The 56,792-nt window shown below is 32.1% G+C and overlaps 2 protein-coding genes across 3 annotated transcripts; one reads left to right on the top strand and one right to left on the bottom strand.

The window, feature by feature from the left end:
- The first annotated feature begins 4,065 nt into the window (after positions 1-4,065).
- Positions 4,066-12,225, top strand: tap (Basic helix-loop-helix neural transcription factor tap). 2 transcript variants are annotated; one of them, XM_088227290.1, is made up of 2 exons: positions 4,066-4,162; positions 10,584-12,225. In XM_088227290.1, the coding sequence occupies exon 2, from the start codon at positions 10,605-10,607 to the stop codon at positions 12,006-12,008; it is 1,404 nt and encodes a 467-aa protein (XP_088083416.1). In that variant the 5' UTR covers positions 4,066-4,162; positions 10,584-10,604; the 3' UTR covers positions 12,009-12,225. The 2 variants fall into 2 exon arrangements, with proteins under 2 accessions (XP_088083416.1, XP_088083415.1); XM_088227289.1 differs by lacking the exon at positions 4,066-4,162 and adding an exon at positions 6,675-6,810.
- Positions 12,226-34,852: 22,627 nt separating this feature from the next.
- On the bottom strand, positions 34,853-38,785 carry LOC148281102 (uncharacterized). Its single transcript, XM_088227305.1, has 2 exons — positions 38,434-38,785; positions 34,853-36,637 (listed from the first exon to the last, which is right to left on the bottom strand). Exons 1-2 carry the CDS (start codon positions 38,458-38,460, stop codon positions 35,060-35,062), a joined length of 1,605 nt encoding a protein of 534 aa, XP_088083431.1. The 5' UTR covers positions 38,461-38,785; the 3' UTR covers positions 34,853-35,059.
- Positions 38,786-56,792: the final 18,007 nt, after the last annotated feature.

Genomic DNA, 56,792 nt, shown 5'->3' with positions numbered 1-56,792 from the left:
ATGGCACTAGTATATCATATTTGCCGGTACACAGGTGACACGTGACATGTGACATGACATCCCACAAGCCCCAGGTGAGGCGACGAAAGCCACCGGCAATCGGAAAATTCTCCCGCATATTGTGCAGGAAATTACAAATTCGTATTTAATGGAGTTCAAACTGCATTTTGAATTTCATAAACTTAAATTATTTTTATTTATAAAACCTCGAAAATAACTGCAATTTGTCATTAAAACAAGAAATGTTTTAAAGGTTTATTTTTTAAATATGTTTGGGTTTCGGAATCTATACTCTGATACATCTATTTATATTTTTCAAAAATAATGCGGTGATTATTTATTCATGTAATTTAAGGTTTAATTAAGGTCAAAACAATGGACAATATTAAATGAGACTACCATTTTTTTTTAAGAATCTCAAAATTAATTAACGCCTGAAGCTAAATAAGAAAGTGTAAAGAGGTAATAGTAGAAATAAGAAACGAAGAAAACGTAATTCAATTTTAGAATTTATATTAACAATATGTGTAAAGTAAAAAATACTATGTTTTTGTTTTAAATGTGTAATATTATCTAATCACACATAATAATAGTAATAATAATCAAACTTAATTTTAGAGCATTAAATTTATTTAATATAAAGTATATAGGTAGGTACTAGTTAAAAATTGAATGAATATCTAAAACTTCCTAAGTATTCCCCTAAATAACTTATGCTCATGCATAGTTTATGTGTGTAATATTTTATTTTCACAAAATAGGCCAATCCAATCGCCTTATTTTTATTATATTATACGTTTGTTAGAAGCCATTTGGATTACGCATCTTGGATATGGAATCCCCAGTACGCCATAATAATATATATAACAAGAATAGAAAACATTCAGAACAAATTTATAAAGTACCTAAAATACAAAACCGGTCTTTCTTATGTATCAACTCTCGCTGCCTCCGCCTACCATGGAATCACTTCTCTACAATACCGCAGAGTGTGTACGGACCAACTACTACTTCACAAAATTATGGCAGGAATAGTTGACTGCAGAATTATTTAGTTTAATTACAATACATGTTTCAGCCAGGATTTGTAGACGATGCGAACTGTGTTATTTACCGACAAGTAAAAACATCGTGTGTTAAAAATGTTTTTTTCGTAGGACTTTTACAGTGTACAATACAAAATTTAAAGACATAGACCACACAAACACCACCCTGTCAGATTCAAAATTGACACTAAAAATGCATTATGTAACTTAATAGACATTATAATAATAAATATGTACACCTCCCTTTCCCCCCTTTCCCCCCTTATCCACTCTTCATGCATCTTTGTCCTAATCCCGCCCAATTTACAACAACTTTTTTTTTTAAAGTATTTTATTTGATTCATAAAAAATACATACCTAGATGAAAATAACATTTTTATATGTATAAACTTATATGTATTTATATAATATGTATTATATTTTCTTTACTAACTTTGTACATTTTGTGGAAATCTGTTATTGGTCCTGAGTTTATACACTATATCTGTTTGTTTACTATAAATACGTATGTAGAACTGTTGGTTTCCCAAATAAAGTAAAAATAAAAATGGATAATATTTTTTTTTCAATAATAAAATTACGTCCATGGACTGGATCTGAAGCGAAAGGTTGATCATCTTATCTCCATGTATCAAATGATAAATATACTCTGCAAGTGAAATACCAAACGCAGATAGGAAGATAGTGATGATGACCAGACTTTAAAACGTCCACCAAAATGGAGGCCTATATGTTGTTAGATCACAGTAGTTCTTCAAAACCTATATTTAATTATTGTGATTTCACCTGGAATCGATCCTATAATAGAATCGCCACTTTGAAATCAAGACTTTTATAAACAAACTAGATAGTTACACATTTCCATATTTTTTTAAGAACTCGCTAAGCCTCTGTTTAAGAGGCTCGTCAGCAGTGAGAATGAGAGGGTATGGAAGGAAGTTATGAAAAACATACCGCAACATCCAGACCGATTGAGAAAAATCTTAATTGGATTTTGTTCTTGTAACTGGCTAGAATCGAACCCGCGACGCCGGTTTTATAGCTGGTTGTCTAACCAACTGCGCCACGATACCTGTCTCTAATCAATTGCGCATAATATATCACTGTTGCATATAGTTTAATAGTGTTAATATCTTTTCACATGGCAAGCACAAAATTATATTTTTTGAGAAGTAAGTACATTTATGACAACGTGTTGCAATGGTCTATAGTTGGTTTAATGAATGTTGCACGTGTCAAGAGTTCAAGAACATTAGCAAGATCAACCTGAAAATGGAAAGCGTATTTTAAATGATGATATAAAATTCTTTATTCGCAGTACTTTTACAGTTCAAATGAATTTTTATGTAAGACGAATGATATTTTGTCGGCTGCCTTACCAATACAAGCAATACACCAACATGCCATAGTAATCGAATTGCTCAATTATCATATTTTTACCCTCGGTTTGATTCTCGATAAATAAAAACATATGTTTTACAAAACGATAAGGTGTATCACGTCCGATTCGTGGTCTAGTGGTCAGCGCGTTTGCTACCATGCAAGAGGTCTTGTGTTCGATTCTCGACCCGGTTGACATGAAATATTTATATGCGCTGGTTTAAGATTAAAATTAATACAAACTCGACATTAAGTACTTATTTTAGGAGTTTCTTTACTAAAATAACGCCGATCGTCCTGCATAACAAATTATAGAGATACGCTAAAGTAGGTGTAGGTACTGATGTAGAGCCCACTACAACAAGGGTAAAAATAAGTACTTATGGCGATCGTCCTTCTCTGCGTACACCGCAGGATAATGAGCGTGATAATAAATTAAATAAAAAAATAATAACAAAGTAAAGTTGAGAATGCTTTTACATAAAAATAAAGTGATTAGTATTTCACTAGGAGATAATAAAAAATAAAGAGAATACAGTAATAATACTTCATAAGTAATAATAACTAACAATTGTAAAAGCGTACTCTATATTTATGTATTAAATGTATGTAAATTACTAAAGCACCAGTTCTAGGAATTCTGTGGCATTGTATCTTCAATAAAGCTTCAGTGATTCCGAAAACATGAAACAAATATGGCAAAAGAACATTAAAATACGTAACATTTATGTTTTTTGTAAATGTTTTTTGATTAAACTCATTAATTAATCAAAATCATAAATATAGGTATATGGTTCCATTTATCTTCGAAATGTGACTAACCTTTCTGAAAAATGGCACTACCAAGAGAGACAGGGGCATCATACGAAAGTGACCATTCGATCAGGAGTTAATATTTTAATGAAAACCATCTAACTCTATAAAGCATGGCTTTTTATTTAAATAAAAAAATAGTAAATTACTATGATTGAGTGTAAAAAAAACGCTTTTCCAGGAGGAATAAATAAAATTTGATAACAGCCATACCAGTAAGGAAGTAAACAACTCTTTAAATCAGTCGGAGACTAGTGATTTATGTTATTTTATCTCGGTAGTTATGCGAACTAATTCATTTAATCCGCGCCTCATACCTCCTCGGACTATCCTCATAGTGATCTCGCCCAACTTGAGCATGGCTCGTCTGTAGACAGTCTCACTCCATCCAGATGGATCACAATATCATCACAATACCAATGTCCCAGGACGGTTTTGTGATATTCTGTTGTAGATATTTGTCAGTGATAGTTCTGACAATTCAATGACCAAGCCGCTCCATCTTGTCGGTTAATGTCCACGCGACCTTCCAAGGAGGATAGTTTTCTCCCAACTATCAGATTTTCCTCTAGAAATACGTCCAAAGAACTGCTGGATTCTATTCTCGCACATGGATGTTAGCTGTCCACGTATTGTATTTAATATTGAGAATGGTTCTAACATAAAAAAATACGTGGTGTGTTTTTAATACCAATGTGTTTCAAAGAATTTATTCTACTATGTAGGTACGAGTATTTTTAATTAAATTTCAAAGTTTTCGTTTTTTTCGAAGCTCGAGTGTCTTTTTTTCTTTTTATTCTGGCTTTTCTGAGTCTTGTGAATAATAATTTAGTTTTTGTATACCTATATTGTATTTAAAATATGTTAATTATCAATAATTTGAAAATACCGAAAATGTACCACCTACTGTACTGAGATTATTGGTCTGTTGCACTACAAAAATCTAAAATGTGTAAAAAATATGTAACTATAAAAATATGTAAATTTATAAACCTGTATTATAAGTACTTTATTGATTATAAACCTAGCAACATGTTGACAAATATTTCACAATTCATTAACAATATTTGTTTTGTAATAACAAACATAATCGCCACAAACAGAGTATCCGCAAGCGTGCTAAATCCTCTCCTCCACCGTAATAACCTACAGTAGTTATGAGACGAATATGAGCCAACCCTTCCTCTGTTCGCTACGCAGCGACCATACTAAAAGGATAAAAAATGAACTGTTTAGTGTCAGTGCATTTTTACAGTTTAAAAGCTTTCAAAGAGCCAGTTTGTCGAATTAAAATAGTAACAATAGGATTAAGGGTCTGTATCGAGCCCTCGGCGTTCTGTCGGCGAAGCCTCTAAGGGGTGTTTTATTTTCAGACGCACCCCTTCTTGGGCGGGTAATAAATTTTAGAGAGTTTTTTGAACAAATAAACAGGTACGTGTAGTTGGTATTATTCATTCATAACCCTTTAGGTAGGGGTAAAACTCAGAGGGTGATCTCGCGCATAGTTGCCCATTCTTCCCCTTTAGTCAAACATTTATTTTTCGCTACAGTTTGTACTCGATTTTCCACTAAAAGCCGTGTACGCTGAATCCATTATTGCTTTCTTTTGTGTCTTGTTTGTGTAATTTCTTGCGTAAAATATCTTTTGACAAATTTTCGGTTCATTTCATAAAAAAATATAACTGCGCGTTGCAATAAAAATACAATAGCGTTTTCCTTAACTTGGTATAACTAATCCGAATGAATGTAAAAACTAGGTTGTATCAAAAGGCGAGAAATGTAGGTACCTTCTAATCACAAAAAATATAAGAGTATAAATATATTACCAATTTTAATGGCACCATTAATTCTGTTTTGGCTATTTTTTTTTATCAATGCACGTAATGTGCATTATATATGTACCTATAAGTACATAATTATAAGAATACATTGAATATAGCAACATAATACTTCTTTTGCTGTTGATTTGCATAGTTCAAACTATGCCAAATACTCATCTATTCCACGGTTTCACATGTTAACAAACAAACATGGAAACTTAGGTTTATTTAATTTATCTTTATAGCAATTAAAATCATTACTTTTCAATCACTTCTTTTCTAAATTATAAAAACGTACTAAGTTTTATACTTGTTTTACTGTTTGTGCTATGATACATCGCATCTGTTACTTCAATACTTTTTTATTTAAACCTTTTATTTATTGTTAATTTGCTGCATGCCTATGTTATAATTTCTTATTTAATTTTTCTTTATTATTTCCTTATTTTCTGCCGATTTTGATACATTTATATATATTTTTCAAACTGTGTTCAGGTGTTTTGTTTTATTATAATTTTTTTTCAATATTATTTAATATTTTGTCAACGGCGTAAGCCGTCGAAATAAATAAATAATGAATATATTAATTTCACAAAATCCTGGATAAATAAGTTGTATTCTTGTTACAGGATTGAATTTGTTTCCTAATTGCACCTAGTGGTGCATAGAGGACTGCGTTTGTACTCCAGTTGCTCGAATCGAAGGCAAGATACAAGGCAAACAGTCGAACGATTTGAATTGGTTACATTACGGTGAAAATCACCTTAAAAAATATATTTTCTTGTTACCTTGCCAGGAATCGATCCCGAGATCTCAAGTTGAAAAAATTAGTATTTTATGTACTAAAAAAACATGAAAGGCAAACGCTCTAACCAGTTCACTTCGAGGCGAACTGAACTCTACTCGATATCCTTGTTAAGATTAATCTGAAAGCAGCCATTGAGTTAAAACTACTCGTCTAGGATTCTGGTTCAATTGCACACACAGAACTGTATTTTTCATTCACCCAGTAAAATGATGTTTTTGGTTGTGATAAATTTCAAAACTGTTTGCTCATATATCATCACGATTAAAATTTCCCTATCCGCACCCAGCGGTGCAAAGGGCACTGCATTCATACAGTTATGGTACGGTGATGTTTTTTACGCTTCAGGTACTAATCTAGGGACAGGGAAATATTGCACTGAATCACCCTAAATACTTTACGTTGAAGCTGCCAGAAATCGAACCTGGACCTTCAAGCTCAGTTGGCGAACGCACCAACTACTACACTGCGAGGTCCTCTCGATTTTCTTTTTGAGGATTTTCACCTGGGCAAAAACTCGTCTAGGGTTTTGGTCCTATTTCACACACATAACGTATTCTTCGGCCACCTGGACTTCGTTTATTCCTTTTTGTTAAAGTGTCTTAAGAGCTGCCAATTGACAACTAAGTACTCAAAAAGGCCAAGAGTACTTCTTAGCAGGGAGTATGTGGAATGTTTGCCAGATTTGTAGCTATCAAATCACGTGTTTGGGGAGTTCGGTATAATAAATAGGGTGCATAATATGCGAGGGAGTTAGTTGCTGGCACGCGTCAGGGTTGGGAGGCGGTTAACCCGCCACGCTCCGCGCCACAAATCTACTATTTGTCGACTAAATTAGTTCCGTCAACTTTAAGTGTTTGTTGTTGTGTCATTAATATCGCATTAGACTTTTATTTCTTCGCTGGTGATGTGCTGCTGTGTTCATTTGATTAGTTTCATTACTCGAGTAAGTAAAATACAATTAATTTAAATTTATTGCAAAAGAGCGGATAAACATTTTTCAAAAATAATGTATTCTGCCTATTATATGTCATTGGCTTGCTTGATCCTACGTTTCCTCAAATCTCTGTTGCAATAAACTTCAATCGTGATAATTCCCGAAAGGTGAAATTCAACCTTATCTACGAACATTTGGACACAGTTAAACTATTATTGAAAGCACAATAATTAGTTAAAAAATATGTTGAAGGTATCCAAATTCTTGTAGACAAGTACTAGATTTTATCCCCTATGGAGTTTATCAAGACTGAAAAATATTTCAACAGACATAGAACTCTTTTGAGAAGAAAGTTTGAAAGTATCCTTATTTACAGAACTTGCTACCTGCCATTGGTTGATTTAAGTTTTATTTAGTTTTTTAACTTCATAAAAATCAAAGTATTGAATAATTTCATTTATTGAATGTTTAAACATAGTAATAAACATAACACCTTTCCCTTCACGAACTCTCATTTCCTGTTGAAATATATAAATATACTGAAAGCAGTCAAAATGACTTAATTTCTGAATTTATTAATTGAAGATACGTATAATTTAAAAACGTAAGTCTTATAGTTGTACTGAGTATGATACACCTTTTACTGTATCATATTTTCAAGTTTGAACTATCGTACAAATGTAGATACTTAATTTATTATATAGAATATTCAAAATATAAAAATAAGATTTCTAGAAGAATGTACATTCAGATATTGTAAAATCCTAAACACGTTTCTTCAAAACGGAGTACGTACTTACTGCTCATATTATGATAATTAATTACAAACTTTTATTTTGGTTGGTATATGCGTAGTCTTACGTAGTATTACAATTAAATGTAAAATAAGCCACGTAGTGTTAATAAATAAAGTTATTGCTCCAATATTTTTTTTAGTTTTTGTAATTGAACGCCATTTAATGTTGATTATTAATTTTTTTATACAAATTACAATGATTTCTATTAATCATTAGTTATTTTTTGACAAAAAGGCTTGTTTTTTTATGTTGCTTAATTTTAAATCAAATATTTTTGTCTACGTTCGTTTATTGCTAAACTATACCACGTATCCAAAGTCTATTTGGAAAACCTGTTAGCAAGCTTATTAAATAATAGTGGTCATGCATTCATTTTAAACACCAGTTTAAATACTTGTGTATTAAAACTTAATATTTACTCAATAACGCAGATGATTTTTATTCTGCTTTTGTAAACTTGGTATGTAAGGGGTTTAAAAATACATTCTGATAATTTCCTTAGCGAATATTGGCACTTTGAAGAAATGCTTTTATTGAAAACATCAAAGGAAATTTAAGATGAATGTCAAAATCCTTTCTACATAATTCTGAATTTTCGGAATTCATAAATATTTAATTGAATTCTTTTTAAATATTCTATGTTTCTCTTTTTTGGGTTAAAATCGTTTTTGATTTTTTTCGCACCACAACAGGCCTTAAAGCCCAACCACAGTGGTGAATTACAGCACAGTACACCCAGGCTTGATAAAAACCTTTTTTTTGTTCTCACCGGGAATCAAACCCTGCGCCTTTCGTGTGTAAGACAAGTGTCTTAACCACTGTACCGTTGAGGCCGCCGGAGGCGTTTTTATGCATTTAATCCATAAATTAACATTAATGATATGGTGATGCAGAACTTAATGTAAAGACTACGGATTAGAGGTCCAGGGTTCGACTCCCTACTCACAAATTGATTATTGTTTATAAAATGGTTCACATAGAGAAATTTTATGTTTGTTTCTTTCGAAAAATATTTATTTATTTTATTTTATTTTATGTAATGTTACCAAACTGCATGTTTTATATTTTACTACCGTAATTTTGTCAAGGCCCGTAGAGTTGTTGTGCCAAAAAAAACGTTTTAAGTATGGACTCTAGGTGGTTCATTCTAAAAATTTATTTGTCATTTTTAGAATATCTTATTCTTATTGTTTCCTCTCCCTGTTGGGGGTTGGATATTATCGTGGCAATTCTCACTTTGTTAGCAGCTGCCCTGAACAAGGACTGAGTGCTGCTATGGAACCAGTCACGCAAGTTCTTTAGCCAAGAGATACGCCTTCTACTTGCACTGCGTCTTCAATCCTTCCCTGTAGAATAATTTGTAAAATATTATATTTTTCGCTTATCATCACATCCCCAAAGTACTCTAGTTTTCTTCTCTTTATAGTCTTCAGTACCTCTTTACCTTTTACCTTTTTCCATCCGTCGGAGAACGTCATCATTTCGGATTCTATCCACCAAGGAGATTTTTAAAATCCTCCTGTAGCACCACATTTCAAAGGCTTCGATCTTTTTAAAGTGCTTTGGGTGAGTGTCCGCCATGAAAAAGAGCTGAGAAAACGTAACATCGTACAATGCGCATTCGGAGGTCTAAAATAAAGTCTCTACTGCAAAGAAGGGCCCGCATCCTGAAAAAGCAGTCTCGCGCCATCTTTATTCTGACTTTGATATTTTGTGAGTGATCCCATTTATCATTCAGCCAGCATCCTAAATATTTATATTGATGAACTCGCTCAATAACCTGCGCTTCAAGTTTTAAAGTCATTGGGAAAGTTTGCGGCTTTTTTCGAATAACCATACATTTAGTCTTGGAAATATACATTTCTGGCCCTTTATTTAAACTAGCCATGTAAACTTTGTCCAAAAATAGCTGCAGGCTTTCCATACTATCTGCTAGAAGGACAGTATCTTCCGCGTATCGGATATTGTTTATAATTTGTCCATTTAATATTAAAATATCAGCTCATTTAATATTAAAACAATACTTGTAGTACAAAAACATTTATTTTTTACTGACTGTTCTTTAGTATGATTGCAAAGAAAACGAGAACCTATTTAAAAATATTTCACAATGTAATTTTATTAGTTTTCATGTAAAAATATTATCGTACATAGGCAAAATATTTAAAGTATTATGAATACTGTAGATCGATTTCATAGAAATGCTATCTTTAAAATAAAATAAAAAAATAATGTTTTAATATTATTTATCAGAATATTACATTTTTCAGACCAATTCCTAAAGACCGTAACTAACTTGTTTCGGAAAAATGGGAATCGAGTTGTGGTAGAATGGGATTTGAACCTCGGTCCTTTAATCCGTGAGCCCACAACACTTCTACGAGACCACACACAATTTATATTCAAAATAAATATCTGGTCTCCAAATTTCTGGATATGTATGTGGATGAAAGTAAGCATGAGCATGTACTTGCCTCCTATGTTACGATAAAATCACTTCCGTGCGTAATCGTGACAGCCATACGCCACACTGCATGCGGTGCACGGTGCACAGCGCACGCGGCATGCCGCTCTAGCGCGGGGACGCGGACGGTCGCGGGTTGGGGTGACTTGACCGAACACTCCGCGTAATATCGCGTGTAATTACCTCCGTCACGGTGGATGGTCACTGGTCGAGACACCTGACTCCGGGAATAAATCTGATTGACTTCTAACAATGGGGGAAATCGTTCAACTTTATTACCTTTCAATCTGGTCAATACTGATTTTACTTCCTCATATGTAAATTTAACACGTTTATGTAGTTAAAATACGGAGTCATCAATTTAATACTTCACGGCTATCAAAATAGTGCGTAGATGAGTTTATAATAAACACATTAATCATACAAATGTTAAAATACCAAATTTCCGCTACATAATTAATTTTTCAAACGTATTTTAATTACTTTTTTTACGTAACAAATGTGTTTTCTTATTGTTTCAGGCAGATAAATACTAGTAAAGGATGGATCTGAACGACAGTATTTGCTCTTCGGACTCTGGTTTCGAAAAAAGTTTCGAAGATGTCTTCCACAACAGCTCCTGCGAAACAACTCCAGTGCAGAGGATACTCGACTTCTCCGATCGAGGAATATCCATTTCGCCAGTAAGAAAGCGAACCGCTAGCAGAAAACTTTTCCCGACATGTGATTCTATCGAAGAGTTTCTAGTCAAAACCCCGACAGACAAAATTACCTTTACAGAATTCACGTCAGATATTGTAATCAACGGATCGACTTCGTCGCCAACTAAAAACGCCGGTAAAACCAAAAATAAAGACAACGCAAAACCAAAAAGGAAGTACGCCCACGGGAAAAATCGTATCACCAGATCGAGAAGTCCTTCTCACATACTCCGTCTCAAGAAAACGAGGAGGATGAAGGCGAACGACAGGGAGAGGAACCGAATGCACATGCTCAACGAAGCCCTCGATAAGCTGAGGTTGGTATTGCCGGCATTCCCGGAAGACACCAAACTTACCAAAATTGAAACACTTCGCTTCGCTCATAACTACATTTTTGCTTTAAGCCAAACTCTAGACTCCTTGGAATGCATCAATAACGGAGACAAATTAGGTTTAGAAAATATAAAGAGTTGCTCCGTAACTCGAGAGAAAAATACCAAAGACGCGTTTCAGGAAATGTTCTTTTTACCAAATAATAAACAAATTTTAGATACATCTTACAATAGTTATTACAACGAATATGGAGTTGAAAATAATATAAACTATAGCGGAATTAATCGTAATATTTTTCCGAATGGAGCGAACTTTTGTCAAACTTCAGACGGTGTGTTAGTGAATGTCGGAAATGTGACAGTGTCTATAAATAACAAAGGTGGAAACTGCATCGCATCAACAACGGGGTGCGGGTACATTTCCTCTCCGAGGTATCTTCTAGATGACATGAATACAAAGAATTACGATTTCAAGCACGCCTACTACAGCCGCAGTATAAAGTCGGAGACATCCAACGATGATTGTGACAAGATCAACGACAATCGCCTGAACAGTTCGGCGGGTTATGAAAATTCGAGCGGTCTAACGCAGTACGTGAAATCCCACGAAGATTGGTTTCCTGAAAACGTGGTAGACGAGACCCCCGGGTTCTGCAAAGAAAAATACGCCATATTTAAAGGAGCGTTTGAAACGGCCAGAAGAAATGGAGGCACTGAGATCTCATCATACGGAGTTGGATGCTCTGTACCAAACAGTGACTACAACCATCAGTATGGGGATACTACATATTCCAACAATCCATACGAATCTCCGTACTACTACGGTGGAGTGGGGGATATAGTGACAATAGGATCTTCAATACCGGCGGTGGATTGGGAAGGAAATGGAACGAGGGGAACAATTATCCATTAACATTTCATTAGCATTATAAATCAAATATACATATAAATTTAAGGTATTTTAGTTTCAAAAGAAACGTGTGATTTTTTAATAAATTATTTACATATATTTTATGATAAACCAGCGTGTTTTATTTAGCGAAAAAAAGTATTTTGGAAATCTCCAGTTAAAACTGTGTATTATAATAATTTTATTAGTATGCCTTAATTGTGTCACAGAAAAAATAACGCCAAGGGATTCAAACCAGGGTCCTTCTGACATTTAAATCTTTTTATTTGTTTAAATATTAATTTCAAATATTTTGTTCAAATTTTATTTAAATTTTATTTATAACAATTACAACTATATCGAAAATATTAAATAAGTTGTTATTTTTTACGTTTATTTATTTTTCAAAAGCTGGGCACCAAATTATTCTAATGAACTAGACACAGTTATTACCTAGAACAAAGATATCAAGATGAAGTTATTTATTATTTCATATAATGGTGGAGTGATATAAATTTGGTTTCTTTATTAAGGTCATCTTAAATTTGAGCACGAAGACATTCTTAAACACTGAATTGGGTTCTCAAAAGATTTTGCTATTTTGAGTAGCATTTAAATTTTAAAATCATACTATTTGTTAATAAATCGTTAAACGGTAGATTAGTTTACATATTGTGTTAGATTTTTATGCTCGTCTGTGTTGAAATAAAATAATAAATATGTAAATAAAGAGTCTAAATATTTTAAACGTTGATCACTAAACCTGTTCCAGATGTTTTATAGCTAAATCTGGTGGCATTTTCATATATGATATAAATTTTGAGAACTCACTAAAGTGATGAAATATTAATTACTAATTATATATTATCCGAAAAAGTAACAGGTTATCTGAGACATTTTAATAACCTATATGAAACAAAAACAAGTCCAGACCCCAAGAAGATCCTGTTGTGCAGCAAACTTTTGTAAATCTGTAGATATTCATTTAAATTCTGAATGTCATAAATGATATGTCATTTGGATCCAGCTATTAGTGTCAATTAGTATTCATAAAAAAGGTTTTTCTGCCAACAAGAAATACGGTTTCATATTTTACATAAAATTCTGAATAGCTGAATTGATTTGTTCGTTTTAATATGTAATGGTTGCCGCATTTAGATGCCATTTAGGTCTCCTGTTCGATTTCTGAAAGGGTCGACATGAAATCATATATTATTACTCTAGAAATAATGTATTGTGTCTGTCCTCTATACGGGCCCATTTTGTCCGCTGGACCACCGGTCAACGTGGGCAAAACTCAGCCGCAGGACCCCCGACTTCAGACCATCCCCACCTCACCTGACCGCCGAGTAGCCGGATTACAGAAGACGCCACGCATCCAGTCGACAAGGACGACAAAAATGTTGTACATATATATTAAACGCGGACCGATCGGATCTTCACACCTGTATTTTTTTTTATGTTGCAAAAGGCAGATAAATTCTGGTAAAACTTTTTCAATTAACAAAATAAAATCTTCCCTTGTAATATCTATTATTGAAAATAATGAAATTTTGGTTTAATGTTTCACAGGTCAGCCGCTAGATGGCAATAATTTATGTTCTCAAGGTTTATAAATTATAACTTCTTCAAAAAAAGTTAGAAGCATATATATGTATTTTTTATCGATTTTCAGGGTTACATTCGACTAAAATCCATATATGGAGTTTGTATTTTGACGTTTACAAACAACAGTTATTTTTCAAGGATACTAAATTGATTAATTTCCTCACAATTTCTTAATTTCTACGTATTCATTTATTTATAATGGATTTTTAGTAATGCTTTAATAATTTCAACTGACATTTGATACATTTTTGAAAAACGTATTCTTACACACTTAAGTAGAGCCTTTTTTTCCTTTTATTATGGCCTTTACCATTCTTGGTAATACTAGCCAGAAACATACAGTGTTTACATATGTTAAATGGGAGCAAAACAATATTACAGACAAGACATAAAAAACAGATAAACCTTATACATTTTTTAAATACATGGAACATAATTAATCTTAAAATTAAAATTACAACAATTGGAAATAAATCAGAAATCGCAATAATAATATGCATTATTAAGAAAAACACCCAAAACCTTGATAATGCATATTTTACAACAAAAATATATATTGAAAACATATTTGACCTCTAAGATTCTTACACACTTAAGTAGATCTTTAGTAGAGCTGAGTTTGACATTGGCAAATAAAATTCTATATTTGAAAATGATTTAATTTATGTTTTTGAATTCAACCATAAACATGTACCTATGTGCCTAAACTCAATATTCAAATCTTATATATAAACTTAAATATTATTCTAAAAGTGAGTGATTGGGTCTGTCGTGTACGGGCCTGTTTCACGCGTATCGCGCAAATTCACTTGGTCCGGTAAAATTAGGGTGGGTGGACTTATAATTATTATTTTCATTTAAAGGTATAGATGCATTATATAGGCGTAATATTTATTTATTTATAGTATTTTCGAAAAATCACATAAGCAAAATTACAGACAAAAATTCTACTTACACACTAAGGATAAATCGCAAGCGAAGGAGTGCGGTATAGCGGAATACTTGGGAGGATCTATCGGTTCCTATAGGCAATCGTCCGTATCGTCGTATATATATAACATAATAGGCGGCCCCCGTGGTGTAGTTGTTAAGACACTCGACTCACGAACGGAAGGTTCCGGATTCGATTCCCGGTGAGAATACGAAAATTTAAAAATTTTAATTTAAAAAAAATAATAATAACAGACAGGCAGAAAAAGTAGCTTTCTGAAAAAAAAAAAAAAAAGAAAGTTTTTGGTTTATTCATTTATGATCGGTAGAATTCACCCAAATTCGGTAGATCTTGGGAGGATCGGGTTGGCACTCTACTGATTTTTCGGTTTTTTGATAAAAATCACTTTTAACTTTTGTGTTCTCACCAGGAATCGAACCCGGAATATTTAATATATTTTAACTGTGTGGTTTTGGAAGCGTTATTCTGAGTGACCGATCATTCTTCTTTTATTTATTTTTTTAAATAAATATTTGAGTTCTTATGATTTACCCAAACTTTTTATTTATTAGAAAATGAGAACCAAGTTGTGGTAGAGCGGGGTGCGAAGCTCGGACCTCTGATCCCTGGGTCCACGACACTAGCTACGAGACCTCGATCCGGTTCATTATTGTAATTAGATTGCTCCTAACAGCAAAAACAAATTGTGAGGCTCAAAAGGGTGAAATTTCTCAAGATTCTAATTAATCAACTGAGCCCCGAAGGACCAAATTTCCCAGCACGTAACAGTCAGCGATAGCCGACTGCTTCCTGTTAGTTTATTTGAATCGTAAATCTTGCCTTGATGTAATAAATTGGCAAGATGTACGATTGAATAAGTGCCCTTTGCACCACGGGGGGGATAAGGAGACGATGTAGTTATAAAGGATTTCTTAGGTTTTTTTATTATTAATATATTCGTACATAACAGTCAAGTCCTACTAAACATTTACAATAATATGTACAAATAAGTTTATTTTTTAATCTTGACTAACACACAGACTAACATAATTTTAACATATTACAACAGAGATGAAGAGAAGGTCCATCTATAGCCCGAAAATTACATTTTCAGGCGTTGCTTAGTATGTAGGTGAAATAATTCAATTGGATGAATCTCACCCGCATAAATAAAGGTTTCAGCTCTTTAACTTCACAACCATCAACATATGAAAGAATTGAAGGGGTATAGATGTTCAAATATAGACAGAATGGTGAATGTCACACAGTGTGTACAGTGGCCACTTAAACCAGCCATTGACAGGTCTTAAGCCCTGTCATAAGCCCCCTGTGATAAGTTTTTTGTTTTTTTTTATATTTAATGGGAGCATATTATACATTTATGGTATATTGTACTCTGGTGTTCTTTTCCCGTATTTATTATTGAATTTAGGGAGAGCTAGTCCATATACACAAGTGAACCGAGTATTATATACATGCTCCAATTTGTTTCTTTATTCAGATAGAGACGCATGCTAAAAAACCAGCTTGGACCATAACCATAACACTAACAGCATATTACATTCTTAAACGTTAAGTTTAGAGCTACCGCTAAAATGCAATATCGGCAAATGATGAATGGATAATATAATTTTTGAAATAAGACCTCTGTTACTCTAATCCCTCGAATTTCCGTTAAATATCCTGATTCTGTTTTGCTCTGCCAATATCACAATACACCCCCGTTATGGATCAAGCTGTGTTAAACTGGGGAGGGAAACGTGACAGAGGCTGGATAACTGGATAACTGGGTAACCGGGTAGGTATAACGGTGCTGGAACTGTGTAGATCAGGTCCGGGTACCTACAACTTAACTATTTGTGATGGCATAATTCGCATTAGCATTGTTAATCCCAGGGAACTTATGATAGCAATAGCAAGTGCCAAAATTAATATTGCTAAATAAAATTTAATGAATTGATAAATAGCACGAGGAACACATTATCGCTTATTAAATTGATTAAAAAAAACACGCATGTTTTACAAAAAAGTTGATGTGCCTCATAAGGGTAATATCAAACTTTGTATGTGTTTAGATACTATTTGAACTGGATTTAAATAGATTTAGCCTTAGATTGTTTACATACCACCATTAGGTGCAGAAAGGCAATTGATGAAGTTATCCCTTGTTGATGAAGATCCCTATGTCAAAATTCGTAATCATAGTAAATGCTATAGTTGCATTTGATTCCTATTTTTATGTTGTTCCTTATGCATCACTGTATACGATTAGAAAAATTATAATTAATAGTTTTTTTTTTTATTTACTTAAAAGCAGTTGAACTTTTTAGAGTAAGTTAGACGTTTGAACAACAAGTTACTATCATTCTTATTCTCTTCATCATAAAGGGGTCTCTGTTTATATTGTTCTGTCCCAGGGCTCGACCATTGTTCACGTGTAAAGAGCAATTTGTAGGACAGGGCATTGTCCCGAGATATTGTCACGGAGGCAGACGGGTAGGCTATCTTTGCAGAACAATGATTACCCCTACCACCGCGCGCGGCCGCAATGTTCTCGTGCGAATACACACGGACAGGACCATATGATAAGAGTGCGATTTGCTCGCGTACGCGTCGCCCCCGTATTTTTTCTTAGTGAGGCAGAAAAAAAATCGTTTTTATTATTTAGTTTGTTTTTTAACAATTCCAGTTCATCTTGGTATAAAACAAAAATTATTTTTATTGAACTCTCTCGTAATAAGCGCCGTCGTATATTCATTTTCGCAGCGCTCACGTGTGAACTGCTGCCCAATTTTTGATCTGTCCTGCGCGGTCGAGGCTGTTCACGGAGCTAAGAGAAGACTATATTTTCCTATCTTTTGTACCTATTGTCCACGTGTAAACGATACTTAACTTTAATATAATTTTATTGTTGTAAATATATTATGTCTATCCCACCTCAGAGCAATATCGAGCTACCGCTAATATGGCCGCTCATACGCACAATTGATTTGCATTAGAATTATTTACTTTCAAATACTCCAATGTATTTATTGCATTTAAAATCAAGTCTTATACATTAAGGTATATAACTATAGTAAGCATGAGCGTTAGAAATATGGTCCCTCAACCTGGGGCCAATTGGCATATGTTTGAAAGAACGGATTTTAGTCTGTTACGCGCGTTCGCCGGCTACTTTTGAACTTTTGTCTCCTCGCAATTACTAAAATGCCTATATTTACGCCAAGACGCCGCACAAATCGATCTGGAAAAGATAGAAAAAGCGATAGTATAACCTTTCACCGGTAAGCAATGTTTTTATCTTAATCAATACTTGTTTAAAATAGCTATTTAAATGTAAAAAAAACGTCTTACTAATATGTTACCCGACGTGAGCTATCTCCTGTCTCTGTCCTCCTCAGTTAGTTGGGCGGATAGTGAAACGACAAGCGGAAGGGAGCAACATACTGAATTGAAATTACAGTATACCGATGTAAACAGTCCATTATTTTTACTGTACTACGTGTTTTGCTTGCCAAAGTCGACGTAATATGACGTGATGACACTTGCTCCCTCCCTTCCATTTTCTTTGGGGTCTACTTTTTAGCTCGGATTTGTCTGGTGTTATCTCTTTATATTATATCTCTACGGTATTATATACTTATTATTGCAAGATTATTCCAATTCATATTTCTGTACATATATTTTTTTATAGTGAGATTTCCATGTTATTTATGAGAAAAAAAAGTACAGCGACAGAAGCGTCCGTTACATGTATATTGTTAAACTAAACCAAAAATTGACACGCTTTTGATTTTTATCAACATAGGGCGAAATGGCATATCCATAAGCGGGCAGCGCGTTATTACTCTAAGACCCAGACCATACTATATTACGATTTTTTTTATTTATTTATTGCTTACGTGCAGTGTAGGTTATCAGAGCCACGATTACAATGGGAAGTTAATAGAGTTATCTAAGACTCTCTATAAAGAAAAATCGACATTTGTGTACTTAAATGAGTATATTTGCATGAACACTTCAATTACCTTCATTGGTAACCTATAATTGAACATGATTAAAAGAAAAAAATGTATGCATATTCTGCTTTTCGTACAGAAAACTAATTTTTACTTTGTAGATAAAATTTAAGATAAATCTTAACTTCCCATTGTAATCGGGGCCCTGGTTACGTTTTCGTTTTTATATACGATTTCCGGTAGCACTTCCTCATTCGCATGCTGATGAAATTGAATAAAAATAGCACTATTAATTGTTAACACTATTACCTACTCCGGCTGGTGACGGAGTCGGCGCGTACCCCAGCGGCTACATAAACATAATTGAATGCATTATAAATGGTGGACTACTGTCGAAGGGGGTGCATGGTGGCGGGCCGGTAATGAGCGCCCCATTGTCTCGCTTCGAGACTAAACTACATACATAAATGAATCCAGCAATAAACTCTCTCCCTCGTTCAGCCCCGGGCAAGGTGCTCTGCTTGCGCAGCTGCCGCTTTCTGAGCGCTGATTTTTATGTTTTACTTTTTTATTGTAATTTCTGACGAAAACGAATGAATATTGATTCGGTTTTCCCTTCCAATTAGTTTAAGGGTTGTTTGTTCGGACACTTTTAAAGTTAACCGGGCGCGTGTGTTTGTTTAGTGCGGACTAGATTGTGTTTCATGCCCGATGTCCGCATATTGTATTTTAATAATAGTCATATTCATTATCATTTCCATATTGGTATATCGATTTAAGACAATTTATTGTTAACTGCGTTTAGAAATATATTATATGTGTCCAGGCGGACGAAGAATGCAGTTATGTGTGTGAAGTGGAACCGGAACCCAGGACGAGAGTTTTCGACTCGATGGCAGATCTCGTCATAATGAAGAAATCGAGTGGAGATAATTCCGCCTCGTTGTGTAGTGGTTGGCGCACTTGCCCACCATTTTCGAGGTCCTGCGTTCGATTTCTAGCAGGATGGATGTTAAAATTGATCGAAAGTTATTTTTAACTGCAATATTTCATTGTTTCTTGCTGGCACCTGAAGCGTATGACTGATCAACTTACCTTTATATAACAAAATATCAAATTTCACTGCATTTGTATTACAAATGCAATGCCATTTACATCACTAGGTGTGAAAACGGGAATGATGGTGATTTTTAGAGTAAATAAAAGAGGAGAATGAAGAAAGACTGATGTTGAAACATAGAAAAAATATATTCATAAAATTATATTGTCTGTAAAAGAATTGCTTAAACTAGCAAATTATAGGTCCTAAGTAGGGCTTCTAGTCTCTACACAAATTTGAGTCTCGAGACTAAGATGAGACTCGGAGACCAAGTTTCGAAATATCGAGACTTTTCGAGGCTTCCAGACTATTCGATTCTACAATGATTTGTATACAAAAATAATGCATGTAGTAAATAAATTACATCACAGAGCTGAGGTATATTTAAATAGAGATGATGCTTCATAAAACGATAATTTTAAAATTATGTTCCGAAAAATGAGCGCTGTCTCGGGAAATTTGCCGTGCAAAACGCGCAGTAAAGTAAAATAGACTAACTGTCTGCCAATTTACTGTGAATTCAAAGCTGTATGTCGCGCCTTGTGACGCTGCTTCACGACTGACTACGAGGTATGCTCTGGCACTCCGGTTAAATAGAACACAAGACGTGGGCTCAGTGTTGCATTTAGTGCATACATATATACCAAGATATAGTATACTTTCAATTAATCTTTTTATTAAAATTAATACAAAACATACCAACTAAATATCCCTCTATTGCCAGACATAAATATATCACAAAAGCCTAAAAAAAATAACTTAACAGAAAAATCATATTTAAATCAACAACTAGTTAAGGGTGAAGTCGGTTGGCCACCATCATGCTCCAGATAGAGCTAAGAGAAAATGTGTGCAGCTTAAGCATACATTCGAGCAGTGACACCCTGATCTAGCCTGTCTAATTAAATAATGACAGTTTTGACCCGGCGAGTGTGATTTTTACTTTGGATTTTTAGTGTTTTCTGCGCCACCACTGAAATTGTAAAATTCTGCCTTCAATTTTATTATTTTACTAATATAATACAAAGAACAACGAATAAAGCACTTAAAGTAACATTTAATTTTAATAAATATACTAGAACCACAGATTTATATAGAACAACAAAAATGCTCAATCTAGAGGAAACAGAAAAAAAAAGATATTTAAGGTAAAAAGGGTTAAAATAAAGACAAATATTAAATCTAATTTTAACTACAACATACATACAATAAATACAAGAGCATCAAATAATTTAATTTGCGAACAACCCAGGACTAACAGAAAAAGAAACAGTTTTGTGTATACAGCAATAAATTTTTACAATTCACTTTCTAATGACCTAAAAAATATACAAAACATATACGTACTTAAAAAACACCTAAATAAATCAGTTCTTACAGCCCGTGTGACGAGTCATGTGTGTTATTTTATCGACTTATTTAAACTATTGTGTTATTATATATAATATCCCCTCATACCAGCACTTTTGCTGATTGGGAATATTTCGTGCAATTAAAATATGTAATGTAATGTAATATGTAAAGTTTAAAAACCTTGTGTTTTGTCTTAAATAAATAAATCTCAATCTAATACGATGTTTTCATTCTTATACATTTTTTGTTGGTACATAAATTTCGTACTAGCATCGCGTTCTCTGCCCCCTAGAGAGCGTTTAAAATTATGCTTCTGATCTCTAAATTTCGATACTAGCATCTCGAGAGTCCCGATATCGAAGATGTCTCGAGAGTCTAAATTTCGGGTCTCGAGTCTCGAATAGAAGCCCTAGTCGTAAAACCCTTTAAAACTTTAAATGCCAAGATTTCCATATTCCTTTTTGTAAGCGGCTTTACATTTCTGTTCCAATAATTTGTTAATTAATTCGAGATAGCATGTTATTTCCTTTCAAATTAAACCGGTTATTAAATCATTTTCCAGATTGAATAATGAAATCTTTTATTGAATATTCATCTTTTTTTTTAAATAGCACTTAAAACGTTCATTAATTTAACAATAAACTGGTTTTTAGAAGTAAAAAACTCATTTTTATCAGAAATTTTGTATAATTGAAATAGAATATTGATTAATTACGATATTTTCATTTATTCAAGAAGAAAATTTTAAAATAATATTCTAACACACCACAAAATATACATAATTCACCTGCTTATTCTTCGTCGTCGTAGTGGTCTGCTGGGACTTGGGACGTCAGACGCCAGACACCAGTTGTATGTTAGGCCTCCATTCCTCCCGGTCCTGAGCCATGTTGAGAACTTTGCTGCGTTTAATGAGGACCCCGTTAGTTTATTTAGCCGATCAGTCTTGTCGGATACCGTCATGTCTCTCGCTCATCTTCAACTGACTATTACTTTCAGTAATTTACCTATTTTTTATTACGTTTTGAGAGGAAACCTTACAGAAAAATATTCGTATTTTTATTCATTTTTTATTGCTTTGATTTAAAATTGTTCAGCATTTTATAATTAAATTTTTAGTAACATAGCTAAATTCTAAGGTACAGCACAACAAAATTCCATTAGTTTAAGTAAATCATCATGTTGTTTGTGCACGTACGAATTGGTGAAATAATTAAGAAAAACACTTTTGTAGTTAACTTGATTTAACAATTATTGTCTTAATGAAAAAGTTGTATCACAAGCGGTTTCTAAAAAGTCGTTTTTAAGTTTAAGTCAAAATTAAACAGCGGAGTCCTGCCTTATCTGCAAGGTGCGTTTTAAAACATTGTATGTTAATTTCATACAAACATATATAAAACCAAAAGTTTTCATCGGTGTGATACATTCCGTTTAATACATCATGCATAAAATGTATTTTAAGATACAATAGAAGACAGAAAAAGTAAAATTTAACCATGTAATATATTGTTGGGAGATTGGTACTCGATTAATACTAGTATATATTGTAATACGTACTGTAATATGCATTGGTATACGAGTATTAATCGAATACCGACCTACCTACAATTATTATTATACATTTGAACATTGTGTTAATTATTTCTGGAAATTGTTCAAAATCATACTTTTCTATCTTAAAAGCCTTTATCAATTTATAGTGTTCACTTTAGTTGTATTATAAAATGTTTTTTAAGTACGCTATACATAGAATTTTAAATGTATTATAATTTTATGACACTCTATATTTATCAAATATTCATGGTGCGTTTTTAACAAAGTGAATAAATAAAACTAATATTTCGATGGTTTTTCTTTGTAAGAAATAATATTCAACAAATATAAATTCTTGGTTCCCCGCAATATTTTTTTCAGGAAATCTGGTGATTTAAAAAAAATTCAAAATGTAATTTATTAAATTGGCATATGATTCTTCTTATTAACTCAGGACGACATTTTTTACTCATTTGAAAACGATTTGGATTCGAAAAGAGAATTTAAGATTACTAAAACTGATTATATTTTAGTCTCCGTCTCAAATTAAAAAAACTGGTTTTTGTCACTTTTTTATTCAAAAGCATATCACGAGTCTCAAGGTAATGTGAACCAAGGAAATACATCTTCATTTTCTATATATATGTACATATATTATTAGTATCTTTATGCATTAAAAATTGAACTGACTGACGAACTTGTTAGGTTGATTCAATTATAAAAAATAATATGCAAAGTTTGTTTGATACGGTTTAAACTATTTTACTTTATTTCAAAAGTAAAAAAAAAAAAGTTTTCCATGGGGCTTATGTATACTACTTATGAACATAAATAATTTAAAATATATATTTGTTCGGCCGATTGAAAATAATACGAAATATTAAAATATTTGATATCTATGTATAGGTGTACCGCAAAAAAATACCTATTTTATAATATATTCAAACAAATATAGGTGTTCTGTTTGAACAAGCTAAGTTAGTAAAAGTTAGTAAACTAGCCAACCGGTCCAAGAACAGGATATTGTATAAATACCATATTTTTAATTTAATATTTTATTTTTTAAATAAGTTTTAAGTATTATATTTAGTTTCTCTGTTGACATTTTTTCTTGAGAAACACAATTTTAATTATTATAATTAAAATAGGTTCCCAAATATATATATTTTTGTTTTTACCACTTTTGATTTAGAGTTTTTCACCGATGGCTGGGTTCCTTCGTGACTGACAGATTAGAAGCGCTGTATGCCGAACCAAACATTGTACAAGTCATAAAAATAAGGAAATCACAATGGTCGGGCCATGTCCAAACAATGAATGATGATCGTACAACCATAACCAGTAAAATTCTTATTACCATTCCGCAAGGCCGACGAAGCACAGGCAGACTAAAATTAGATGTCTGGATTGTGTGGAAAGTGCCATGCGGGCAATTGGCCTGAAGAACTGGAGAACAGCTGCAGGTTGTACAGAAGAATTGAGACAGATTCTGAAGGAGGCCAGGGCCCACGACGGGCCGTAGCGCCACTGATAATAGTGATGGGACAATATTTTTTTTTAGTCTGACCATTCTTACGATGTGCGGAAAAACCAGTAACTGGTAAAAAGTGCTAAATTCAAAGTGGTCTAAACTAAATAAAGGAATTTTATTTATTATACTTATTTAAATATGGACAAGGATATTGAAAGGAGGGTTAGTGCCGGTAACAGAGTTAATGGTGCCTTAAAGTCTGTCGTAGCAAATAAGTGTCTATCGCAAGAGGCTAAATTAGCAGTTCATAATGGAGTTCTGGTACCAACCCTAATGTATGGAAGCGAAGCATGGAGTTGGAAAAAAAGGGACGAAAGTAGACTGAATGCTGTTGAAATGCGATCCCTCAGGCGAATGTGCGGAAAAACAATGTATGATAGGTGCCCTAATGTCGAAATTAGAACAGAATGCAAGGCTGAGTTAAGCATTATCGACAAAATTAAGAAAGGTCTTTTGCGATGGTTCGGTCATGTGAAGCGAATGAATGATGAAAGAACGGCTAAAAAGATTTATGATGCGAATGTGTCTGGTTGTAGAAGTCGAGGAAGGCCGAGAAAGACATGGCATGATCAAGTACAACAAATTCTTGAAAGTGGTCATGTGAAAAGTCGGAATAATCGACGTGCGTGCATGAGAAGATGTATGAATGTGAAGGAAGCAAAGGAAGTGTGCCAGGACAGAGTGGTGTGGCGTTCTATCCTCTCTGCCTACCCCTCTGGGGAAATGGCGTGATGGTTAGTTAGTTAGTTAGTTATACTTATTTCTAATTAGAAAAAATACGACTATTTCACTTCGGAACACAAGTACCACTTGTCACTGTCAGTTCGCTCTTAGTTAGTGCTTTTTAAATATAATTAAATCCAAACGATCGAATTCCTTATTTTATGTTGATATTTGTCTATTTACAAATCTCCTATCAATTAGTCTCAGTTTGATAACCGGCGGCTGCTTCAAAAGAATGTAAATGGTCGATCATCAAATAACTAAATTTAACATTGGAGACGCCATCTTTGTGTTCTTACGTTAATAAAACTAAACCTTTACAAAACTAAAATCCGTTTTTATTAATATAATCAATAAACAAGTTCCACAAATCTAAAAATAATTTACACAATTTTAATTTTACCTTCGAACTAGACACGATAAAAGAAAAATGTTTTACATAAAATGTCTCGTGAATTCAACAGTATGAAGTCCGGTAACGAACGAATTTTTAATTATTATTGATTTTCTTATTTTCTACAGCATAAGTCCGAAATCAAAAGTCCACATAATTTTCACGAAATCTTTTGGAAGAATTTGAAGTTAAAAGTATTAATAAAACATGGACATTAAATACAGGACAAATAGAAATTTTAATATATTTACAACAGAGAGGGGAAACATTTTTGAGAAGGGAATATGGAAGTCTAGGGATTTTCAGGGCTTATGACCTGTCATTGGCCAGTCTGCAAGCATTTTGACATACTCGAACATTGTTGAAATATAAATTATACGGTTACTAGGGACTAGGTACAGACTGTTTTTTTTTCGGTTTATTTTTTTTTACCAATTTCTCCAAAATAATATTCGTATTTAAAAAAGTTATAGTAATGAATAAATAATAGTTTTTGATGCTAAAAATACGATTCAAATGCTAACATAAAACTTAAAATAGGCATTATCTGAGAAACGTAAATTGAAGGATGTCCTGTTATGGATTGCATTGATGTAGCAATACAACGTAGCAGGAAAAATTGTAGTTTTTTAAGTGTTTACTATGCAACTCGGTTAGGCTTAGACTATATCCTGTCTGGGATTATGCATTTATAATATACGTTGAAAAACACTACAACTAATGATGTGAATTTTATAAGTCTATTAGAAATAATATTTATTATGTAACTTTATTATACTTTCAAGTTTGTTTGGTATAAAAATATGGTAAAGTTATTGATAAAAGGCAATCTTCAAATTAAAAATAAAAATATACGAAACGTAGTCATCGTATAACAGGGTCGTGGGAAATTTATTTTAGCGTAATATTTCACACCGAGATTAATTTATCAAGTAGATACTTGGATATATTTTTATAATCGCACGCTCGTTATGAAGTGCCATATTACGGAGGAATTAAACATGTAATAATACCTAAATATCACAAGTAGGTATTAAACTATATTATTTGCAGTGTCCTGTACTTAAAAATCATTCTGGTATGTAAATAATAATAGATATTAATGCGCAGTCCTCGCGTGGTCCTTGTTATTATTGAGTTTGGTTGAATTCCCTTGACGCCCTTAGTTTGATTTTATTCCGAATTTTGAAGTACGAAACCGTACCTAGCTACTACCCACCGCCACTTCACTTTGGGGTGAGATTTCCACCCCTCTGTCTCCCCTAACTCCTATGAACACGATTGAAATATATTCATTATAATTAAAAATAATAGCATATAAATTACGTATCGGATTATATTGCCAATAACGAGATTAACACATTCTTTTTTCAATTCACTTTTGTTCCAAATCTTTTTAAAAAATGTGTTATTTACATTTTCAAGTACTTTGTTTTTTATTTTATTTATTTATTAGAACAGGTACATTTTAATAAAAGGAAAAGTAAATAACCCGCTTAACCACGAAACCGGCTTTTCAGCAATTCAGTATATTTGAACGTAGTTATGCGGAAAGCAGCCATTCCACATTTTGGAAAAAAATAGATATTGGTGTTATCGGGTGCAACGCAAGGTCAATTCTAAGTTCTATTAAAAACAGACATGCCACTTTCAGACAAAAACGGTAATAATAACCTTTAAAAAATAAAATTTCTCAATTTGCAAAAAACACCCACAGCACTAGAAAAATCTTACAGTACTTTTAAAGTTATTAAAACTGGTAAATACGTTATTAAATTCTTGTTTATAATATTTAAAAAAAACTAATGTATTCATTGTTTATCATTTGTCAAAGTCAAAAACATTCCAACTGTTGTGTAGATTTGATTATTCACTATTTTTACAAATGTGCTATTATCTCAGTTTCACTTTTCTATGGCTGGCTGCTTTCTGTATAACTACGTTCATTTGATATTCGTTACTTTTTTATATTTCTGAATTTTATTATATATTTTTATTTTCACCCTAATATTTTTTCTTCTTCTTAAAAGCAAGTACTATGAAAAAAGGCAAAAGATTTCTATGTTTAGTTTATTTTCAATTTATCAACTTATTATTGGTCATGGAAATGATATTTTTATAAAATATTAAAAATTAAATAGTATCGCGTGATTAAAAACTTCCAGGAAAACATATTTTTACTATATCATAAATGCAGGTATACACAAACAATCCCTAGAGGTGCAACTAACCCGACCAGACAAAATGTTTTTTAATATTATTTATCATTTGTCTTTATGGTATATTATAGTATTTACGTAATTTATTTATGTATTCAAAAATAGAAAAATTATTGATCGCACTATAAATCATATAACTTCGAAGTAATCTCAAACATATAAAAAGTGTTTTAAAATATTACGCCATAGTTTAAATATACATACGCAAGGTTAATCAGTTGTCACATAATAAATAAATAAATATCGTAAATCAGGAATATAAACATCACTGCTTTTCAATGCATAAAATAAGTTATAAACCATGTAGACGAATATAATTTCCGAAACTGTTTATTTCAAACTCTGGATCATTGACTGCGAAAATTTGAAATACTGTGAGGGATGATGAATTGTGAATTGTTCACGAGAAATAAGAGAAAACTGAAAATAAAAATATACTTGTTTCTAGTTTGTGTTTATGTGGTATTGATTAATATAGTAGAAAAAATATAGATCTCGAATAAGTAATAATAAATTTTTAAAAATAGAATTATTATTTTCTCAAATTATCTTTTCCCCCTCTTAAACAAAATCACTTTGTTCATACAGCATTTGAAATTTCAGCCAATGATATATTTTTTACCTTACCGAAGTAGTACAACACATATTTTATTATTTTATTTTATTTTACTAACATAAACAGCGAATCTGACTTTTACAAAAATTTATAATACTTACATATTTGGCTTAATAAAAAAATAAAAAAATAAGTGTCCTTTTACCCAAGATTTATAAAAAAATTAAACCTAAAATTTATACAAGATTTGTAAAAAAAAAAATTAACACAAAAATTATACAAAATGTTCAGTAGTGCGGCCGCCCCGACAATTCTTCTCCAACTCTCCCTTGACTGTGCCGCACGCAGCGATCCAACTGCTGAGGTGCCTGCCGCTGTCCGAACCTGGGTCCCGATTACAATGGCAAGTTAACAAAGTTACCTTTGACTGCCAATTAAGAAAAACCGATATTTGAGTATAAAAATGAGTATATTTGCGTGAAAATTTGAAGTATCTTCGTCGGTAACCTATAATTAAACATGTTTAGAAGAAAAAATTGTATGCATACTCATACTCTGCTCTTCATGAAGAAAACTTATTTTTTCTTTGTAGATAAATTTGAAGACAAATGTTAACTTCCCATTGTAATCGGGGGCCAGGAGGGCAATTACAAAGGCTATCTTCATCGGTACATACCGAGACGGTATACTAAACTTCTGTAATATCTCTATCTCTATCTACCTCGATATGCTCCACCGACTTGGCATCTCGACATCATATGATCTAATTCAACCAATAAATGACGCCGAAAATTACTCCACGTTCCAAACATAATGAAATAGTTCTCATTGATAATTTAAATAGTTCTTATTGATAATTTAAATCGCGGGTTCGATTACCGCTAGTTCCAACAAAGAAATTTAATTATAATAATAAAAATACTTTTATAGTTTTATTCCACTTTTATTTATAATTTTTTTACCAGTGACCGGGTTTCGTCGTGACCGACATCGTCAGACTGGTGACTGGTGAAAAGCGGAATAAAACTATAAAAGTAATTTTATTATCATAATTAAAATGCAGTTCCACCAAGAAATGTCAGTAGAAAAACTTAATAAAAAGAAATTTAAGAATTTATTTTTGTTTAGCGTCGCGCCGCCGTAGTGCGGTTCAACCTTTAGCGGGTTTTTTTTTAAATCACAAAAAAGCGAATGCTTTATTTCTGCAGACGCTCCAGATTCCAAACGATCAATGAGTTCAGTATTGGCGTCAAGATTACAAATATAATACATAGTTTACCTTATCGATTTTAAAAGTCGTGGTATTTCGTTCAATTATATAATAACACACGTGAAATCTATTACCACACTTTATTGTGGAACTATCAGGCTATGGGCATTTAAATCGAAATATCCTCCCACATATTTTCTCTACACATGACTCGCGGGTTCGGCATCCCTCGTGTGCTGATATTTGGGGCGAACTAATAACAAGTGCATCCCCTAGCCGCAAATCCCTTAATATATACACTATACATGGAATATAAATATGTGCATCTGGAGGGTGGCAAGTGGCCGAATTGCACTGATCAAATGCACTAGTCACATGTCAACAATGTTAACAAGAAAAATATTTTCACAGTAACAGTTGTTGTGTTTGCTTAACTAATTTTAAAAAAGCTATCTTATCAACTTGAATTCAACCGATATTTCTATATTTTCATGAATAGGTTGCTATATTACGTTTGACAAATATTTCTGCGAGTTCGAACTGTCATTAGGGTCGCAGTGAGTCTCATTTTGCTGGATGGTGTGATTCTATAGAGTCCTGCGAACGCCCAGTTGCTTTCACTACAACAACAACACTCCAACTCGTAAGCGTCCACGTCGCGAACCCTGGGCAGATAACGAGAGGATAAAGGCGAGTTTCTGTCGCCTCAAAACCAAAACCAACCAGCTAAGGAAAGGTAACTCCTATAAAAAAAACCACCAGAGAAGGCAACGGGAAACCACTCTTCCTTCATATTTTCCCAGGAATCACTATGGCGAGTACATCCAATTTCATTTCATTTCTTTTTTTTGCACCACAACAGGCCAGGAGGCCCAATTACAGTGGTGAATTACATTATGCCAAGATGCTTCCGCTGTAGTGATCGCCAACATCAGGGGGACCTGACAAGGCACCACAAGAAGAAAAATTATTTCTGATTGTACAAAAGGATAATGTTATTTGAATATTATGTGTATTTTTATTACTCTGTGGTACTTCTTGATTTATTTTAGTTTTTAGTACAAAGGTAGGACAAATATGCAAAAACAAAGATAATCATTGAGTTATTTTGAGTTTAACAAAACTTAATTTTTCAAATAAATATAACATTTAAGTCAGTGTAAGTCCCTCTCCAATCACAAGAGCTTATCTCTTTATCGGAGAGAAAGAAGAGAATTAAATATATGGTTAAATTGTTAAAAATATACTTATAATACATGAAATAATATTAAATTAATACATATTTACAAATGTATTAAATACTATATGTAAGCTAATTCTACCAAAAAAGAGAGATTCTCGTGATTCAGAGAGGAGTGTATTTTAAAAACGCATCAAATTTATCAACATTCCCTTTCCGTACCTAATGGTGCATAGGGCATTGCATTGGTACACTAATCACAGCGTATCTCAATTATTTCTATTACATTAAGGTAAGGTGATCAGTATTACGCTTCAGGTAGCAGTGTAGGGACTATGAAATATTCTAGTAAAAAACACCCTTTTAAATAATATTTCATATCAACCATGTCGGGAATCGAACCGGAGACCTCTTGCATGGTAGGCGAATGCGCTGACCATTACACCACGAGGCCGTCAAACGCATCGAATTACGTGAACAATAAAATAAAATTTAATCAAAATAAACTTATATTAAAAACACTTCGTGATTTTCCGTGTCAAATCATTTACTTACATTACTTCTTTCGTATTTATTTTGTGTAAAATTGATTTATTATAATAATAATACTGACCGGTTTCATGACACGTTTGTTTTGATGAACAAAGAAAAATATTATTTTTTTCAAAACCAGTTGGTACACTAATTTTAATTTGGTGATTTCATTCAAAATAAATCATCAAATTGTTTTTTTTTATATAAATAATTATCAAATATATGTTAATAATTTTACATAACCATTTACCGACTATCAGTTTAGAGACCTACCCGTCTCTTCGTCACACTAATTACACTAACTAAACATGCTTTTAGTAGCTAACACTAATTACTTCTTACTTACACGGTTCTTCTTGAAACCGGCAGACGTAGAAAAAATAGTAAGTTCATATTTTTAAAAAAATTGTCACGAATTTTTTAAATAATTAAATAAATACATAAAATAAAATTTTCTAACATTTAATAAAATGATTGACGACAAAGTTAATGCTTTAAATATTAATAAATCTAAATTCATTAAACATTGCTTAATGGCACCACAGGAGATGAGACGTTTGCGTTCCCTAAGCCGCGATTATAAACGGCTATCTTCATCGGTATATACTGAGACGGTATAAACTAATAGCGATATATATGTATGAAAATTCAAAGTATCTTTGTCGGTAACCGGTAATTGAATATGTTTAGAAAAAAAATGTAAACATATTCTATTTTTCATTCACAAAACTTCATTTATCTTTATTTTTATCTACAAAGTAAAATTAAGTTTCCTGTATGAAAAACAGAATATGCATACATTTTTTTCTTTTAAACATGTTCAATTATAGGTTACCGATGAAGATACTTTACATTTTTATGCAAATATACTCATCGATTTGTCTTATAGACAGTCGATGATAACTCTGTTAACTTCCCATTGTGATCGGGGCTCTGAAAGCACACGGAGGCTGCTAAAGATAAAATGCTACTTTAATTATGTATTCATTTCGGCAACTTGTTTTCAGCTTGTTTTTACGGATACCAAGTAAATTAAATACTATTAATATTCATAATGTTTTACAAATATTAATGATGATATTTAATTTTTAATAATCATCATCATAATTCCCTTTCCGCATCTAATGGTGCAAAGGGTGCTGGATTGGTACACCAATCGCAGCATATCTCGATCAATTTTGTTACATGAAGGTAAAGTGATCAGTCTTACGCTTCAGGTACCAGTCCAGGGACCATGAAATATTTTAGTGAAAAAACACCCTTTTAAATAAATATTTCATATCAACCATGTCGGGAATCGAACCCGAGACCTCTTGCATGGTAAGCAAACGCGCTTATCAAATCATTAAAAAATAAAACAAGAAAGTAAACATGTTTAACAGATTATTAGCATGAATATACTACGACAGAGGATAAAGAACATTTTATAGAACATTTACAGGGCTTATGGCCTCTCATTTGCTGGTTTAAGTAGCCACTTTACACATTGTAACATTAACCATCCTGCCGATATTTGAACATCCAAATTCTTTCAATTCTTCCATTTGTTGATCTTTGTGAAGTTAAAGTGCTGAGGCCTTTATTCATGCGGGTGAGATTCTGACTGAATTATTTTTCCTTCATACCAAAAACGCCCGAAAATCCTTTTTAATTTTTACATTTCCTCTTAGACCAGCAGGTTTTATCAGCAATATTTTGAGTTTGTCAAATTTTTATAAACAAGAAATGGATTTAACTCTCTTGGGAGCCATCAATATGAATATATTACAACAGAAATTAGGAACATTTTAGGAACACATAGGTCATCAGCCCTGTAAATTTTTTTTTTTTCTTAGCGAGCAGCTTAAAGCTGATATTATTGATTGATGATTAAATCTATTTAAACGAAAGTTAGTCGTTGGCGCACTTTAACTTTTCCGAAAACAAATCTAGTCCATTTTTGAACCCATTGAGACTACACATTGAGATCAGCTCTTGTGGCAGCTTATTCCAACCATCAACAACCCTAACGCTCAGGAAATGCTTCCGTGCATTTAGATTGAATTTCGTTTTCTCCAGCCTGAAACTGTGGTTTCGAAGACAAGCATCTTGTTTAAGCTTGAACATGGGATCCAAATTTGGGCACTTTGGGCAAAAATGCCTGGACTTCAATGGGATGGGTTGTTTAATGATTCGATGTGGGTTTGCCAACTTATTTCAAATAAAACTGGTTTATTGGATACCATTTTAGTATTAATATTAATGTGATTTATTTAAAATAACTATGTTCATTGGGATAAAATTTTATCAAAACAATAACCGACAAAAACTACACATAAATGTTTTTCTATTCCGAGGACAATAAAAATTCATTAGAATTCTACATTTGACGCATTAAAACTCAAATTATTTAAAGCTTTAAAATTTTATTAAAAATTGACATTAAAATATATCGGTTTGCCTTTTTAAAATAACCAGTACATATGTAAAAAATTTCAAAAGTAAACATTAAATTTTTTTATATTAATTGTTACAGGCAAAATTACAAGCAACAAAAATTCATTCATAAAATACTGGACATCAAAAAAGAATAAGCTTATGAATTTCGATAGGGATCTCGATGTAATGCGGTTAATACGTCCGTAATTTCCTTAAATATTTTTATCTCTAAATGTGCATTGTAGTAATAAATACATTCGCAACTCCGATACGATCTCCGTCGAAGCATAATGAATATAGTAACATTTTATATTCCTCATACCCGTCCTGTCCTTTCATTCGGTACTAGCTCCATTCACACTTGCATTGAAAAGTTTAGCCGGCAATCCATTTGGCCCAGCAAGGGTGGCAGATGGCGCTTTGTATGGAGCAACCCCAACCCAACAACCCTCCCCTCTACCAAACATTACATCAATGTAGTTAGTAGTTAAGTACATACGTCAAATCCACCGACTTCGACTTCGCGGATAGTTAAAATATTTAAACGAAAAATAAAAGCGCACTTTCGTTTATGCGTAACGAATTGAAAATTCTAAAACCATGTATGCAAAAAAAACAATTAGCTTATACTGCATATTCGGTTGTTGAATTACACGGTCACGTCGGCGTCTGTTACCCCTAAATACCACATATTTAATACGGGTTAATCGAAATTATTTAAACAAAATGAAGAAAAAAAAATAAAGTTCACAAAACCTTTATGTATACAAATATGTCGGTATAAAAAAAATTAAAATTACACCGGTTAAAAATATTATTATTAATTAATTGCAATTTATTAGGTATTTAACACAAAAGAAACACTGTAGACAATCATGATTTTTATTTACGGAACTTTACGCAATTTTATCATACCTTTTATTACAGGAAATAAAAAATATAGTTTTAAAAAGTAAAAGATTAAAGATTAGCAATAAAAAACCAGTATTAAAATACAATCTTTTATAAATATGGATATTGTGTTTAATTTGATCTACTATAAAAACGTAATTTAATATGTTGTGTTAAATTTTGTAATTATTTATTTACGCCAATCCTTTGTGCATAATTAGTATGAGTAGGTTTATGAATAAATTTTGTAAAACAACCTTAGAAAACAAAGAAATGATCTGTGAAGTATTGTGAAACGACGGATTTATTTCATGGCTATGTTGATCTACCATATATACAACCATATATCGTAAACTTATTAGTCATAGTAGCTACCTATTGAATATTAATTTACTGGTACATTGTATAAATGAAGAAAATGGTTAAAAAAACCAAGGTACAAAAAAAACTTCGTATTTTATTTTTAAAGCAATTGCTTTTTGATTTTCCAATCGATATAATTTCTATCGAGTGTTTGAAATAATTGCAATATATCGACCAATTCTCACCAATATTGAAAAAGAACCCGTTTCATTGTTTCAACCACTAATTATTATTTGAAAGAACGCATACTTTCGAAACCGGCAGCATTTTTGTCATGATATTGTGATCAGGTATTATTTTTAAATAATTAGTTCGACTAATTATTAATGAATATGTATTTAATGATATAATAAAATTAAACAATTATTTCATAAGCGCGTTAAATGCAAAGCATACTCAAATAGTTTATTTGTAAAAAATCTAATGATTTATGTACATATTTTAAATACGGAAGAATAAATTCAACCGTAAATGAATATTGAATTACGAACCTCGCTTTTAAAAATGTCCACTTTTTATTGAACTCCAATAAAAAAATAAATCTTTCCATGATTTATTTCACGGAGATGACGCTTAAATTAACTGTGGTCCGGGTATCATAAATCCGTGCCCCTGTCGAATCTCGTCGATTGTTATATTTTTTGAATAATTCAAATTTACCTTCGAATCGAAGCTTTCACCTAGCATTTTCTTCAAATCTTGTTTATCAATATTATCAGCCGAAGTTTCGAAACTTTTTATTTGGCGATAAGTATTTAACGACTCAGAATCTGGAATATCTAAGTCATTTTGATTTATATCCATTCTTTCTGGCTTATCTTCGTATATTTGATATTTATTCAACTTAATTTTCGGATATACATTCAGGTATATTAGCATTTGCACCGGAGTATTTTTATTGACTTTGGGGTGACGCTCGTATTGCATATTATGTAAATTTTTCTGGGGATTTCGGTAAATCGCTAACCGAGGTCTATTCGCCTTGGAAGTGTCAGCGTTATAATGAGTACTCGATCGGTAATACTCGGGAATGACATTGTTGTAAGTATTAAGATAATTTGGATTTGCATAAATGTCATTTGGCGCGTATGGAGGATAAAATATCGGCCTTAAATTTGGCTGTACCGCCGTTATTGTTTCAACGGGTTCCTTTAGGTGTTCCGGAAATGCCATAACCTCTTCGTCTTGCTGATTAACAGGATACACATCGAGCATCACGCTGAAAGGTCTCTTATTTATTTTCTTATTTGTTTTAGTCGAAGTAGAAAAACCTTCGATCTCGCGGTAATCGTCTTCAGTCTGAGCAGTATACGATACGCCGTGGTTCAAATTATGAAGCGTCGCGACCTGTTGATATCCTCCGGCATTATAACAACTATATCCCTGACAACCTCTTGGCCTTTTTATTGTTTGAACCGATGTCGGTGAGAATCGAAACATTTTTTCAGCTAACATGTTTATATCACCGGGTTGCGATGGTTTGTACTGAAATAACGGGTCCGTATTGTACGCGTGACCATTTAAGGAAGAGTCTCGAAATTTGCTGGCCTTTCCGCGTTCACGAACATCGTCGTCCTCTTGTTGCGGTGTTTCAACACTTTTAGGATTCTTATAAACTCCGGAGAACTTGACGCGCCTTTGTGGGTTAACAATATTTCCTCCTTCGTACATTTTTTCACTTACAAACTTTATAAATTGTTGGATATTAGATTCATCGTACTTCATTTGTTTGTTGACTCGGGAAAACATTCCGGAACCATTCTGGAATGGAGCGGGTCGGGGGCTCCTGTACTCAAATCCAAATGGCCGAGAATGTCTTGTTCCGCCTGATGACGTGTTTGTGTGTTTCTTCGTTACGTTGCCATGAAGATTTGTATCAGCCAGATAAGAGTCAGAAATAGTTTCTTCGCTGAATGGCCGCGGCGGTGGCGTGTAATTATATTCACTCGTTACTGTCATACTAATTTCTGAATGGTTTTTATCTAGAGCATTTTGCACAAACGTGTAATTAGTTTTGTTCGTTTCTTTCTGAACGACTTTTTCTGAGGATGCGGGTATTGCTATCTCTTTCAAGTTTTTTCCGAAGCTTTCTATATCCAATGAAACAACTAACTCGGTGGAAAACCAACAGAAAATCCAAAATCCGGAAACCTTGAAAAGGAAACATATAGTCAACACCGCGATCATTTGATGCTTACCTGGCCTATCTGAAAAAACTTAATTAAATCAATTTATTTCGAACATCCTAATATTTTAATGAATGAAATTGCAGAGTACAATTGAATGCTTGCTAATATTACATAAAAGACGTTTTTTCGATTTGAAACGAAATTAATATTTCTATGAGAAAATCAGTAGAATGCGAGCATAATGTATAATACGTGTACTACGATATGTATTTAAAAAAAAAAATTGAACAAGAACTTTGATGGGCTCCGTAAAATTGGAATTTTAGTTTACAAGCCTAAGCCGGATGTCATCCGTCACAATAGATCTTTACAGGACGTCAGGAGCTTGCATATGCACAGAACTGACCCCCACCTCTAAGAATAAGAATTCTAGTGTCAGTAAAAGCATTTAACATTTTTTGTGCCAGTTTCTTTCGTGTGTACACAAAACGCTGAAAAATCCTATGATATAATAAATATATAAAACTCAATTCGCCTTAAAAAATGGTATATCATATTTAGACATCTTTCAACAGAATTTGTAAGTTATTTGCTAGAGTTTTTATTCACGTGTTATTAAAAAATAAATACAAAACATATTTGTCCCGATTAACCATTAAATAATAGTTTGTCATCGGGTGCTCATACATTGCTTTTCATTAAGATTCAAATAAAAGAGTACAGACATATTATGTCTGTACTCTTTCTGTGTTTGTACACATAAAATAATGAACATGAATATTTATTTTGTTTTTGATGCTTTCAAAAAATAAAAAAATTATATTAAGATGAAACAGAAAAAAGTCAATCAAACCAGATAAAATTGTTTTAAATATTTTTTTAGAAGTAAAAAAGGGGAAAAAATACAATTGGATTATAGAATAAACATTATACTTGAATATATTTGAAACTTTAGAAAAAAAGAAGAAAAAATAGTGGGTTCTCATAAATGCAACCAAAACAAGATGAAATATAAAAATCAATCATTTTTTTTCATTTATAAACATTTTAATTTAACTATTAGAAAAATAAAATGTACTTATTTCATGATTTATATATAAATAAAACGCAACCTTTCAAATGAGAAAAAATACTCAATGAGCATCGTTCGATAATAAAAAGCGTTCAAATAAGCGGCTGCTGTTTTGTAAAAAAATTGACACTCAAGTGTTAACTAATTACATATGTAGGTATGTACAATGGCAATATTTATTACATACCGGTAGTCAAATACGTTCATAGTAAAAGTATATTTAACTCTGATTGCTTATTAAATCAAATTAAGATTGATAAATTATAAAAATGTTGAACGATGATACAATACCATACGAGTATATCATAAAGACGATGCTAATAATTAAAAAATATCCTTATCATCAAACCCTTATCCGCATCTGATGGCGCATTGCTAAAGTAAATGTAGTATATCTCAATCATCTGTTACAAAAAGGTGAGGCGATTAGTCTTACGATTCACGTGCCAGTCCAGGGACAGTGAAATATTGCAGTGTAAAACCACCTTATAGATAAATTTCATGTCGACCCTTTCAGGAATCAAACCCAGGACCCCAAGCTCGGTAAGCGAACGCGCCAACCACTACACTTAGAGGCGGAGTTATCTGCACTTGATTTCCTTTTTCAAGATTTTCACCTGATAATTGCCATCGATTAAAAAACACTCGTCCGATGTTCTGATTCTATTTCACACATAGAACTTTATTCTTTATCTTCCTGCACACGAACAAAATACATAAATATTTTTATTCTTTGAAGTTCTTACCAAAATCATTCTCGAAACAGATGACATGCCTTAGATCAACTGAACAGTAGTCCATCCCAATATACAACAAAATGTCAGCAGCACATTTTTTCAAATTATAACGATGACGCTATAATTTATTGATAAATTGGTGATTTTTATATTTGCTTAATGATTTGTACTTTGAAACTAAAACCAGATGACTTCTTCAACGTAAAACCACGCCAGAAATGACTCTCGTAGCAGTATCGTAAAATGATGGTACAATAAAATGTGTTATCTCTTATGCATCTTTACAGTTTCTTGACATAAAGAGAGGTGCTACGCAAAAGTAAAACACTAAACAATTCTACCCACTGATACCATTTCAACAGAGATGTGAAACTTCTTTGAGTAAAGAATACAAAAGTCTAAATATTTATAGTAGTCGAGTTTAAGTATTTCTTTTCTTTCCAAAACACAAAGCAGAAAAATATTTTTTATTGTAAACAGGGTTTTGACCTCCAACGTCCATGCGCTTTGTAGTTCTTATTTTTTATTTTAATTTAAACACAGATCGAGACGCTTGGGTTAATATCCTCGTAATCAGCAGGAGTCTATAAATTATGGTATTTTTTCATACATATACCTACGTATTATAAATATATTTATCTGCATGTCGTTAGGGTTGTTAGTTGTAAGGAATTTATTTAAATATATAGATAGGTAAACATACGTATTGAATATTTTTTATTTTTTATATTGATTTTAATAGTCTCGTTAATCAACCGCTTCGGAGAAATATTTGGTATAACACTTTCGTGTTATGAATATCTTTAAATTTAAGTCTTAATTCTTATTTATTTAAATATACCAATTCTTTTGAATTTTTTGTTTAAAAAAAGATAGTTTCATGAGATGGAACCTACAAACTGTTTTTTTTATTTATTAATAAAATGAAACGCATGATTTATTTTTTCATACCTTTATGAAATATAAGTATGGATGGGTGCGCGTGAATTGATTTGAGGTTAAATGAGAAAGATAAATTACAAATGAAGCTATTAATTGAGTAGATACACGCAAGTTACATCCTTACAATTTTGTACAGAAGGAATTTACAATATCGAACACTGGCGAGGAGCTGGTGGATGGGCGACACAAATGCCAAGATAAAATGTACATATTTTTTCGATGCACTACGTTTAATAACTTGTCCGAGCTGACGTTGCATCGGATTACGCGTTGCGGGCCAAAGTGGTGTTCGTCAACTTCACGGCTTGATGGTGATGTCCTCCACAGGATAAAAGAACTAAAACAATTGTATTATGGGTTGGTCAATCCAATACTGATGTATGGTCTGATTGGCTGGGGAAGCTTTATAACGACTATGGCTCCAGCAGCTATAACCCAAAAATCAGTGATAAGAGTTATTTTCAATAAACTATACCGATATCCAAATCATTCACTTTTCAAATATTCGTCAACAGTATATATTGAGATCAGTAGCGGTCAAGCATCTCAATAGGGGAAAATACCCGACGATTTCCATAATCATAATAATTCTAGACACTCTAATAAGGATCTTATTCTACAGATAGGAATTGATATTTTATTGGCTCAAAGGCAACAATACTATAATGGCCCGAGAATATATAACCTTATCCCAGATTTATGACAGTGTGGTGGCATAGCCAGGCTGAGGAAGATTTTGGCCACATTTTTACTCTGTATTGGTCGGTCTCCCCAGTCAGAGAAATTGTTGTCCGATGTAGAAGGATGTTAGTCAATTTATGATGTATTAGTAGTCTTTTTATTTATAATTTTAAATCTGAAAGTAGGGCACACATAACCATATTCTTATGTGTGCTCTAATAATAATAATATTTTGTAAACATAAATCTCATTTGCAAATAGTTTAACACACGTGTCTTAACTTTAAGTGTGTATTTTATATGATACAAATGAACCTTTGCCTAATTTATTTCTATACAATTTTTTTCAAATTTATGACGATTTATCTAATTTTTTATTTCGCATTTGTAATTTTAATTTTAAAAATGGGAAAACTAGCAAAAGGGTTATGATTATAGTAATTTAAAAAATAAATAAATATAGAAGCAATCCCTAGGCAGTTTACATGACTCACCAGCATAAAACAAAAAATACGTACGTATAATTTTGCTAATAATTAAACCTATTGTACATACATATAACTAAAGGTATATTACTGTAATAAATGTGTAATTATTTAACTATAAAATATATATTTTTTAATTTAATTTTATCTAAAGTTTATATTAGACTTTGATGATAACATCGTGATAACATAAGAACTTACTCAAGAAAGCATAAATAAATAGTATAAGAAAATTATCTTAACCGGTAATTGAAATCCAACCAATAAAGAGACTTCAGGTTATGGAACTTACGTACTTCCTTCCAACAATAGATGTCGCTAGCTTTCATCATACTTTAAATTTCCAGATAAAACCACCGTGCTTGTGAAATGTTGTGTCAAAACTCAAAACCACATCACATAATATAATATACAAAAAGCGACTACTTCTATAGCCAATGCAAAATGATTGCGCGGTATGTAGGGTGATCGTTTATCCCATCCGATTACAATTGATAAGATCTGTAAACGCCTAGACTCTAATATGGACATTTTCATCTCTGTTGAAAATACTTAAATATGAAAATGAATCCTTAATCATTTATCAAGTATAGTGTACAAATAAGTATTTACTAAGATTAGTGTTTAAATGTAATTGGTGAGAAATAAGTCGTGTCTTTTTTTATTTGAATATTTCTGTACATTATAAATTATTTATCATAGTTTATAAATGAAATAAAACTATTTATTGAAATGTTTGACCGCAATGTTGATGCTTTAAATATTAATAATGCTAAATTATATTATTCATAGGTAATTGAAATCGAGAGAGCATTAAGGCAAACGTTTGACATTTATAGGAAGAGATACGAATCTAACCTATTGGGTAAGATGTCTTTTATGTTTTAATTAACTTCCGTGAAATGTAATATTTAGTATTTTTTTTTTTTCTAATGTACTTTACATTTATGATATTTTGTTATAAATGTTGCCCTCGTCCTTTATTGTATAATAAGAGTGAACTTACAATGATAAATAAATGTCTATTCAACATGAATTTATTAACGAAGCAATCAGAAATATTTTGCGAGCCATCAACATTACCAGATTACATTGGATGCTCAGAATATATTAAGTTTATCAAAACCCTTCACTCGAATAGCAAATGCCGAATCAAAATTAAAGATGATGTCACAGATTGGTTTGAGGTCACCACTCGAGTTCATCAAGGTTGCGTCCTTGCATCGTTACTTTTTATAATCCTTATGGACTTCATCCTAAAGAAGTCAATTTCACTAGATCGAGAAATATTCATCTCCTTCCAAGAACTCTACAACGTTATAATTGACGATTCAGACAGAGGTCTTCGAGTAACGGGATATTATAAACCGAGTAGTACTTATATAACCAAATAGGTACTCCGCATGTATGGGTCTCAAAATTATTTTGCAAAAACCCATTTTCTATGTAAACCTTCGTGCCTTGATGCCCACAATCGCCTGACTCAAATGAACTCATCGAAAGAGTCAAGAGTTTAAAGTCCTTGGGAAGACCTATATGTTAAGGAAAATAGCAGCTTTCAAAAAGAGCTGGGAGTTCTATTAGGAATAGCAGACGAAGATTGTCCAAAGATCGTATATCTATTCAGTGAAAACAACTAGAACAATAAGTGTACAATAATGTTAGAACAAGCATAGACGTAAATATTGTACAGTACTCCCTCTTCAATCCGGCACTTCACCTTTCCGGCCCTGTCAGTAATCGGGCGTTTTTACACAAGGGTCTTCAAGAACAAGTGTTCAAAATGGCATTTATTTAAAGTGAAAAAACAGACGAAAGTAAATAATTATTTTATGGCTACTACTACAATGGAATAATGTAACACTATTAATTCAAAACTACAGTACTACTGTATTGTAAATGTTATTTTTTCCTTATTGTAGTTTTAGTTTATGTTAACACTTCAATTACGTGTATGTGCTAAAATAGTGGATATTACAGTATTACATACACACTCGTATATGTATACAATAAAATGTAGCTACTGCCGTTGAAATGCGCAATTATTAGTGACATCCCGTAACTCAGCGTTTTCAGTAATCCGGCCGAGTCATGTTAATCATAGAACTAAATAAAATATATTTTTTTAATTTTAAAAATGCCACCGATGTTCATATGTAACGCTTTCATATCACCTATTCTCCACTACAGATACAAATCGTCGTACCTCACTAGGACCGAAATCATCAAAATACTGAGTTTCAATCATATGTGTCTTAGAATATTCTTGGGTGTGCTGTGGTTTGACTTTGTGAGGAAACTCTATCAGCGGCAGTTCATGTCAGAACTACGGGAAGCGAACCTGACTTGGGGGATACACGGGAGCTGACAGCTGACAGAGATGCAGGGAGGCTCTCTGTGGACACCTTATGAAATTTGCCATAAATAATTCCAAGCACTTTGCTAAATTAAAGACCTTTCAACTTTTGTACATACCTGTACAAAAGTTTACAACTTAAGTGCGTGGCATTTTGGAAACTGGTGGTGGTTTCTTCATTGTCTGTACAGTGTACAAGGAGGAGTATCAGGGGCGAATTGTCCATATTATCGATTATGCGCACATAACCATTATATTTAACTATCGATAGTAATATTTTATAGTAGTTATAATAAATATCAATAAGCGCGCCCAGCCCGTTCCTAGTGAACGAAGAAACACGCAGATTACTTCGGCTCATTTCTTCGTAGAAATATGAATACTGTATTTGAATTCGTAAAACCCAATTGATGTTATTTCTTAGCTGATGTATGAAGTTATTGTTAGTAAGCTCGTAGATTACAGATATTATTTTTAATATTTGAAGATTAGTATTTCGAACATGATTTCCTAAGACCCGCTTTTCTTTAATATTATGCGGTATCACATATGACATGGGACATTTGGCGCTCGACGTGGCCTTTTTTGGCATTTATTGCTTAAAGGAGTCGGCGCAGAGCTTCATGTTGACAATGTTAACATTTTAATACCAATGAAAATAATATCTACTGATTTGTGAGATTTTAGAGCGTAGAATGTAGCTACATATTTCGCGAAGTTAATAATAATATTATGTTGTTAACAGCGGAATCGGAGAGACGATATTGTCAGAACTGCAGAAAAAAATAATAGTCATTTATTTATTACTTATATGTACCTATATTTAGGTACAAATTTATGATTTTTTTATTTATTGATTACCTATAAAAAAAACCACCGCTTGCCACTGGGGAGTATGGATGCTGTCTTTTGCAGTAGCCTTCATTGTTCCTTTTACGTTTACTTGGTATCACCAGTTTGCGAGCCAGAACGAGCATTGTCGAGCTAATAATGGCCTTTCAATTTCCAAACGGGTTAATTTATAATCCCAACAGTGCATACAACTACTTAAGAGCTTGGCAACACAGACTATGTGTTCTTCCTGAATGCAGGACCAATTAACCATTGATGATGAACGGAGGATGATTCGTCTGTTGGACAGCCTATCAAGAGAGGTGGATCTTTTTCATGCTAGAATTACCAGCTTTAGAATCTTCCTCTCTATGTATCGTGATGTGGATTGGTGATTTCGTCGTCATTGTTTTTTCTAGTGTTTATGGATTACGTGTTCAAATATTTATTTATTTATTAATATACACGGCACGCAGTTCCTTTTACCTTAAAAAGATACATATTAAAAATAATATAAACATTTCAATATAATGTGAAAAACTTAAAAATTAAATATAAAATTATTATTTTACATAAATACTATATATAACACAGCAGTTTTGTATTAAGAACAAATTTAGATATAAAAAAATAATTAAACAATGTGTGCAGATAAAATTATAAAGGAAAAGAATTTTGTATATATTTTTCTTTAAAAGGTACAAAATATAAGTATATTAAAAACAATAAAATTATTTTATCGCTGACCACTACTCCGCGACGCCGACAATAAATAATTTGTATTTATGATTTAATCATTTTAATGGCCTCTATGAAAATTTAAGAAATGCCACGCTTATGTGGGATTTTATTGTTTTAATAGCGATATGTAATAATAAAATGTCAACAAAAAACTTGTAAATAAATTTAAAAATACATTTTAAAAATAAAAAACTACACCTGACACCATATTTTACAAAAACCAAAAACGTGTTTATTTCAATCAACTTTTGTAACAAAAACTATTTCATAAATACATTGACCTTTACTTTATTATGAAGAATTATTTTGGTGCCACAATTGCAAAAAAAAATAACATTAGTTTTATGTTCTAAAAAACAATATCAGCTTACGTTTAAACTTATGTTCTCTTCAAAATAAAATAGTTAATATTATTACTATTGAGACAAGTTGCGGTCCCGTGTTCGTGTCTATGAATCCGGATCAGGGGTGCTATTCTGAACCACTCTCGCGGCACGAGAAACAGTTTTTCTTGTGTATTTTGTATGTAAATACACAGGATAATACGGCCGCGAGAGCGATTGGAATACCTAAATTACATATTCTAATAGAGTGTTAAAATTTATACTACGGCAGCCATAAAAAACTCCACAAGTGCCAATGTATTTAAGAAAAATGTTTGCAATTGGTTGCTACACATCGATAGGGACGAGGTTGTCAATTTTTTTAAAGTACGAAATTAGCAAAAATTTACAAATCTGCTTTCCTTCCATACTCTTTTACTTTTATTTGCTTTTTATATATATTGATAATTTTTATGTTTTTCTTATTATGTATTTTTGTATAATTTAATTTAGTACGTACTGTTATTTGGCATATGATTTATTGCTCCTATTCCTTATATTTCTTACTATAATTGAGTGAATTTCTAGAAAACATAACTCAATTATCATTTCAATTATGCTTTTATATATATATATATATATAAATATATATATTCTTTTTCTGTTGATTTAAATCATGCTCTTATTTTGTGTTATTTTTTTATATTTTTTTAATACTACTATATTTTACTATTATTTTGTTGATTTTGATGATACCACTATTTTGTATGTATATTTGATTATATGTGATTCTTAATTTGTATAATTTATATTTTAAAAATTATTTCTGAATATCTTTTTTGCATTGTATTCTATGGAATTTGATTATTTATTACATTTACCTTTTTTTCTAGATTGTGATTCTATGTCATTATAATTTGATCTAACTAATTTTACTATGTATTTTTATTGTTATTTATTGTGGCTTGACACGGGCATAGCCTAAAAAGTCTTAATAAGTTCATAAATATTTTATTTTGTAATTTTGAATGAATAAATAAATAAATAAAATAAATAAATAGTGCACTGTATTTGTAAATTAAATGCAGCTTATTCGATCACTGTTGCACAGCGGTAAGGTGATCAGCTCCAAACCAGTCCCAGTCCAGTGCCAGTCCAGGATCTATGAAACATTGCAGTTTAAACAACCGGTAAAATCAATAGTTCACGTCTACCCTACCAGGAACCCCTACAACCACTACACAACGAGGCGGAGTTATTATTCTGGACTTTTACATATGAGTAGCCATCGAGTTGAAAACACCCGCCGGAGGTTTTAATTATATTTCACACACAGAATTTCTTTATTCTTCAGAGTATAACATATTAAAGCCCATTATACGATGTTTCTCTGTAATGGTTATCCTACTCCTAGAAAATTCATGCTTATTCCTTCCTCTTCTTTCCTTTTTAAAATCTTTTTTGTTATCAGTGCACGTTGGTGTTATCTAAAAATAGCATGTGCCCAATCAGCAAGTTGCTTTTATACTTTTCTGTAACTAAAAAGGTGATTTTTTTTTCTATGTCGAGGCGGATGAAGAGAACAACTCTGTGTGTGAAATAGAACAAGAAACCTGGGCGAGTGTTTTCGACTCGATAGCTGATCGCAGGTAAAAATAATAAATGTAGTGGTTGGTAAGTTCGCCAACCATTCTTAAGGTTCCGGGTTGAATTACTGCCAGGGTTGACGTGAAATATTGATTTTAAAGGTTGTTTAAACTGCAATATATCATTGTTTCTAGTCTGGCAACTGAAGTACAGGACTGTTAAAGTATTGCAGACCACAATCCGGACGCCTCGTTAAACCACCAATGTCCTGTTTTTTGTCTCTCCGGATTATCAAGGCTCAACTGTATTTATACTGTTGGAATAGCATGATCAAATTAAAGAAAAATAATTATCACGTTTTTCTTAGTCTTCATAAATTTAATTGAGAATTTCACCTACATGTTTTAGATAACCAGTAATACGTTATACCACTACATACATACATGCATGTATATATGTATAATTAGTCGAATCTACATTAACTTCATAAAACTTCGTGATAAATTATCACGAAATAATATTGTTTACTAAAATATTATTTTTTTACTTAGTATTTAACTAAGTTTTATTATTTAGTAAAAATAAAACATGAAAAATCCATTTATCCGTGATGATGCGCATTGTTATACATCAGAACCATGTATTCTTTATTTTTTTTTAAAGAAATATTTTCGTCTTTATGATTTACCCAAATATTTCAATTTTGGGGTCATTTTTCAACGAGTTGTGAATAACTCACTATTAGAAAATGTGATCAAGTTAGGGTTCGAATCGCGGACCTCTGATCCGTGAGTCCGCACACTAGCCACTGGACTACGATCCGATTCACCCGACATGATATGACGGAAAAACCTAAATGACAGTATTAATTCATACGTTACATTTTACTAACTTCTTTTCCACTAAAAGCATTGAATATATTTGTTTAATTAGTAAATGATGAATTTCTTTGACCGGCAAACGTCTATAAATCTCTTTCCGTTTCATAATAAAACTGATACTGATGACAATGTTCTTAGGTCGACAGTCTCTTGTGGTTGGTGGGTAACATAACAGTCTCGCCGCAAAACACCAATTTGCAGCACCAATACTGTAACATTAATATTGTTTCTGAAAAAAATTACTTCCGAATAATTAAGGAACCGGTGAAAGGTTTTATTATTTTTTTACTAGAATGCTATGGTCAATTATTGTATAAAATATTAAAATTGATTTATTTTACCACACACAAACGATATTACGTTTCGCAAGAGAAATTGATTGGAATTTTTCGTCTCGAAACAGACCCCAATAATTGCGTTTTATTTTCATAATTAAAGAGTTCTTTTCCAAAGTTGACTATTTCCAAAATGTATACAATCTAATTTTATATCCCATCTTACATATGCTAACATTAATTTTGTCCATTTTTTTTCCCAAAAATGAGCACCAAAAATAAAACAAAATGGTAAATGTTATTATACGTCGTTCGAAAGAAATTTTTCTGCTCTACAAGACACTGTGTTTGCGATACTTATATGTGTTTGTTTGATTACAAGCCTTCAAAATATAATGTCAAGAATAGTGAGCATTTTCGATACCTCCTTCTGTTCGCGTTCAGTCGATGAAATAAAGACGCCAAAGCCTCTCGCGATATTTACGCAGTGTATGGTGAAAACTCTGTGAATTATTGACTAATTTGTTGTAAAATAATGAAGGATTATTATTATTGACAATCTTTTTCTCGTTTATCTTTATTTGGAAAAAACGGACACGACTTATCTTAACACACAATAGGTTTGGCGACGCAAAACATGTTGATATAATTAACGTAAAAAATTCGTCAATAAACCGATAATTTCTAATATGAACAAAAATTATTTTCTTTAAAAAAAACGACTATTTTCATAAATAATTCAGTTTTGGGAAAAATTCAAAACAAAAAAATGGAGTTTTTTAAAATATTTATTGGTGCATTTGATGGGGCCGGCCTTATTTTTTCAGGAAATAAAAATACTCTTCATGCCTTTTTAAGTGTCCCCACATCTTGTCAAAAAAAAAATATTCCTGAAAAAGTTCAAATTTGGAAATAGTTAGTTTTGGAAAAGAACCTACAATAATAAAGAATTTTGTCTGCTATTTGTATTTTTCACTGATCGTGATAAAAAGCTGAATTCAATTCTGTCGCCGTTTTATTACCTTTCAAGTTATCAAACTGATTTGTATAAGGTTTACACAAAAAGGTATCCAATTGCGAGATAAATTGGCTGTATAAAGTTGTATGTGATGTGGACAGAATAGTATTTTCTAAAATGCTTATAATAGTACTGCCTTTGCAATATAATGCAATCGTAATGTTATAATTGAAAAGGTTTAATTGAAGAAATTAATCATGAAAAGCATAAAGTGGCTTCAAATGATAAAACATTTTCCGCTCTTATTCTGTATGAAGAGTTTTTCAGTGTCCCAATAAAGTTGCGAAATAAATTAAATTATCTAATTTAATATGCAGTAATAAGAAAAGTTTATTGACCTACTAAGGGAAACGGTGGCCAGATATAAAGAGAGTGTGACCAATACTACTGTCTCTTTAATTTGCATGAAGAGTTATAGCATTGCAAAACCATTATAATTATCATCGTAAGATACCTTTTAATAATCGGAAATCGGATAAATTGCTCTCTTGGTTAGACAAAAACATCAGATGTAATAAAAAATCAAAAACGTTTTATTATCAACAAATATGTATGTACATGAACACTAAAATTATATCATGAACATTTTTACTTTATCTTAAATAAATATCTACACATATTGGTAGAGAAGTAATGCATAATTTCGCAAAAAATTCAAACAAATATGCATAAACGTATTATTTTGATTACAATATTTTTAGTTTGTCCAAATGTTTGTAAACACAAGACTGGATTTCACCCCCTAAAGAATCATTAAGATTAACAACGTACAACAGGAATAGAAAACATTTTAGAGAAGGCAATATGGAAGTTTAGGCATTTACAGGGCTTATTACATGTCATTGGCTGGTTTAAGGCCACTTTAACCACACAATGACAGGTTATAAGCCCTGTAAATGCCTAGACTTCCATAATCCTTTCTTTAAAATGTTTTCCATTTCTGTTGCAGTTTGTTAATATTACTTTTAGATACACTAAAATATTCACTAAAATTTCACTTAACAAAAATAACTTGTTGACCATAATACTAATTTAGTTATTTTAGTAATTAATTCAAACACCAGAGATGAAAATTTTCAAAACGTGAATTTCCATAATATGGTGATATTTTATCATGCTGTGTAACATGGATGTCCTTAACCCCTCCGTCATCACTTCAGCTAAAACTGAACTATTGCTATGCCTTAATATATTATCTAGCATTTTGCAAGGAAACTTTCATCACATCGCCTAGCGTTCTTAATGGCAGATTTTTTCTAATCTCCGCACACTTATTATTTATCACTGTCATTATTTCCGAGAAAGCTTTGATCGAGTGAAGATAAAAATATCATCATATTGTACCAGGGCCCCGATTACAGTGGGAAGTTTACAGAGTTATCTTCGACTGTCTATAAAGAAAAACCGAAAATATCGGTTTTTGCTTATGGACAGTCGCAGATAACTCTGTTAACTTCCCTGAAAATAATTTCGTAAAAATAAGTATACTCACATGAACATTTAAAGTATATTCATCAATAACCTATAATTGAACACGTTTAGAAGAAAAAAATGTATGCATTTTCTGCTTTTCGTAAAGAAAACTTAATTTTACTTTGTAGATAAAATTGAAGATAAATGTTGACTTCCCATTATAGTCGAAGCCCCGATCGTCGCGACGCGTCGTGAGCGTATCACCAAGGTGTTCGTTGATATTCCATCACATTGTAGGTATTCCTAAATGCAACGATTATTAATTGAATTTTTCACCAAACATGTTAAATATTTCTTAAATTTCTTTATGCAAGTTACGAAAGTAAAATAATAGTTTTTTTTATTCAACGGACAGGTATCCTAAAAAAATTGCATAAATTTTAAGAAGACAGATTAATTTATGTCTCTTTGTTAACTGTAAATTCTTCACCAAATGCTTAGGGTACGAGATCATGGCTAGTTTTTTTTTTATTTTGTTAGAGAAAAAAAAAGGGAAAAACTGGTTTTTCTTCATTAAAATCTGATATCAGCTGGAGGTTTAAATAATCGGTCTGTAAAAACAGATATATTAATTTGAATCAATCAGACGTTTATTTGCAGAAATGGCTAAACTTTGTACGAACTAAACACAAATACGTAATATAAACATAACTAAAAAACACGTTGTGACATTTGGTAGTCTCAATGGACTGTGGGTTCACCGTCCAGAGAAATCGATGTAGGTTTTGTCGTTTATTTTGAAATAATGTCACGGTAAAATGTTTGATAATTGATACAGCGTAGTTTTGTTGTGCAAAACGTGACGGATGTAAAAATTAAACGCCATTCGTTCATGCAATTGATCGAAGCATTTATCAAAACTTTCCCATCCAAATGACAATGCCTCGCGTCTAAAATATAACACACACAATTTTCGGTCACCGATCAATTTTAAGGTATAAGTTTCTTAGACGTTTCAGGAATGTATTTTTATTCGAACGTGGACTTTGAGTATTTTATGCTCAAATGACATACCTTATTGTGCTTCGTTTATATTTCGTCACAAGTGTGCAAGATGTCGATAATACGCGTCCAAGGTAATATTGTGCAACATCTACATACTATTCATTCAATGATAGCCCTTTTACAAAAATATTTTATAGATGTGGAATATATCTGCATATTATGTTTATGTTAAAATCCTTAACTTAACTTATAACTAAAATAATTCATTACAGAAATGCTTAATTTTCAGGTTTTTATGATTACCTCGTTGCATTGGTTTAAACGTATTATTTTTACTCAATTAGTAAATACATTTCCAAAACGCTTTTTTACTGTCACTTTGCACTTTATATGAAGAATTCACATTTATCACTTTATCTAAATAATAAATTTATAAAAACATTTTTTCCAACACGAGAAAAAAGGTTCGCTTTTTTCAAACAAACATTTTCTCGTGTAAATTAAATACTTAAAACTACGCGATAAAAAAATCCACATCCATGTTTCTAAGATTTTGTAAACATTGTAGGATACATGTATTAACTTTGTAACGTTTGATTTCAAAAATTTATTGTATTTTCAAAATCGATATTGATGTACTCGTATTGTGGAGAAATGTTTTCATACATGATTTTTAAAATGAAATTGCTAAAAAATATTACTTTACAAAAACGCGACATGTTTGGCCTTGACAATTTTGACGTCAAGATTAAGAAGGTAACAATGTTCTATTTACGTTTAAACAGTCACAAACAACGTTCAAAATTTAACGAACATGACTATTAGGAGCGTGGCCAATGCAATGAACCGTTTTCACTGTAATTCAAATTGTAATTTTAAAAATATTTTTGTACTACTAATATGTACATTTTTTTTTTTACTCTACAGTAAGTTAAGTAGTTATTTGTTGTTTATTTGAGTATATATTAAATTTAGTAACTATTATTGTAATACATCTTTTACAAAATTATTTTACCATTTTTTACTAAACTACGAGTCGTTAGCGTAAAAGTATAATCTTTTACTTGGATCTTTTTCAAAAATTGTTTTAGGAGTTGACGTCACTGAAAATAATGATGCGAAGCTTTTTAAAACTGTCGCAGATATTCCTTTGTCTTCAATTGGTTCTATAGTACCAGCTCTAACTCTTCTGTAATTATTACTATCAGCATATGACTCATCATCATCTAGATCTCTTTGTGTAAAATCTTCTAATTCAAAATCTCTTTCCAATTCTTTTCTCGATTTTTGTGTTTTCCGATTAGCGGGCTCATACTTTTCTATTGCACCCGACTCGTCTCCGCCATCATAGTCGACTCGGTACTGTTCTTCTGGCGTCCCTTCAGAAAGGCCATTAACCTTTTTAGCTAACTCTGGACCATGGTAAGGACCCGAACCTTCTTTAATGGTTTCTTCTTCCTCAACATCTTCTTGAAATCGTATCTCTTCATTTATAGATGGTCGCCTTCGGCCTTGATTGTTGTATTTTCTGCTATTTGTTGGGTTTTTATAAGAATCCTTTGTTTTGGAAATATACAACTCTTTTTCCGCTCCACTCTCTTCGGAAAATGTGTCATGCGATTGATTTGTGTTTTCCGTGCGATTTTCCCCTTTTTTGGAAATGTTATCATTATTTGAACTAAACGGATTATTTTTTGGCAATTCTTTTTTCTCAAAATCAGACTCTAAATTACCGTCATTATAGCGTTTCGAATTAGTAATAAAAGTGGTTTTACGTTTCTTTGAAGTTTTTTCTACAATTTTTGGTTTTCGTGGAATATTATTTTGTACTCGTTCAGTATTCTGAACTATGTTACTATTCCTTCTTGGAGTGGTTGTATAAACTCTACCGATATTTCTTCTACTTTGTTGAGGTTTATGTGACGAAACTTCGAGAGGTTTTTCAATATATCCCCGAGATTTTTCGGATCGTCTCGGGGTTGTTTTGTAAATTCTTTCCGTTTTTAATCCACTTTTAATAGATCTTCGTGTTGATGTCTCATGATGGCTTTCTCTTGCGCCTGCATTGAAATCAGATTTTTTTGAAGTTTTCTCATAATCTTCGTTATTATTATAACGATTATTTTCATTTTTTTGAGGGGAAATTTCGTAAATTTTGTCTAAATTCTGACGATTATTATTAGAAATACTCGACAATCCTTCATAGTCTTCTTCAATATTTTTGTTAATTCTATCTGGTATTTTGGTTGTACTTTCATAAACTTCGTCATCATTTGCAGTGGTATAAATTATTTTTGGCGAACTATTATTTTCAATTGCAGAATCATAACTTATATAATCGGAACTTCTTGGAGTACTTTCAAAATAATCAGGAGGATCTTGTTTTCTTGAAATACTTGCATGTTCTCTTGTAGAATAATCGTGAGTGGTTACAGACTTTTCCGGTAAGCTTTCGTAGTCTTCACTCTCGTATTTATCAGGTTTCTCATATTTCCTTGATGAACTTTCATAATTTATTCCTGTTTGATTACGAATGTTTTCAAATTTCACAGTTGAGCTTTCATTGAAATCATCAGGATTGAGATCAATTTTTCTGGAAGTACTATCGAGGTTATATTCAATACTTTTAATAGGCTTTTGTTGGATATCCCCAAAATCATCATCAAAATTATCGATTCTGTAAGGCCAACTAGTAGTAGTACTATAAAGTCTTTCATTATTATTTTGATTAAATTTCTTCGACGTACTTTCTACAAATCGAGTGCGACTTGCTTGAACTTTTCGAGGAGAACTACCATAAACATCATCATTAGTTTTAGAACTTTTACTTATTTGTTTTTTGGAAGATTTTTGAGGTCGTCTACTGCGTTTAAGGTGATTTTTTTGTGTTGTATATTCAATGGGTTTTGAAAAAATATCTTTGGCAGAAAAAGATTTTTCAGTGTAATCATTATAATCATCAGCATTATTTTTATTTGTGCTTCGGTTCGAAACTGGTATAGTAGAGGATGAAAAATATTTATTGTTCTGTTTTTGTATACGTATTCTCTTGTTGTTTCGTTTTTTATTCGTAATTTTTATTTTTCTTGGTTTTTCTGTAAAATCGACCGAATCCCACCCGGGTGGTTCTGTAGCCACATATTTTGAATCCTTTTCAAGATATTCTAAGTTAACGAGTTCTGTTGAACTTTCGGGTGACGTAGTAAATTCACTATATTTGTTTTTATCTCCATCCTTATAAAATTTATTTTGGGAATAAATAGACATGGTGAAGTCAGGATGACTTATAATAGGTTTTGCTATTAAATCTCTTTCCACAGTATGCCGAATATCTTCACTATCTGCATTGTCCGTTCTTTCAGTGTCGACATTCTCGTTTGTGTTTTCGGGTGAAATAATTGTTTGATCTTCCGTATCTCTGGACAGCTCTATACCTTTATTTGATTTTTCTGGTATCGATAAGTCATTGGAATTATATTTGCTACTATAGTTATGTCTGAGAAGTTGAGAATTTAAGTAAATAGGTCTCGGAATGTATGCTGAAACATCGAAAATAGATTCGCTTCGTCGAGTATTTTCATTTTTGATTCCCTGGTAGATTATGCTAGGATTGTACGTCAGATTTGGTGGAATAGTTTCATTTTTTATTTTAACCTGACCACTATTTGGGATGAGATCAACGTAAATCGATGTATTTTCTATTGTACTATCATCACTTGAGTCGGTTGTAGTTTCATAACCTTTTAAATAATCATCGGTCTGTTCATCAACCGATTTTAAAATGTATTCGATTCTGAGTTGCTCTGGTGATATTGATTTGCTTGTAGTGATTGGTGAATAATCGCTCCTATGATTTTTCAACGGTGAGGTACTTTCTTTACTATCATATTCTGAGATATTAGAAACATCATTTTTGTGTGTGTTGTGTGCTATGTTTCTCTCTTTTCTGCCAATATCTGTGTATATTTTAAGACTCGAGCTTTTTATATTATTTGATTCTCCTTTTAAATCTGAGTCAGTTGTATCATTTGCCAAGGTTTCTAATTTAGTTGAGTTGTCAACGGTTTCACTTTTTGTTTCTAAAATGTATGTACTGTTTAAATCTCTTTTAAATCTAAGATTAATATTTGGGTTCTGAATATTTTCTTTTTTGGTGTAGGCTTGATAAATGTTTGAATTATTAACACTTAAATCATCTTTACGGTGATTATGAATAACATCAGCAATTCTAGCAGGTCGATAATGAGAGTACGTTGATGTATCTTCGCCTTTGGAATTTAATTTTGATTTTATATTTCTAATAATATCACCATACACTCGTGTTTGAGGATCTTGGTTAACGGTGTATTTCTCAAAAATTGCAGGTGGCAGTGATATAGAATTTATTTTCGTTTCCTTGACATTTTCATTAGAATGTAATTGTTCATGATAAATATTTTCATTTTTGTTTTGTACACGTGGCGAGGAATTCCGATTCCCTCTTTTAGAATTTTGCAGATGTTTCCATAAATATGTATCAATTTGGGGCAATACTGGTTCTGGGTTTTTTGTGATTCTTAATGGATCATCGTTCAAGTATGTTTTAATTTGATTCCCATTTTGTTTCTTGAGAGCCCCAATAATATAGGGGGTTTTTAAAGGTTCCGGGGGTTCAATTACTTCTTCATTGAAAAATGGACTATCTAAAGGGTTCACTCCAAAATATTTTTCTTTGAAACAGTCTATTTTATCTCCTAATCCTCGAAGGCGCGGTTGTTCCTTATTTTGTTCAAATTCTCTCTTTGCCCGTTGTGAATGTCGTTTTTTTCTTTCATCTTCATCTTCGTGATTATCTGGCATTTTATTTTTTATTCTATCTGGAATCGGATCAACATTTGATTCAACTTCCGAACAGTAATGTGAAATCTTTGAATCATAAAATTCAGAACCACCGTATGTTTTACGGGGAATATTTTTAATATTTTCCGCATATTTGAATGGTGAATTTTTTAGTATATTGTCTTTCATGTATAATCTATAATATGGATATTTTTTGTGGCGTTCATCCGGTAACGGTTTTGGTAATTTTTCGTTTGAAATATCCTGTATATCTTTAGATGATAGATATGTTTTACTTATGTCAATAAATGGAACTTTTAAGCCTTCGCTTCTTTTACTTCTGCGTTTGCTTGTTGTTGGTATAAAATATGTGTTAATTATCTTCACTAACTGATTTTGTAAATTGGGGGACATGTTTTGTTTACTTAATCGAAATATAAACATATTATTGGCAGGAAAAAATATATCTTTGCGTCTATTAGAATTGACATATTGTTTGTTTTGGGTCAGTTTTTTACTTTCTTCACAGTATCTTTTCCCTGTTTGTTTTGAAAAATAACAATTTTTATCTGATGCATCCAGAAAGTTTTTGATATTTGGAGGCAAAAAATTTAGAAAAATATTATTTTCTGCATGATTTGTTTTTGTTTTTGATTTAGATTTTTTAGGCACTACGTAAATAGTGGGCATTTGAATATGCATATTTTTATTGGAACCATCGAAATGAATTTGAGGCTTTATAAATATGTTCTCCGTGCTAATTTTTGAGCCGATATTATTTATCGTTTCTTGCATCGCTTCTGATACAACCGCATTAACTTGATACTGGTTCGGAGGATAAATTATTTTAGGCAATCCAAGCATGTTTTGGATGTTTAGAAAAGGGAGCAACTTTGAAATTTGATGTTGGCTTTTTATCCAGTTTTGTCCAGCAGTTCCATAATGTTTGACTTTTTTGCCTATATTCGAATAAAAAAACGGAGTATGTGTATATGAACGCAATTCACGAGAAG

Source organism: Micrasema longulum, unplaced genomic scaffold (genome assembly GCF_059751315.1).
Source record: "Micrasema longulum isolate JH-2025_06_02 unplaced genomic scaffold, ASM5975131v1 h1tg000498l, whole genome shotgun sequence".
In the NCBI taxonomy this organism is placed as follows: Eukaryota; Metazoa; Arthropoda; class Insecta; order Trichoptera; family Brachycentridae; genus Micrasema; species Micrasema longulum.
Note: the sequence above shows the minus strand (reverse complement) of the source record. Positions and strands in the feature narration are given on the sequence as shown.

Coding starts and splice junctions, on each gene's coding strand:
- tap (XM_088227290.1), top strand. CDS start 10,605: ATGGATCTGAACGACAGTATTTGCTCTTCGGACTCTGGTTTCGAAAAA.
- LOC148281102 (XM_088227305.1), bottom strand. CDS start 38,460: ATGTCATCTGTTTCGAGAATGATTTTG. Junction 36,638..38,433: donor CTGTTTCGAGAATGATTTTG/GTAAGAACTTCA, acceptor TTCCTTTTCAAG/GTTTCCGGATTTTGGATTTT.